Source organism: Garra rufa, chromosome 12, assembly GCF_049309525.1.
Source record: "Garra rufa chromosome 12, GarRuf1.0, whole genome shotgun sequence".
Classification (NCBI taxonomy): domain Eukaryota; kingdom Metazoa; phylum Chordata; class Actinopteri; order Cypriniformes; family Cyprinidae; genus Garra; species Garra rufa.
In genome coordinates, this window is record NC_133372.1 from 20,217,029 (window position 1) to 20,289,117 (window position 72,089).

Here is a 72,089-nt window from a genome sequence, read left to right on the forward strand (position 1 = left end):
GTACCACCTCAGAAAATATTTGGCTCTCCAAGTACCACCATAATGACCAACACAGTAGCATAGTAGGCCTAACTATTCAGCTACAGCTCTGCACAGTTCAAAAGCGAAGCAGTTTTATTCCTAATAAGAATATTTATTGTTGTCAGCCACTTTAACATTGTAAATACATAAAATACATAGTTTGACATAGTTTGATCAACCTTGCACAGTGCTTACAAATTTAAATAACTTAAATAATGATTAAATTAAAATGTACCTCAAATTTAAATTAATTTAAATATTAAATATTAAAATATATATATATATATATATATATATATATATATATATATATATATATAAATAAAACTTTATAAATAAAAACTTTACTCAAATAAAGATTCAATTATATTGTATTGCTTTTTAACAATCATTTATAATTTATTCAGTGATTCCTCTGCGTACCACTAGAGAGAGCCCTACCACACTTTGAGAACCACTGCTGTAAGTAACAAGACAGATGTTTAGCCACTAGCCAGCATCAGACTGAGTCTGACTAACAATAATAAAAATACTATGTAATAAATTAATACCAATACTATATAACTGATAAGAAGTAATTCATTTAGTTAATAAAAACAGAGGTTGAGTGATGCCTTTGTATTGTGATTAACAATACTACATGAACGAAAACTCAAACAATTAGAATTATGTCCACAAGGTGTCGCTCTACGCTTTATTTATTTCGTGTTTTCCAGACTAACACCTGAGATCCAACATTTATGGTGAAGTCGTACACGCACACACACAAGCGCGCGCACACAGTAAAAGGCAACTATTTGTCTTAAAATATTTACATTGTTGTTTATCAAAGAGCTACAGACAATTTTTATCCAACTAAATAGTTTGACTAACTTAAAGCACTGCATTGAGTGACTTCAGAAGCATTGATTTTAAAATGTATCATAATACAATACCATAATACAAACACATTTACAAGACCTCTTCCCGCGCGCGCGCGCTCTCTTTCTTTCTCTCTCTCATTCACATGCACGCAGAGTGTTAAGCCACTGTCCAGTGACGTAGAGCTGGATGACTCATTGCCCATCAGGAAAAAACGAGACATCGTCTCCTCTGACCCGATCCTCTAACCTCACTGACACACAACGTAAGCGTCTCCGTTAGTCACACCAAACCCTCAAACTAATCTCACCATGGCATTTCTGACAGGACTCTTGTGTAAATACCGAAGCCAAGCGGTATGTAATGTGAATTTTAACACCTGCTTTTCTGAGCACCCAGTTGGTTCAAAATCTAATAAGCTTTAACTTTTGCTCTTTTAGACAACTTTTTATATTTAATAAGCATCCAAAGACATCTAAAAAGCCATAGTGTGGACTACAGCAAGGAGTGAATCACACCCTGTCACCCAGGCAGAAGTGTGAGGAATATGTTTCCTTAATTAATGCACAGAGACTAATGAGCCAGGAGGTTAGAACCCAGTAGACAGGCCAGTTTTCTGATTCTCCTCTGTGGGATAATTACTCAGTTGGGCTTGAATAAGAGTATTGCTGTGGTTACACAGAACTGTCAATGCAGTGCTGTCGCACTTACTTCAAACTAACTGGAGCATTCAAGTGCAGTTAACCACAGCCTCAGTGTCATGGTAACAATCGAAAAAAATTAGAGGTGTTAGACATGATGCAAGGGGTGGGAGTTGTCGTGGTCTGTCGTTTGCTCCTCAGGGCCAGGATGGCCATTCTGTTGGCAGTCCTGTTGTTTTGGCTCTTCAGTTGAACACTGTTCTTGGTTCATAATTGTGTGTAGCTATAAAAATATCTGTTTGGCAGCTTTCACAGTCCTGCATGACTTGAAACATCAATTTCCCAAACTGGTTTTAAACGCTAATGTTAATAAGTCATGTTCTCACACCCTTCAATTTCCTGTGATCAGTGAAACCTGTGGGTGAGTCATCATCAGACTCTGCAATGCACCACAATAACCTATACTGAGGGAGGGTGGAGACTGACAGAAGCTTCCCATGAGAGCTTTGGTTCAAACACAGACACAAACTAAGATCAGACATAGACCCAGATGGTGTTGACTGAGTAGTGGGCATTTCTGATGTGTTGTTGTTTGGTTTCAAGTTTGTTCAACACACTGGATGTGAGGACTCTCGTGGCAATGAAAATGCCCAGAGCAGTTTGGAAGCCTGACGTGAAATCAAAGAGGAGTTTGTCTCACTCTGTTCTAGCTGTTTGTACATGCTAATACTATTGGGAAATCTGATCATCACTGCAACTGGTTGCGTTGCTGTTATACATGATGACGGAGAAAGACAGTGGCTAGATTCCATTTTGAGGAGGAACTAGGTACTACTATTTACATGATGCCAGTTCCTGTGAGAAAGTCATCAAGGGACTCACTAAGTTACAGGGTGCAAAAAAAAATAAATAATCTAAATCTAAATGTTCTTAAAGGGGTCATCGGATTCAAAACTCACCTTTACATGTTTTTTGAACATTAATGTGTGTTGGCAGTTTGTGTACACAACCACCCTACAATGATAAAAAAACACCCAGTGTTTTTTTTTTTTTAATCTTTAAAACTAATATCCCCTTTTTAAAATCAGGTCATTCTCAGCTTCTTGTCAGTGTGACAACACACCAACAGACGATGGTTGATTGACATGAGCACCTTACCTTAGACCCGCCCTCACCAAACTGAAACAGTCCGACTATGATCGCCATTGTGTGACTTAGGTGCAGACGAAGACAAGAATGTCTCTGATTGAGCGATTGAGGTGTTCTGTGGTTGGATGTAATAATGAACATAGCAGTAGTAATTTACTCCTGACATCTGAGCTGCTGAAGCTGCAGAGGATAACGTAACTTTCGTTTTTAGAAAGTAAAGTGCCGATCCTGATACATATGCGTCTATTTGTGCGAATCATTCCTAATGCAGCTTCATCCACAGCAAAGGTGAGTACAGTATAAGGGTTTTTTATGCATCTTTGCAAACTGCCTTTCTTAATAATGTGCTTGTTGGCAAGTTTCAGAGCAATTTAAAGCATCCTTGCTAAATATATGACTCCAAGCTTTTGAATGGTCTAGTGTATAGTTGGATCTTTCTATTAATCAAAGAATCCTGAAAAAATGTACTCAACCGTTTTAAATATCATTAATAATAAATCTTTCTTGAACAGAAAATCAGCATATTAGAAATATTTCTGAAGGATCATGTGACACTGAAGACTTAGATTTGATCATAAAAATAAATTACATTTTAAAAAAGAAAACCATTTTTTTAAATAGTAAAAATATTTGTAAAATGTTACTGTTTTTGCTGTACTTCAGATCAAATAAATGCAGGCTTGGTGAACAGAAAAGACTTTTAAAAACATTTAAAATCTTTCTGTTCAAAAACTTTTGACGAGTAGTGTATTTATAAGAAATATATTTATATTCTTATTTCAAGCATACATTTTATAGAGGACAAGACAGAAATGAAAGAAAGACGTCAATAACAATTTCCTTGTGTGTGTGTGTGTGTGTGTGTGTGTGTGTGTGTGTGTGTGTGTGTGTGTGTGTGCGTGCGTGCGTGCGTGCGTGCGTGCGTGCGTGCGTGCGTGCGTGCGTGTGTGTGTGTGTGTGTGTGTGTGTGTGTGTGTGTGTACCTGGTATTCATCACGTTGTGGGGACCAAATGTCCCCACAAGGATAGGAATACCAGTAAATTTTGACCTTGTGGGGACATTTCTCAGGTCCCCATGAGGAAACAGGCTTATAAATCATGCACAATGAGTTTTTTTGAGGAAGTAAAAGTGTGCACAATCTCCTGTGAGGGCTAGGTTTAGGTGTAGGGTAGGTGTAGGGCGATAGAAAGTACGGTTTGTACAGTATAAAAACCATTACGCCTATGGAATGTCCCCATGAAACATGTAAACCTGTGTGTGTGTGTGTGTGTGTGTGTGTGTGTGTGTGTGTGTGTGTGTGTGTACCTGGTATTCATCACGTTATGGGGACCAAATGTCCCCACAAGGATAGGAATACCAGTAGATTTTGACCTTGTGGGGACATTTCTCAGGTCCCCATGAGGAAACAGGCTTATAAATCATGCACAATGAGTTTTTTTGAGGAAGTAAAAGTGTGCACAATCTCCTGTGAGGGCTAGGTTTAGGTGTAGGGTAGGTGTAGGGTGATAGAAAGTACGGTTTGTACAGTATAAAAACCATTACGCCTATGCAATGTCCCCATAAAACATGTAAACCCAACGTGTGTGTGTGTGTGTGTGTGTGTGTGTGTGTGTGTGTGTGTGTGTGTGTGTATTCATTTATGTATGTATGGATAGAAGAATGAAAACAAAATAGGTTATTCAGGCAATTAAAACACACTGTATATATTAAACATGACTTCCATACTCAAAATGGAATGTGATTAAATACTCAGACTACCATGGCAACCTTCTTGCCGCATTGTCAGAAAAAACAACTGTATGTCTCAGACTATGGTGTTCAGTATTCTAGTACAGTATTGCATCTGACTGATATGCACATATATTTTACGTAATCGGAATAGCATTTGCATGTCATTCTGGTATAAAAAAATGTGAGGAAGATAAGCAATGAGATGAATTAGTGTCTGAATCACCCTGAATCCAAATGAATGGATTATCACTGGCCGTGTGCACTTGGACTCTGGGTACTTCATTGGCAGGCAGCACCCAAACAAAAAACCTTGGAAGGATCCATTGATTTACAGCATAAAACACCTTTATCATGATGAATTCAAGGTTTAGTTTAGCCCTGAGTATGGAGCATGAGACATGGTTCTTTAGTTAAATGTTAAGAACAAATCTGTAAACAGCTGAAGCTGAATAAAAACTCTTTTATTTGATAATACATATAGATATTTTACAGATTAGTCACTGGTGGGTACAGATGACCAGTCCATGTGGGTTTGTATAGATCTGTGAATAGAATATGAAGTGATTTAGAATGAGATTTCACAAACAGCATAAGTGAATAAGACTGATGGACGTGCTGGTGTCATTAATTAGGGAGACAGACACCCTTGGGTTATTAGCATGCATATTTCATGGTAGAGGGACTGGATTTAGCGTGTAGCCTGTCCTGTGCAAAGATCAGAGATGAGCGTGTGCCATTCTAAAACAAGAGACAGAGCCATCTGGTAAACTATGGACATCATTTTCATAATTTGTCATTAACATGTTGTCCTTCTTTCATAACTCAAATGTAAATATCATACCTCAAATGTAAATATCATACCAATGTCTGATCTAAAAAGACAGTCAATTGGAATCTAAAAAGTAGACCATTTAGAGAGTCATGATTTGAAACAATCTGTATTTTACAGTATTACATTACAGTGATTATATCGCTTTTCAGTTTAGAACAATGATTTACATGTAATTGTTTTACCTCAAGCAACTGACAGTAAAATAAAAGATGAAAGCATAAATTATTTTCATGGTAAAAAAAATAATAGCTTGAAAAAAAAAAGAACATAAAACAGTGCATGGCAGCTAAATTGTTTTATATATTATTCACTGTACCATTTAAATGTGTGGAGTCAATAAGATTGTTCAATGTTTTTGAAAGAAGTCTCTTATGCTCACCAAAGCTACATTATTTGATATTGTAAATATTATTACAATTTGCAATCACTTACATTTTAAAATGTAATTTATTCCTTTGATTCCGAGCTGAATTTTTATCAGCCATTACTCCAGTCTTTAGTTTCACTAGATCCTTAAGAAATCTTTCTGTGAAACATTTCTTATTTAAATCAATGCTGAAAACAACGTTACATTTTTTTCAGGATTCTTTGATTAGATCTAAATAGAATAATTTTTTGTCTCTTTTTTAAGTCTTTAAAGTTTAATTTGATGCGTAAAACTATTTTTTAATTCCTACTGACCCCAAACTTTTGAATGGTAGTGTAAATATGTACAGTTGAGGTCAGAAGTTTACATACACCTTGCAGAATCTGCAAAATGTTAATTATTTCACAGAATAAGAGGGATCATACAAAATGCATGTTATTTTTTATTTAGCACTGACCTGAATAAAATATTTCACATAAAATATGTCTACATAGTCCACAAGAGAAAATAATAGTTGAATTTATAAAAATGACCCCGTTCAAAAGACATATATGCTTGATTCTTAATACTGTGTTGGAACCTGAATGATCCACAGCTGTTTTTTTTTTTTTGTTTGTTTGTTTTCTTTTGTTTAGTAATAGTTGTTCATGAATCCCTTGTTTGTCCTGAACAGTTAAACTGCCCCCTGTTTTTCAGAAAAGCCCTTCAGGTCCCACGAATTCTTTGGTTTTTCAGCATTTTTGTGTATTTGAACCCTTTCCAACAATGACAATATGATTATCATCTTTTTTGCATTGAGGAACTCATATGCAACTTTTACAGAAGGTTCAAACTTAACTTATTTTGTCTTCTAGGAAACATGTAAGTATCCTTTGTAGCTTCTGAAGCGTAGTACTAAATGAAAAATATATGATACTTAGGCAAAAAAAAAAGATGAAAAAAAAAGTAGTCTACACATCTTCATTCTGTTCAAAAGTTTACACCCCTGGCTTTTAATGCATCAGTTTCACTTCTGGATCATCAGTGAGCATTTGAACCTTCTGTAATAGCTGCATATGAGTCCTTCAGTTGTCCTCAGGGTGAAAAGATGAATCTCAAAATCATACAGTTATTGATGGAAAGGGTTCAAACATACAAAAATGCTGAAAAAACAAAGAATTTGTGGGACCTGAAGGATTTTTCTGAAGAACAGCGGGCAGTTTAACTGTTCAGGACAAGCAAGGGACTCATGCACAACTATCACAAAAACAAAAAACAAAAAAAAAACAGCTTTGGTCATTCAGGTAACAACACAGTATTAAGAATCAAGTGTATGCAAACTTTTGAACAGGGTCATTTTTATAAATTCAACTCTTATTTTCTCTTGTGGACTATGTGTAAATGTATTTTATGTGAAATTTCTTATTCAAGTCAGTACTAAACAAAAAACAACATGTATTTTATATAATCCCTCTTATTTTGGTCAAATAATTAACATTTCACAGATTCTGCAAGCTGTATGTAAACCTTTGATCTCAACTGTACATACAATAAGTATATACAGTACATATATATATACATACATACAGCAAAGGTACATATATACATAAATAACAAAGGAATTAAATTAAACTAAAAATTAAAGTCTGTCTGTGCTCCCATAATTCAGAGAAAATGTATTTATGCCATTAGCTTATTCATCATTTATCACTAATGCATCAACTTATATTGTGATTTAGCAAATCACATACATACTATATCATTATAAATAATCAAAATCATGTTGGTTGCTGTCATGTCAATAGACTGTATAAAGACACCTGAGACAATACAGTAGCTTCTACAGACAACTAAATAGCTACACAAGTTTGCTCATCAAAAGTAATTTGACAGTGTACAGTCGTGGCCAAAAGTTTTGAGAATTACATAAATATTGGAAATTGGAAAAGTTGCTGCTTAAGTTTTTATAATAGCAATTTGCATATACTCCAGAATGTTATGAAGAGTGATCAGATGAATTACATAGTCCTTCTTTGCCATGAAAATTAACTTAATCCTGAAAAAAACTTTCCACTGCATTGTTAAGAAGGCTTCAGGGCGTCCAGGAAAGTCCAGCAAGCGCTAGGATCGTCTCCTAAAGAGGATTCAGCTGCGGGATCGGAGTGCCACCAGTGCAGAGCTTGCTCAGGAATGGCAGCAGGCAGGTGTGAGAGCATCTGCACGCACAGTGAGGCCAAGACTTTTGGAAGATGGCCTGGTGTCAAGAAGGGCAGCAAAGAAGCCACTTCTCTCCAAAAAAAACATCAGGGACAGATTGATCTTCTGCAAAAAGTATGGCGAATGGACTGCTGAGGACTGGGGCAAAGTCATATTCTCCGATGAAGCCTCTTTCCGATTGTTTGTGGCATCTGGAAAAAGGCTTGTCCGGAGAAGAAAAGGTGAGCGCTACCATCAGTCCTGTGTCGTGCCAACAGTAAAGCATCCTGAGACCATTCATGTGTGGGGTTGCTTCTCATCCAAGGGAGTGGGCTCACTCACAATTTTGCCCAAAAACACAGCCATGAATAAAGAATGGTACCAAAACACCCTCCAACAGTAACTTCTTCCAACAATCCAACAACAGTTTGGTGAAGAACAATGCATTTTCCAGCGCGATGGAGCACCGTGCCATAAGGCAAAAGTGATAACTAAGTGGCTCGGGGACCAAAACGTTGATATTTTGGGTCCATGGCCTGGAAACTCCCCAGATCTTAAAACTTGTGGTCAATCCTCAAGAGGCGGGTGGACAAACAAAAACCCACTAATTCTGACAAACTCCAAGAAGTGATTATGAAAGAATGGGTTGCTATCAGTCAGGATTTGGCCCAGAAGTTGATTGAGAGCATGCCCAGTCGAATTGCAGAGGTCCTGAAAAAGAAGGGCCAGCACTGCAAATACTGACTCTTTGCATAAATGTCATGTAATTGTCGATAAAAGCCTTTGAAACGTATGAAGTGCTTGTAATTATATTTCAGTACATCACAGAAACAACTGAAAGAAAGATCTAAAAGCAGTTTGGCAGCAAACTTTGTAAAAACTAATATTTGTGTCATTCTCAAAACTTTTGGCCACGACTGTAGTATAGCAAGACATGTATCCCAGTGCTGAAAATAACTCTAAGCTTGAACCTGGACTACATCAGTGTCTAACCAAAGAAAAAGCAAAAGAGAGATGAGAGAGATATGAAAGAACTCATCAGAGTGTAACCTGACTGTTTTATCCTTTCATAAAGAAGACCACCTAAGGGGAAACAGTTACTCTAATTGTAGCTGCAGTGTTCTATAGTACTTCATGTCATATAGAAACCCAGCCAGTCAGCAGCTACTAAAGGCAGCAGATGTTTTCTAGATGACATTTAAAGGAAAATCCCTGTGGGCCACAGTCGCATTGGAAATGGTTATCTGTTGTTTATGGAACAACTGAAATGACAACCAGTGTTGTTATTGATAATTAGAACTAAAATGATTATAAAACTATTATAAAGATGAAATAAATTAAAATATACACTGCTTTTCAAAAGTTTTTATGTTTTAAAATCTTTTCTGCTCATCAGTGTTGTGTGTATTTAATTAAACACACACACACACACACACACACACAAGACTGAGAGAGAGTGATTGACATATTGTAAAATATTATTGCAATTTAAAACAATGGTTTTCTATTTTTAATTTTAATATGCTGATATGCATTTTAATATGCTGATTTATTATGTGTGCTGCATGCCTAATTTATTTATTTATTTATTTATTTATTTTATTTTTTTTAGGATTCTCTGAGGAATAAAACGTTAAAAAACTGCATTTATTTAAAATACTTATCAAAGGTTTGGGGTCATTTTTAAAAAAAAAAGAAATTAATACTTTTATTTAGTAAGGATTTGTAAAAATGAATAAAAAGTGCTAGTAAAGATTTATATTGTTAGAAAAGATTTATTTTTTGAATAAATGCAAATTTTTATTCACCAAAAAATCCTGGAAAATGTATCACAGGTTCCAAAAATATTAAGCAGCACAAATGTTTCCAACATTGATAATAAATCAGCATATGAGAATGATTTCTGAAGGATCATGTGACACTGAAGACTGTAATTATGCTGAAAATTCAGCATTGCAGAAATAAACTGCATTTTAATGTATACCAACATAAAAAACTATTTCATAATATTACATTTTTTTCCTGTATTTTCGATCAAATAATTGCAACTTTGATGAGCATAAGCAACTACTTTAAATACATGTTAAAAATATTACCAATCCTGAAATGAAAATCTGAAATGTGCCATGGCAATTAACTGAAATAAGTTTAAGTTAAATTAAACTAAAATAAAATGAATTAAATTAAATTAAACTAAAATTGGACAAAGAAAAATGAAGAAGAAAAAAGAGATCCGGCATAAAAATACTAATAGAACTAGGTAACACTTTACAAAAAAGGTTCATTAGTGAACATTAGTTAACTACATTAGTTAACATGAACTAACTAACACTTCTACAGCATTTAATAATCTTAGTTAATGTTAATTTTAGCATTTACTAACGCAAACACGAACAAACAATGAAGGACTGTATTTTTGTTAACTAACAAAGATTAATAAATAGTGTAATAAATGTATTGTTCATTGTTCATTGATGTTAGTAAATACATTACCAAATGTTAACAAATGACACCTTGTTGTAAAGTGTTACCAAAATCTATAATCATATATAAATAATCCTTAAACAATCTTTTATGCCAATTCATTTTTTTCATTCATATAATCCGTACGATTTCATACAATCTGATTTTGTCATTTTAAGTTTAGGGATGTATCTTTGTTCTAGGCATATTTTTTTTTTCTTTCTTAAAATCGTATATATTTCCATAAAAATCCCCATGAAATCAAGTGCAATTCTGTCCAGAGACTTTACAATAAAAAGGAAAACATACAAAAATCTCACAATTCAATATATAATAATAACCCAATACCACATTTCATAATTTTCATATGTAAACTAACAAGATACGAGCAAATGGGAATTTTCAAGTTCAGCAAACAAAATCAGCTCATTTCATGTTTGAGAAATGCACCCTTCAGATTAATGAGCAGATGTGAGCAGTCTACTCAGAAGAGACAGACTGTAGTCAGGTGATTAGTGTATGAGTGACAGGAACGACCTTTAACTAATGTTAAAGACTCACTAAGACCTGAGTCAACAGGGGTTTCCACTAACAATGCTTACCGCTGAGAGCCGTGGGCCGCGGCAGTCTAACATAATAATTAAAAGGCTCCTTAACGGCTTAATGCCTCGTGATGCTTATTAATACCCTAATTAATCCTGCAACAAAAAAAATTAAGAAAATGATACGCATAATCATATTCAGGGTCAAAGCTGATTAGTTTAGTTATTGATAAGTTTTAGTACAGTCCTGCTTGTGTGCAAACAAAATACAAAATGATTAGTACTATTCTTAGATTCACCAAAGACGACAAGTTGATATTTTCCATTATCAAATGTGACCCTGGACCACAAAACCAGTCTTAAGTAGCACAGGTATATTTGTAGCAATAGCCAAAAATACACTGTATGGGTCAATAATAATTATAGATTTTTCTTTTATGCCAAAAATCATTAGGATATTAAGTAAAGATCATGTTCCATGAAGATATTTTGTAAATTCCCTACCATAAATATATCAAAACTTAATTTTTGATTGGAAATATGCATTGCTAAGAACTTTATTTGGACAAATTTAAAGGCAATTTTCTCAATATTTAGATTTTTTCGCACCCTCAGATTTCAGATATTCAAAGGTGATGTATAAATCTCAATTTAAAAAGACTGACCCTTATGACTGGTTTTGTGGTCCAGGGTCACAAATACTAATACTTTCTATAGTTGTGTGAATTGACTCCTGAATAATGACATTTTTAGCTACTAAAAAGCCACTAAAGCGACTAAAGATTACTGTTCTATGCACGGGTTGCTATGGAGCCTTGTCTCCACAGAGAAGAGCCCTTGACATTGTTGAAAGCACTTCACCAGAGAACATAAGCAACATGCTTTGGCACTGTGAGACATGCTGGACTTCAAGCTGTGGAAAGGACAGTCTCCTTGTGTGTGGCTCTATTAGATGATGTTCAGCCGAATGAAATGTTCTTCATTTAATTCATTTTTCCGTGCAAGCGCCTGCGCTCCCCTGAATATTTGCAGAGAAAACTGTTATATTGTCAATTATGGAAATTGTTGTAACATAATAAAAGAACTAAATTATCTTAATTGTTCAACTAGTGGTGCAAACATCTCATTAGCCACTGTACATGGACTGAGAGCAACCCAGGCTCATTGGAAAATGTTCCTATGTACAATTCACTACAGATTTCTGCAGAAAATGTATTCTTTTTTACACATATTACGATTAAGAGGGCAGATTATTGATTAATAAAGACTTATTTGGGCATGGTTCCTTAAACAATAATATGCTATGACCTCAAAACACTTTAGTGAAACATTTAAAACTTATACATTTTATTGTTTCCATCATATAATCAGCTCCATATGTATGGCTTTTCTAGCATAGTAAGCTTGCTCATTAGCTCACCTGGTACAGCATTGCATTTGAAATGTAGAGCACACAAATCGCAATAAATTAGCTCAAGGACTTATAGAAGCAAGCTAAAATGTTTTTATCTCATGTTTGCTTTTTAACACTATTGGTTAAGTTTACACTCTTAAAAATGCTGGGTTATTTTTTTTAACCCAATTGCTAGGTTATGCCTGTTGGGTCATTATGTTGAGTTATTTTTCCAGTGGTAGTTTTTTGTGTAACCTATCTGTTGGGTTAGTGGCTGGGTCACTGACTGCTGCAACTATACACCCCTCCCACTCCCTCAGACGAAATAACCCAGCTCGGGCACTTTGGGTGTTTTCACACTTGGTCCTTTTTTTAGGGGTCTGAGCACGGTTTGCATAATTTTTGGCCTAGCTGAGACCATCTCAGGAGGTGGGCTGAGAATGGTTCGCTTTCTGCTAAAGTTACGGTTCGCTAAAAACGTGCATTGTAAACACAAATCGTCCCGGGCTCACTTGATTTTTCCATTCTTGAATTTCGATGGTTCACATATCCTCCTGAGACCCCGCCCATTGACTTATGTCCTCTGTAGTGGACCTTGTGTTTTCATGAATTTTCTTTTAATTTTTTGAGCTACTCTGTCAAGTCCTGTTGTACTGTGCAGAGGACATCCTGGGCTTTCTAGTGATATGTCATTTGATTGGCTGGCATGCTAGGAACCACTTTTACACTGAATCCAAAATGGCCGACATGCAAATGAGCACATTTTATGGGAAGGACAGAGATATGTAAAATTTAGCTTTTTTACATGTTTTTTACTATTATTATCACACACATATTTGTTTATTAAAGTGTCAGTAACAATACATTTAGCTTTCAAAGCTGTTAAATTGTTTATGTTTCAAAATATCATCCTTTTTTAAATGTCAACTATAGTGGACATCAGGACCATCTTAATGTAATTAATGACTGCATGTTGTAGGAGGCAGAACTGAAGCAGAGAGGATTTTTATAAGATAGTTGAGGGAGACTCTGACTTAGAGTTGTCAGATGAGGATAAATTTGAATGTAACATACAAGAAGATGTTGAAGAAGAGGAAGAAATTGCAGGAGACTCAGATGAGCAGACTGAGACAGACACAGAGACAGAAAGGGAAGAACAGGAAAGATACCGCACTCTGTGGTTTTGCAGAAGGACAATGCACACCAGCAAATTCACTTCTGAATGGTTGAAGAAAAACAAAATGAAGACTTTGGAGTGGCCTAGTCAAAGTCCTGACCTGAATCCTATTGAGATGCCCACAGCATGACCTTAAAAAGGCGGTCCATGCTCGAAAACCCTCCAATGTGACTGAATTACAACAATTCTGCCAAGATGAGTGGCCCAAAATTCCTGCACAGCGCCGTAACAGACTCATTGCAAGTTATGGAAAATGCTTGATTTCAGTTGTTTTGTTTTTGTTACATAAATGGTGGATTAATATCCCTTTACAGCCATATTCTGTACAGTTTTGTTGTCTGAGTTTGGCTGTCGTTTCGAACTAAAATGGTCCTGTGGTCCACTACAGTGGACATGCTGTAAAATTAAAAATAAAAACAAAACGTAAAAATTCTAAATTGTAGAATTTGTTTTTAACCCAAAGGATGTAGGAAATCACAAAAAAACAACAAAAAAGAGGCACTTTTTTTCTTTGGGTCTCAGGAGGATATATACAGTTTGTTTTGTCTCAATCGAACAAAAACATCTGGGAAAGAAATAAAGGTGCCATAGAATACATTGATACAATATTTTAAATTGTTTTTTGTGATATCTACATAGAAGGTATATGGTATAGGAAAGGGCAAAAATTCTCAAGAAATGGTTTTACAGGTCCATTTACAACCCTAGGATTGTCCCTAGAATGAAATGGTCTGTCATTACCTTATTTGGAAGGGTCATGAATAATAATTATGAGCTTTGCTCTGATTGGCTGTTTCACAGAGCGGCTCATTCAGTAGCTCGCACAAGGAGAAAAAAAATATTTTTAATCACGGAGCCCGAGCCGCTATTAATATGCGAGTTATTGAAACTGCCGTTTTGAATGCGCAATCATTTTACTTTCACTTTTGAGATTTGCAGTTGCACATGCTCTGTGTAACTTCATACTACAGCGGCAGTACTTGCCACATATTTTACAAGTTTAGATGCTTGTTAGTGATGCTAAAGATCTGTAAATCATTCGCTATCATCCGCGCAGTCATTTTTCCTGAGTGAATTTCAGTATTTTTCAGTGGTCTTTTGCAAACACCAGATTTATATAAGAAGGTTTAAACAATGGTGTTTGAGACTCACGGTATGTCATGTCCATGTACAGAACTGTTATTCAACTATGCCAAGATAAATACAGTTTTTCATTATATGGCACCTTTAAATTTAATTGTTGCTTTTTGAAAACTGGGTCCTTTTTCGCTTGGTCCACTTAAAGGGGTCTGGGTTCAGTTCTTTTAAAGAGGACTCAAATGGGAAAACACCCTTTAACCCAGCTGTTGGGTTACAGTCAGAGTGCGGGCTTTTCATTCTCCTCAGAAGAGGGTCCTCAGCGCCGCCGATTTAGTAGACTTCTGTGAAATTTAGGTTTGTGTATGTTTTATTCCATCTATAAAGTCTTTATTGTGCTGTAAATGATTATTTTACGCAACAACATACAGACAAGACATCAGTCAGCTAAATGCATCAGCAACGGCCGTTTCGCGTGATGAAATACCTTGCCTTGCATAGATAAACTGATTTTATTTGTTATAATACTGCTTCTAATTAATTCTGATTTTAAAATATGTTCTCAAAACTTTGTACTGTTGTTCATTGACAGGATATGAAGTCGGTCACATTATCTTTCAGCTACGAGTGAAACGTGAGGCGGCGGTCTGAAGTTTGCATTTTAGTGACACACCGGCATGAGAATCTGCACTGAATCTAGGCTGGTTTTAGCAGTTTTTTTCAGCAGGGAAACCAGCATGCTGGGTCAAAATTTTAAGATTTAACTGGTTAAGTTAAAAACACTCATCGCTGAGTTTGTCCATATTCGACCCATATTCTGTTTTGGATTAGCGCCACCCACTGGAACATTTTATTTTCAAAGTGTTGTGAATGAATGCAAGAAGTAACATAATATTATTTTGCAGAAATGCAACCACAGGCACATATTTCCAATGAGCCTGGCTTGACTAAGAATCAGCAGTCTAAATGGAACCTCTACTGAAACTTGAGCATTTATGGATGATGAAGTCATAGGTACTGCAGTGCTGTAGCAATGTCTCATGAGGGAAAAGATAAGGGTAGGGGATGACAGCAAACCAGCTGAGCTGCTGACAGCAGGACCCTTGAGAGAGCACAAAATGTTCTCTGTAATACAATGACACGGGATTTTTCAAAGAAAAAATGAGAGAAGTAGAAAGCGAGCAAATGGGCACGGAAAAATAAGAGTGACGCATAGACTGCTATTCCCCTTAACAGACAACTTCAGAGCTTTGTCTTTCAGAAACCTTTAGTGTTGGTCCACATCAGATTATTTGAGTCTCCTAGTGTCATTAAAAGGTCATCTTCATCCAAGGCTCCAGAATTGCATTGTGTTCCTGCTGCCCCAGCTGAAAGTGTGTCTTTTACATTATAGAGCAGGTGAATCCACAGCACTCTTTCAGCAAAGTGAGGCCTGTCTTGGTTACAAAGGGAGTAGAGTTCTGCTGGGCTCTGGGAAGCCTTCCAATGCGAGCAACATCTATATAGAAAAGTTTCATAGACAAAGAGCTGATTTTATACACCAAGATGCAATGACTTACAGTAAAAGTAAACCATTTTACTGGGTTTAACAAGGTAACAATGAATTTTTCACACCACAGATCTATTTGATGCTTAGAAACATAATGTATTAGTTGATTAAAGGAGAAATTCACTTCCAGAACAAAAATGTACAGATAATGTACTCACCCCCTTGTCATCCAAGATGTTCATGTCTTTCTTTCTTTAAACCCGGTGTTTACAAAGTGAACATGCAAAGAAGATCTATACAAAAACCGATAAAACAGGCGTAAAGTAGGGCGATTTTGAAGTTGGAGGAGAAAATGAGATGGGAGTTTTTCGACATACCCTAACTGTCTTGAACTGGAATACACAGAGTACACACAGAGCTAGACAAGATGAGCATTTGAGGTTAAAAAGCATATAAATTGTAATTTGTTTTTTTTTTAGAAAATACCTGATCGTTTCGCTACACGGCAGGGATCATTTGAGGCCTTTGAAGCTGCATTTAAACTGCATTTTGTAAGTTCAAACTCGCAGGCACCATAGAAGTCCACTGGAGAGAAATCCTGAAATGTTTTTCTCAAAAATACAATTTTTTTCCGACAGAAGAAACAAAGACATGAACATCTTGGATGACAAGGGTGTGAGTCTAAAAAATGTTGTTTGTTTTACCTTTAATACTTAAGAACACTTAAGAACATTAAAAATGTAGTACTTTCTTGTAGAAGTAAGAAAGTAGAAGGTTTATAATGTAATTAAAATTAATTAAATGATATTTAATAGGAAACAGTGCAGTAAAAAGTACATTATGCTTTGGAATGTTGTGAAGTAAAGTTTTCTAAAGAAAAACACTGATAATTACAGACACTTTAAAAGTAAAAATACTTCACTACTGTTCACCTCTGATCTAAAATTGTAAATGTAGTAAGTTTTATTGTTTTTTATTGTTATTATGCATTTTATTTATTACATTCACAAATTAATGTTGTAGTAGGTGTTGACAGTAATGTGCTATATATATATATATATATATATATATATTAGAAATGACACAGACATCTCCCAGAAGATAATAAGACGATGTACAAGAGGCATCATTGTGGAAAAAAATATTACTCATCTTTTATTTACATTTGAACAAAAAGTGGCATGTCCAAAATTATTCATACCCTTCTCAATAATCGATAGAAAAGCCTTTATTGGCTATTACAGAAATCAAACGCTTCCTATAATTGCTGACCAGCTTTTTGCATGTCTCCACTGGTATTTTTGCCCATTCATCTTTAGTGATGAGCTCCAACTCTTATAGGTTGGAGGGTCCCCTTGCCAGCACCCTAATCTTTAGCTTAGATTCTCAATTGGATTTAAGTCAGGACTGCAAAACGTTAATGTTTTTGTCTGCTAACCATTTCTTCACCACTTTTGCTGTGTGTTTTGGGTCGTTGTCATGCTGAAATGTCCACTGGTGCCCAAGGCCAAGTTTCTCTGCAGACTGTCTGATGTTGTTGTTGAGAATTTTGATGTATTGCTCCTTTTTCATGGTGCCGTCCACCGGCTGAAAAACAACCCCAAAACATTAGGTACCCACCACCATGTTTGACAGTGGGGATGGTGTTCTTAGCCATGAAGGCTTCTCCTTTTTACGACAAATGAAAGCTAAATCATTGTGGCCAAGCAATTCAATTTTTGTTTCATCTGACCATAAAACAGAAGACCAGAAGTCTTCTTCTTTCTCCAGATGAGCATTTGCAAAGGCCAAGCGGGCTTTTGTGTGCCTTATCTGGAGAAGTGGTGTCCTACTTGGTCTGCGTCCGTGGAACCCAGCGGTGTGCAGTGTCCGTTGGACTGTCTGCCTTGAGATGTTGCCACCAGCAGAGCCCAGATTCATCAGGATGGCCTTGGTGTTGATCCTTGGATTCTTTTTTACCTCTCTCACTATCCTCCTGGCCAGCACAGGTGTCACTTTTGGCTTCCAACCACGTCCTCTGAGATTTTTCACAGTGCGAAACGTCTTGTATTTTTTAATAATACTTTGCACTGTAGCCACTGAAACTTCAAAACATTTAGATATGGTCTTATAGCCCTTTCCTGACTTGTGAGCAGCCACAATGCGCAGCCGCAGGTCCTCAGTGAGCTCCTTTGTCTTAGCCATGACTGTCCACAAACCAACTGCAGAGAGCTTCTGTTTTTCACCTGTTGAGTTGATTAAAACAGCTGTTCCCAATGAATCAGGGTAATTAGGGTGCTTTAGAACAGCTTGGACTATTTGGAATGGTATAGAACTTCCCATAGATTTTCCCATAGACTGTGAGATTGCAAAGGGTATGAATAATTTTGCACATGCCACTTTTTGTTCAAATCTAAATAAAAGCAGAGAAATATTTTTTTCCACAATGATGCCTCTTGTACATCGTCTTATTATCTTTTGGGATAAGCCTGTGTCATTTCCGGTCACAAAAAAATAAATAAAAATAAACATGCACTACCTGACTTTCAAGTCATTCAAAACATGACTTGAAACTCACACAGTGAAATGTTCCTTGTTGCTAGGAGATGCATAAAAAATTAAAACAATATGTGTTTTCAAAATATCAAACGTTTGATTTAACCTAACTGGACAGAATCTGAGTCTGAAGCTGAAAAATTGAAGTCTGTGACCATGACGCATTACAAATTTTTCTATAAAATCTGTCAACTCAAATTTGCAGACTGGTTCTAAATTTGGGCAACTACTGTCAACTTGTCCAGACTATAAATTGGGGCAAAAATATTTAGTATATCATATACCCAATAAAGACTTTTTCATATTTCAACTGCATGACCATTAAAATCATAACATTACTCTTTTTTTTTTTTTTTTTTTACCAAACACAAAAGAAAGACTTACTCTTGGTCTGAGAGCTTTTTGGTAGTTTGGACTTCAGAAATTCAGCCATCTCTTTGTCCTCCTCCCGTTCCCTGTATAGCAAAGGTAACTATGGTGAAGCAATGCATTGTTGGAAGACAGACTCTATAATTTGCTATTTATGCATGGTCTTCATGTCCTTCAGTTAGCTCAAGGTTTTCGTATTATTGCTGTGAAATCTGAAAATATAATATGGGTTTATGGATTTCTCTTTCTTGATTTGTTCATGGTATTCTGCTGGCTTTAGAAAAGACTTCGGCTCAGTGGAAATAAATGGTTTGCAGCTTCTTCCATGACTACCATTCCAGTCTTTGAGAACTGGCTTTAACACCAGCTGGACTAAAAATACATCCAGTTTTTCCTCATCTGATAATTATTAACATGGAGCTGCAATATGGTAATTATTCCCTAGCACTGATTAAAACCGAAAGAGAATACATAATGTCTTTGAAGCCTTCTTGAGGTCAGTTTATGTTCATATACTAACAGTATTATATACAAAAAAAAAAAAAAAAAAAAAAAAAAAAAAAAAAAAAAAAAAACATAATCACATCAACACTGGATTCAAAGTCCAGATTAAATCACAAAATTGCGCAGACGCCACAAGTACTGAGCAGACTTTTCCAGAATTCAATTCCTGAAATTGCTGAGACAGAATGTGGCAGCATGGCTTTATTACAAATAAAATCCTATTACCGGTGATCTGTACTTAGAATGTGAGTAATGTTTTTTGTGACGATCTAGTAGTTGTCACCCCCTAATTGTCCACACGAGGGCGATGCATTTCAGAACGTCGCTGATTTGTGAAGCGAAGAATAAAAAAGGAAGTGTTGGTACACCTGAGTGTAGAGCGTGGTGTGCGGCATCCCCAGGTTTGGTACCCTAAGCTGATGTAGTCGGGTTGAGAATGATGAGGTTTGGATAAACTAAATGGAGTCTTCGTATTGTGAGAGCCGATCCAACTCATCCTGACATGAAGTAGGCTAACCACGTCTACAGAACCGTTTTGGACTTACCGACACACAAACAGCGGTTGAATCATCACGACTGGCACTACGGGACGTCCAAGTATTTCGCTGTTTTTATTCTTTCTACGTGGGTAGATAACCACTAAATACCCCTAAAAACTTTCAAGAAGGTGTGGATGTCGCCTGTAAAAACCTCATGAATCAGCCGAATCTAGATTTGACGAACTATGATGCTGGCTGACAAGATTATAATACTTGTTGCTCTCTTTTTCCTGAACGTTAAAATTTCTCCCTTAACCCCAAAAGAGCTCATTTAATCTTGAAACAGTGACTAGATTATGTTCACAGTGCTTTATTTTTCGGAGGATGTTGAACGTTTGAACTGTTTGAATTGAATCGTCGAACTCTGAACTACTAGCACTGAGATACCGATTGTTTGAACTGTTGAAATGAATCATTGAACGTTGGAATTGAATCATCAAATGTTTAAACTGATTCACTGCATTCTGTTTAATGTAACATTTGAGCTCTGTTTAAATTTGAAGCATTGATGGGTTGTGAAAAAGAACTGAAGATTAGTCCTGTCTTTACTAAAAAAGGGAAAAAGAGGTACCTCTAGGTCAGTTATGTAAACGTTTATTTGGTTTTGTTTTTTTGTAAAATAATTGAATGTATTTTTTTTTTTTTTATTAAGAAAGGAGGGCAAATTGAAATAATACCTCAACACAACTGGTTTATTCCTGTCTATTTATTGTCTTCAGATCAAAAGGGTTCACAAGGTTTATTATTTTAATCCAGGAGAACCCTATGTAGAACTGACTTTATAGTTTTTTTTTTTCTTTTTTACTTATAAGCAATTTATAAGTTGGCACCCCAAACCAGTCAGACCGCTACATTTTTTTTTTCCTCAGGCCTTAGACAGAATCCGGTCTGCCCCAGAATTGAGCTCAGTCAGAGATTTAATAAAGGGTGCAAATGAATAGAGTGTGTCAGCCTCCTTCATTTTCCAGCATGCTGAAATCAGCTCACCTGAGACGCTCAAACTCAACATCATCTACCAGGAAGTCTCTGGCCTCCACTAATTTATGAATCTGTTTCAGAAGCTCTTCCTCCTTCTGTTTGTCTTCATTAGACTTGTCATTATCTGAAAAATGGATTTTTATTTTTTTTACCAACAGCTTTCATTGTCATGTTCACTAAAACACAAGTGTTTACTAAAACAATTATGCGTTGTAAAACTGTAAAAGCAATTAAATAAGAGAGCAATCTCAAATTTTTATCAGTAATTTCAGTAAAGGTACAATAGAAGGAACTGTAGCTGTACTGTAAAAACACTAATAGTTAAAACAGTATTTCTTGAATTTTTTTCTGTAATATATTCCAGAGGCTTTCCCAGATCTCACCTGGGATAGACAAAAGCTTTTGAAGCTCTTTCTTCAGTCTTGTAATTTCTTTACATAACTGGATATCATCCATCCTGCAAAACAAAATGACAGGCAAATATGATAGCACCACTGTTCTGAAGTATGACAAATATATATATAAAAAAATACTTTAATTACATTAAAATGTTACCAGTTCTGCATGCTAATCGTGTCAGATAGCAGTATTTAGAGTGTATTCAGTCCCTGAACTTTAAACTAAATATGCGGTCTAATGATGAGGCTGCACCATTGGATTTCTCTCTGTATCTCTCCGGTTCAGTTGAGACAGACAGTGGAGGCTGAGCACCAATCAAACACTTGGGAAGAAATGCCCCACTGATTTTGTGATAGGCAAAGCTCTTCCCCAAACGATTGTGAGGGGAAACCAATATCCATGCATCAGACACTCTGGCAGCTTCAAAAGCAAAGCATTAACATCTTAATGAGGGGCAGCTGGCTGATTGTAGCTCTTGGTAATGGGAACAGGAAGGACAGATGACTGCGGATGTGATGGTGAGAAGGGTCGCAGATCAACTTTACGAACCGCTCAAGGCTTGTGGGTTTGGCTGTTGACTGTCAATTATAATTGACCAAATTGGTTATTGCATTCATATATTAGTTTACTGTTTGTGTAGTGATTGTGTTTATCTGGAATGTGAAAATGCAATGAAAGAAAATACTTCTGTTAATCTAAAATCATTAATGACAAGGGGTATACTTTAAACTCAAGTGTTTGACATGTACACCGCGTTCCAAATTATTATGCAAATTGGATGTAAGTGTCATAAACACACAGTTTTTTGTTTTTCAATTAAACTCATGGATGGTATTGTGTCTCATGGCTCTTTGGATCACTGAAATGCATCTCAGACACCTGTGATAAATAGTTTGCCAAATGAGCCCAATTAAAGGAAAAGTACTTAAGAAGGATGTTCCACATTATTAAGCAGGCCACAGGTTTCAAGCAATATGGGAAAGAAAAAGGTCTCTCTGCTGCCGAAAAGCGCCAAATAGTGCAATGCTTTGGACAAGGTATGAAAACATTAGATATTTCACAAAAACGTAAGCGTGATCATTGTACTGTGAAGAGATTTGAGGCTGATTCAGAGCACAGACAGGTTCGTGCAGGTAAAGGCAGAATGAGGAAGGTTTCTGCCAGACAAATTCATCAGATTAAGAGAGCAGCTACTAAAATGCCATTACAAAGTAGCAAACAGGTTTTTGAACCTGCTGGTGCCTCTGGAGTCCCGCGAACATCAAGGTGTAGGATCCTCCAGAGGCTTGCAGTTGTGCATAAACCTACTACTTGGCCACTCCTAACCAATGCTCACAAGCAGAAACGGTTGCAGTGGGCCTAGACATACATGAAGACTCATTTTCAAACAGTCTTGTTTACTGATGAGTGTCGTGCATCTTTGGATGGTCCAGATGGATAGAGTAGTGGATGGAACATGTCCCAACAAGGCTGCGACCACAACAAGGAGGTGGCGTTTTTGGCCGGAATCATAGGGAGAGAGCTGGGTGGCCCCTTTAGGGTCCCTAAAGGTATGAAAATGACCTCGGCAAAGTATGTAGAGTTTTTGACTGACCACTTTCTTTCATGGTACAAAAAGAAGAACTGTGCCTTCCGTAGCAAAATCATCTTCATGCATGACAATGCACCATCTCATGCTGCAAATAATACCTCTGTGTCATTGGCTGCTATCTGCATAAAAGATGAGAAACTAATGGTGTGGCCACCATCCTCCCCTGACCTCAACCAGATTGAGAACCTTTGGAGCATCCTCAAGCAAAAGATCTATGAGGGTGGGAGGCAGTTCACATCAAAACAGCAGCTCTGGGAGGCTATTCTGGCATCCTGCAAACAAATTCAATCAGAAACTCTCCAAAAACTCACAAATTCAATGGATGCAAGAATTGTGATAGCGATATCAAAGAAGGGGTCCTATGGTAAGATGTAACTTGCCCAGTTAGGATGTTTTTGATTGAAATAGCTTTTGATTTCAGTAAATATGACCACCTAATGCTGCAAATTCAGCAAATGCCCATTTTCAGTTCTTTACAACCTATACAATGTTTTAACTCTGTTGTGCATAATAATGTGGAACAGTGCATTTTCAGTTTTTTATTTTTGAAATAAATACTGTTATCATTAGGAGGTTTGTTCAATAAAATTCGAATTATACCCTAATGGTTGATGACTTAAAAATTATACTGACTGTCATTTGCATTGACTAATTATGAAAACCAGAGAAAGATATCATTTGCATAATAATTTGGAACGCGGTGTACAAAAACAAAACATAAATATTCATTTGTAAAGGATTTATTATAATTGACAGCCAGCAGGTTATTAATGCAAACCCAGAATTAGGGCTGTGCGATTAATTGAAATCGTATCGAAATCGCGATGTGAACATACACGATTTCTAAATCGCCTTACAGCACGATTTTTTGCACGCACTCGACTGATACTTTTCCCGCAGCATGCTATTTTAACCGATCACAACACAGCGCGCCTAAACAGAGAGCAAGAACATGCCAACGTTCATGCTTGAAACCAGAAATGGTCATGCTGGTTTTCTTAGCAGAAAGCAGCTAGACTCTGTCAGTGTTCAAATTGTTTTTATGTGGGACACTGTGGTCTGGGTTGTTGTTTTTTCAAATACACGCACACACATACTTACTTTTTGGCAGAGGTCTGTTCTAAAGACATTTTGTTCTACCTTTACTAGGCAGGGCTCGAAATTGTGAACGTTTTGGTCGCATATGCTCCCAAAATTTAATCTGCCTGACCTGAAATTATATTTGGGACCATTCGTGCGAGTGCAAGAAACTGTTGTGGTCCGACTTGGTTTCATTTCTTTACAAAACTTTCGCTAGCCTAACTACTGCACAGACTGCTGTGAGCTGATTCAGTGACAGGTTCGCCATTCTCTCTTTCGGTTGTGAAAAATAAAAGGTCTCAACAAACTGCTTTTGAAGAAATATAATATATTTCGTGCTATAGCGTACATTCTGTCAGATTCGGCCTGATTCAAGGCTTGTCACAAACGATTTGTTGTGTCATTAAAATTATTTAACTGCTCCCGATCAAGACAAAACGTCCCCGAACTCAAATCATAAATATCAATCATGTTTGATATTTTGGATTCTTGATCAGGCTGCCTCTGATGTTATACCCACGATAGCCAATGAGAGCGAGTAAGCGTCACTTACCAGATGTTGCATGCTTCTACAGCTCAGTTAGTTACATTCAGTAAGTTGTAGTTTATATTTCAACATGCCATCAGATGTTCATTCATGTTTATTTCATGCTAATTTAAAAAGTGCATGCGAACTGTCACACCACTAAAGAGCTGTATTTATCATTTAAAATTCTTAATAAAACAAACAGAATTTGAAAGCTGAGACTTTGTTTCCTTCTATCAAAACCTGCTGTCTTGTCTGTCAGCGCTTTGTCTGTGTCTTCTTTGCTTTGCAATGTTTTTTACTCCATAAAAAAATGAACGTGTGGCGCAGGAGTGCATACACTCTTAAAAATAAAGGTTCCAAAAGGGTTTCTTTGCAGTGATGCCATAGAAGAACCATTTTTGGTTCCCCAAAGAACCATTTTAAAGAACATTTTAAAAAACTGAAGAACCTTTTTCAACTACAAAAAACCTTTTCTGCATTTGAAAGGTTCCATGGATGTTCAAGGTTCTTCATGGAACCATCAATGCCAATAAAGAGCCTATATTTTTAAGAGTGTAAGCTACACTTAAAAATAAAGGTTCCAAAATGTTGTTTTTGCAGTGATGCCATAGAAGAACCATTTTTGGTTCCCCAAAGAATGTTTCAGTGAACAGTTCTTAAAAGAACCATTTGGAAGAACTTTTTAAAAAGCTAAAGAACCTTTATCGACTATAAATAATCTTTCTGCATTTGAAAGGTTCCATGGATGTTCAAGGTTCTTCATAGAACCATCAATGCCAATAGAGCAGGGATCATCAAATCTGGACCTCGAGATCCATTTTCCTGCAGAGTTTGGCTCTTACCCTAATCAAACACACCTGAGCATGCTAATCAAGGTCTTCAGGATCATTAGAGAATAACAGGTAGGTGAGTGTGATCAGGGTTGGAGCTAAACTCTGCAGCGCATTGGACCTCCAGGGTAAGATTTGGGGAACCCTGCAATAGAGTGCAAACTACACTTTAAAAAATAGGTTTCAAAGGAGTGCTTTTGCAGTGATGCCATATAAGAACCATTTTTGGTTCCTCAAATGATGTTTCAGTGAACAGTTCTTAAAAGAACATGGATCAACAAGTTTTACACAAACTTGTAGTGCAGTAGTTGTCAACCAGGGGGCCACATACATCCATCCGTTCTCAAAACCAACTTGTCAAGGAAGCCACAGGAAGACATGATAACCACAATAAATCAAGGTGTAAAGTGAATATGAACAGCTACTGTTTTATAAAAGAACATTCAAAAATAATCATAGTTAAATTATTCAATATAGGCTATTACCACTCCCAGTTTGAGAAAAAAAGTCATAATAAAGAAAAATTATTAAAGCTTGTATGAGGGGCCTACAAATCTGTAATTCATGTACTGTATGCTTATATGTTTAAATTAAACTTTTCACTGGTGACGCTGATAAGGTAATTTGTGACCCTGGACCATAAAACAAGTCTTATTGTAGCAATAACCAAAAATACATTGTATGGGTTAAATTTAGATTTTTCTTTTATGCCAAAATCATTAGGATATTAAGTAAAGTTAATGTTACATGAAGATATTTTGTACATTTTCTACCGTAAACATATCAAAACTTAATTTTTGATAAGTAACATGCATTGCTAAGATCTTCATTTGGACAACTCTAAAGGCAATTTTCTTAGTATTTAGATTTTTTGGCCACCCCTTTAGATTCCAGATTTTCAAATAGTTGTATCTCGGCCAAATATTGTCCTATCCTAACAAACCATGCATCAACAGAAAAAATTTATATGATGTATAGATCTTATTTGTTGTCCAGGGTCACATTTGTAAAAAAGAAGAAACATTTTTACTAGTGGACACAGATATTTGGGCCCTATTGTATATATCAAAAATATTTACATGTCGAAAATCAGTTACTCACATGTATCTGAGCTCAGATTCCCTCCTGATCAAAACGTCTCTGATCCGTTCAATCTTACAGAGTTCTCCCTCTATGTCCCCCACTGTGATAGTAGAGTCTGCCATTGAGATCACATCTGCCTCTGAAAACACAGAAGAACTGGACTGAAGCCACACTGATCACGACCACAAGGAGCTGAATACAGCTCAGATTGCATTCTATAGAAAATAACTAATGCAACGTCTTCTCTCTAAAGATTAGCAGTGCTTGTGAAGAATTTCTTATATTTTAAGAAGCACCAATCGGTTGTAATCAGTTCACCGTCATTACACCCTTTTCCTGTTGCAAGTTTAAAAATAGCTAAACCACCACTGAGCCTCTGATTAAAGGAAGCGTAAACGCAACCTCTACAATTCCTTCAGGTCTATCGTTACTACCTTCTTCCTTTTCTTGAAGAGGTTCGTAAAACCGACTTCCTCCGTATCCCTCCTGCACCAATAAATCAAAGCTTTAGTAGCAGCAGAAAATTGCAGCATGTCCAGGTCAGCCGCCTCGGCTGTCAGACAACAAATTATTACTTGCAAGGGTTTAGGAGGCCTAGCGTAACTCTTCCCCTGATCCTACAATTGCTTATGTCATTCCTGATGTCTCCAGTGGCATTGTGCACTGTCTCTTTCTCATGAGTGGCATGGTAACCGTTATTCTAGGCTGAGGCTAATACGTTCTGTCAGTTTTACTCGGCTGAGTGGCCACATAGTTCGTGAGATGGGGAAATATGACAATATTTAGAAGAAAAAAAAAGAATGCATTTGTAATAAAGCCTTGTTTTGTTGTTTCTTCAAGACTGTATTTCTTTAAACAATATAACATCTTTAGTTGTTATTCAGTAAGAAACCACTGTACTGACTGGCTAATCAGCCAATTCTGGCCATTTGAAGATTTTTCACATCAGCTGATAACCATGTCTTCAGTTTCTTTGAATTTAAAGATCAGGGTAGATTTCACTTATTTTGTCTTCTGGGAAATATGTACACATCTTCTGTAGCTTCTGAAGGGTAGTATTAAATGAAAAAATATGATATTTAGACAAAATAAGAAAATTCTACACATTTTCATTCAGTTCAAAAGTTTACACCCCCATTTCCTAACACACCGTTTTTCATTCTGAAGCAGCAGTGAGTGTTTGAACCTTCTGTAATAGTTGCATCAACTGAGAGTCCCTCAGTTGTCCTCATTATTAAAAGATGAATCTCAAAATCATACAGTCATATTTGAAAAAGGTTCAAATACACAAAAATGCTGAAAAACCAAAGAATTTGTTGGAGAACAGTGGGCAGTTTAACTGTTCAGGACAAACAAGGGACTCATGAACTATCAACACAGTATTAAGAATCAAGTGGATGTAAACTTTTGAACAGGGTCATTTTTGTTAATGTAACTTTTTTTTTTTCTCTCTTGTGGACTATATTCTTTATTCCTAAAAGACAGAAATGGGAACTACATGTTAAAATGTCTTCTCTACCTCTCTGATATTAGATTAGATTATTTATGAATTTGACCTTTTCCCCTTTCTTATTTTGGTCCCAAACCATCAATAGGTTTTCTCAAATATTAATCTAAGATGACGCAAGAACATTTAAACAAAATGTTCTTGCGAAAAGAGCCGTTCCAAAATCAATGCCAAGAGGCAAGTTGCTCCTTCATGTGCAAGTTAACAACTCCACTGACGCATTGAGGCTTTTTATGTCAAGTTAGGCATTCATAAAGGAAATGTGCTCCACTGAGTGAGAAAGCAGTAGAAGTAATGTGGCACAGTGCAGAAAACACTCAAGAAATGTTGCAAAAGCAATTTCTTGGTTAGACATATAATAAAAACAAGTAAAAGAAACAAAACTATTTAAATAAAATATATGATGTGTCAGGCAGGGACTTCCAGGAATGTCCTTTTATTGCTTTTCACCATAAATGATATAGAAACTCAGAGTTTTACTTGCAAAAACCCTACATTTGACACCGATATACAGTAAAATGACATAAAATGCAGTACAATTTTTTTTTACCATGTGGTAAGGTAACTTACAGTTTACAAATTACTAGATTTTGACTGTAACATTTTTACAGTCTGTGAAAAGTTATAATTATTATTAATTATACAGTTGCTTTATTTTTAATTATACAGTCCTGGAATTTATCTGAATGGACCCTGATGATCTACACTACCAGTCAAAAGTTTTGGAACAGTAAGATTTTAATGTTTTTTTTTAAAAAGTCTCTTCTGCTCACCAAGCCTGCATTTATTTGATCCAAAAGGCAGTAATATTGTGAAATATTTTTACTATTTAAAATAACTGCTTTCTATTTGAATATATTTTAAAATGTAATTTCTTCCTGTCGTCAAAGCAAAAATTTCAGCATCATTACTCTTCAGTGTCACGTGATTCTTCAGAAATCATTCTAATATGCTAATTTGTTGTTCAAGAAACATTTATTATTATTATTATTATTATTATTATTATCAAAAACAGTTAAATACATTTGTTTCAGGATTCTTTGAACAGAAAGATCCAAAGATCAGCATTTATCTGGAATAATAACACTATATACTATTTCCCGCTGTATTACTATTATATTTTATATTACTATTTTTTTTAATTCAAAAGATTGGAGACTGTATAATTATTTATTTATTTATTTAGCAAGGATGTGATGATAAAGACTTTATAATGTTACAAAAGATTGCTTTTTTTTATATAAATGCTGTTCTTCTGAACCAGAAAATAAATCTACTCATCTGTTTTCAACATAATAATACTAAATGTTTTTTGAGCAGCAAATCAGAACATTAGAATGATTTCTGAAGTGTGTGACTAGAGTAATGATGCAAAAACTCAGCTTTGAAATAACAAGAATAAATTACATTTTAAAATATTGTCAAATAGAAAACAGTTATTTTAAATATTAAAAATATGACAAAATTGTACTGTTTTTGCTGTACTTTAGATCAAACAAATGCAAGGCTTGGTGAGCAGAAGAGACTACTTCTTCTTCAAAACAAAAAACAAAACATTAAAATCTTGCTGTTTAAAAACTTTTGACTGGTAGTGTACATAAGTTTATTTAGCTAAACTTTATTAGTATGGTTCGAAAACTAAGCTTCAAAAGCAGAAGCTGTCCTGCCAGAGCAGAGGGGTGCACACATTTTTAGCAAATGTAACAAATCTAATATGACACTGTAAACTTAAGGTCGGGAAAATCATGTTCTTCTATCCTGAAACATTTTCTCTGTTCTAAATTCTCATTAATACCACCATAGCATGCAATCTACACAAAATACATCTACATGTAAAGCATTTAAGTTATATTAATAGCTAAACTATGAGGCTGTTTTCAGAGCATGCTTTCCATCAGCAGAAGTTCCACCTGTGGCACTCAATCTGCATAAACCCCAATGGAGAAAAGAATACAAGTGTTTGATAGTCTACTATACCTATAACCAAAACGTTTTGACAGGTTTTGATACAGAGACAGGTGTAGTTATACCTGTTTGGTCCACATCTGTTTTCCATTTCGTGCATTCCAGGGATCCATACTGACAAGAGGCTCTGCGCTTTTCATCCATCACACGCCACCGAAGCCTAATCTAATAGGAATATCTTGCCTTAGTTGAGACAGGCAAAGCAAGAGAGCTCGCTAAAAATAATGCAGCGGATCCAGCGGTTCTCGTTGCTGAGGAAAATAGCGACGGCTGTGGATAACTAGACATCATTACGCAGCGGCAGCGGTTGAATTGCTGTTCCTGACTCCTTGACGACATCTTGTGGTCACCAAAAACAACAACAACAATTTTTGTGTCGTCAGGGTATCTTCTTTTTCTTCAAAAAAAATAAGTTTTATACATTGCAATTGTGTAAACAAACCAGGACCCAAGTTTGTTGCAGTTTTTTGTAATCATTTGAAAATGCTACATTTATTTAGAATACGTATTTACAACATCAAATCACAATATTTACAAAAACAGAGGTCAAATCAACAATTGTGCAAAGTTTTGGCATAAATACCGTAAAACTAAAACAAATAGACATGAATTAACTTGGCCAGCCATATTATTAAGATTATATGTTTGTTCTTTAAAATAAATGGTTGGAATAACCGGAAGACTGAAACTATTAGATCTAAGCTTCTGGAAAAGAACCCCAAAATATAATTTAGAATATACAGAGATTGATGTAAGGAAGTCAGATCAAAATATCGGCACCACTAATCATTGTTTTAAAGGAACACTCCACTTTTTTTGGAAATAGGCTCATTCTCCAACTCCCCCCGAGTTAATAAGTTGATTTTTACCGTTTTGAAATCCATTCAGCCGTTCTCCTGTTCTGGCGATATCACTTTTAGCATAGCTAAATTTTGAATCATTGAATCCTATTAGACCAATAGCATCACGTTCGAAAATGACCAACGAGTTTCCATATTTGTTGTATTTAAAACTTGACTCTTCTGTAGTTATATCGTGTACTAAGACCGGTGGAAATGCAAAACTGCGAGTTTCTAGGCTGATAAGATTAGGAACTACACTTCCATTCCGGCGTAATAGTCAAGGAAGTTTGCTGCCGTAATATGGCCGAAGCAGGCGGAGTATTATCAGAAATGAGTTCCCAGCTAGTTTAGCATTTGCACATGTGCTGCGTGGTATTACTGCTCCTGCTTCAGCCTTATTATGGCAGCAAACTTCCTTCACTATTACGCCGGAATGGGAGTGTAGTTCCTAATCTTATCAGCCTAGAAAATTGAAGCTTTGCATTTCCACTGGTCTTAGTACACGATATAACTACAGTAGAGTCAAGTTTTAAATAGGAGAAATATCGAAACTCGTTGGTCATTTTTGAACGTGATGCTATTGGTCTAATAGGATTCAATGATCTATGCTAAGCTATGCTAAAAGTGATATCGCCAGAACAGGAGAACGGCTAAATGGATTTCAAAACGGTAAAACTCAACTTATTAAGTCGGGGGGAGTTGGAAAATGAGCCTATTTCCAAAAAAAAAGTGGAGTGTTCCTTTAAAGAAAGACTTTCACTCTTGACCTTTCAAAGCTTTGTGTAACAATAGTGCTGTTCGCCACATATCAATCACATAGACAGTAATAAAAACTCATATCCTTGTTTTGTTGCTATAAAACTTCTTATGTAGGTCCCAAATGTAAACGTATAGTGAGACAAAAAATAAAACAAAGTATCAAAGAAGTGCAAATCATTAAGGTAATGTCAGTTTCTCTGAAACACTTGGTCATATGGCATGCTATACAGATATACTATACAGATATAAACAGTTACTGTTCTGGTGAAAGATCCAGATGAAAGACTGTTGGCATTGTGTGGGGATTTCTCTCCTTCACATGCACTTAATGTGTACTAAGGAACAGGCTGATTGTTAAAGCAGACAACAAGTTCAAGTAAATCCTACGTCTTTGACAAACTCAATACCCTGACTGCATTAGTGTTAGTGAGTTAGCTGTGTTACAGATTAAAATACTTCCTGGATCAATCAACTTGTGATTCACAGATAAAAGTATATAGTGCAGTAAAACCTGCTTGAAGTGTCTTAGCTGATCATTTGATCACATGGTGACACTACCGCACAGTGCATTGTTTAAAACACAATACACATAATATACTGAGTCCAGAACTGGCCTTTAGGTTGACAGCAAGCAGCTTCCATCCCGATCCTTGTTCGTTTAGTCGATTATTCCAGCAAAGGTGTTAATGGGTAGAGTCAATCCTTTGCTCATGTATTTGCTCAGTCCAGCATCACTGTCGCCTTCTGCCATGAACTTTGACTTTAGGGATTTTTGAATATAATATCCAGGGTCTCGACATTGAGCAACCTCAATGCTGTGTTAGAAAAAAAAATACAATGCATAGAAATCAATATCATTATTTATTCTTTTTTTCATATTCTATATCTTCATCATTCAAAAAAAAAAAAAAAAAAATTTATATATATATATATATATATATATATATATATATATATATATATATATATATATATATACTGTATATATACTGTGTATATATATATATATATATATACACATACACTGTATATACTGTATATATATATATATATATATATATATATATATATATATATATACTGTATATATATATACTGTATATATTGGCTTTAAATTGTTTAGGAATACATTACTGTTCAAAAGTTTGAGGTCAGTAAGAGTTTTTATTTTTATCTGTAATATTTTAATTAGCAAGGATGCATTAAATTATTCCAAAGTAACAGCAAAAACTTTTATATTGTTACAGATTTTCTTTTTATTATAAATAAATGCTGTTCTTTTGTACCGTGACAATGTTAATTGAGCACCAAATTAACATGTTAGAATGATTTCTGAAGAGTCATGTGACACTGAAGACTTGAGTAATGATGCTGACAATTCAGCTTTGCTTTCAAAGGAATAAATCAATTTTTTGATACATTAAAATAAGATAATTCTGTGTCAAATCAATCAAATTTCAAAAACTTCCCCGGCTCAGATTTTTGATTTTATTCCATTATTTTGTAAAGGGAGGGCAAAATGGCACACTGCAAAAAATTCTTGTCTTACTTTACTAATTTTTGTCTTGTTTCCAGCCATCAAGAAGATTTTTCTAGACAAGTAAAAATTCTCTTGTTTTTAGAAATAACAAGTCAAAATTAAGTGAGTTTTAGCTGAGAACAAGCAAAAATAATCTTATTTCAAACAGAAAACTCACTTAATTTTGACTTCACTTTTCTGAGAACAAGACAATATGTCTGTTAGTAAAATATGTTGACTTTAGCAATCGTTGTTGCATTATGTGCCAATGGTGACCATTTAAAAATGGGGAAACAGCACTTTAGAAGTTTATTAAAGATATCTTAATGCACTTTTAGATATTGGGTCTTAATAAACTTTCCTTTTGGCATCTTCATTTTTAATGCCTTGTATAGTTTGGTTCCAAAGATATTGGAATTTCAATATGGCTCCAGGAATAAATTGTTAAAATGTACACATTTTCAGAGGTAAAAAACCAAATGTGTAAAGCCTGAAGAATAAATAATGTTGAAACTAGAGATGTATCGTGTTTCCTTGTCAAAATAACTGCATTGAACATACCTGTCTGAGAGCCATTAATAACTATAAGTATGCCTATAATTCAAGAATTAAGAAAGTCGAAAACCAAATGTTGGTCACTTTATATACAGCTGATACTTATTTTATTTAAAAAACAATGTCTGAAGAAGAAATACTGTTGAAATTAGAATTGTATCTTGTTTCCCTCTATCAAAACAATTGCTCAAAATCAAAAATTTATGTCAGGGAAGTTTTTTAAATAGTAATAATAGTTTATAATACTACTGTTTTCACTGCATTTTTTGATCTAATAAATGCAGCCTAGGTGAGCAGAAGGTACGTCTTTCGAAAATACTAAACTCTTATCGACCCCACGGTTTTGAATGGTAGAGTAGGTAATAGGCCTCTTATTTAAAAAAAAAAAAAAGGTAACATGAGAAAAAACACTTTGATTTCTTACCTCTCAACGTTCATAAATTTCCTTCGAAAGTCTTTGTCCAAACGCACTGTGAAAGTTGATTTGTCTGGTGTCTTCAATTTAAAATTGCATGTTCTGATCTTTGCCTCCTAAACAAAACATAAAATAAAATAAAAAAGACAGCATTAATATCTGAACTGAATCCGATATAAGTTGCATATACTTTAGCCAGGCTAAAAACGCTTCAGTTACAGCCCAACAAAATAAATCCAGAAAGTTTTCTCAGTTTATATACTGTAGTTTCGACTTACCGTTAAACTCTTTGGCTTTATATCATTGAAAGTAACCGTTAGACAGTTGAGGTCTACAAAGTGGAAAGTAAAATAGTCATTTATTTGAAACTGTCCAGGTCAAAGTTAATGTTTATCTAAACTGATTACCAAAAACAAAAACCTTTTTATTTAAATGCTTGAACTTTACCTTCAGTTTTGTTTTGTGGTATTGCTGAAATCTGGGCGCCTGTTGTTCTGAGTGAGAACCCTCTCTCAACCTCCCTGTTGCTTAGCGACACCTAAAAGGAATGTGAAGGGCCAAATGAGGTCAACTAAAATTTGCTGGTCACTTAATTTTTAATTTTTAGAAAAAATCCAGAATGCTTCTTTGGGACTAAAGAATGTCACTGACTGGAAAACCCACCAATCAGCAACAACAGTCACACTGTGTGACTAGGTAGATACTATAAAAATACTCTAATAACAAAGACAGCATAAATGATACTTACTTTTAAGTAGCTAAATGAGATCAGTGCCCCGCACAGCTCAGCAGGCATCTTCTTCTGTTTGACAGTGTCTAAAGGAAAAATGTAGGATGTAAATACTGGCAAAAAGAATTTGGGGTGGCAATGACTTCACTTATCCAGGATTTTGTTACTGAATACCTTTATGTATAGCTTGGGCCATTCTAAACTCTGGAAAATCCACTTCCAGGTCTGTGACAAAAACTTCTTCCACAGGTTCTTTGGATTTGATGGAAAAGGTAATCTGCAAAAATAGGATGTTATAGGTATGATATATTTCAGAAAGTTCTGTAGATCATTTAACAACTTGACCTTCTGAACTTGAACTGGGGCTCAGTATTGAACAGTATTTATTACTCTGTACACATTCTTATCTTTTTATACTGCTTTCACATCCTTTATGCTTATTTTGCTCAAAACATATTTATTGCAAACTTCATAGTAACAAAAAAAAAAAAAAAAAAAGTTTCTTCTACAGGCAGACTAGCCTGGCTAACGCCAGACCTAGGGCTGGGAATCGACTCCTCATTCAGAGCCGTTTTCAGTTCAACAAAACTTACCTCTTAAATGGAAGGCTGCATATTTCGGCTGCAAGTCATCAAACGTCGATTGACGAAAATAAACGTAATAAAAACGACTCATTACTAAACTCGTCTGAGTTTAAGGATGCAGCCTTCAGCTTGAGAAGCACCCATTAATTTGCCTCTTTGCAATATGTGGCGTCTATCTCTATTATGTCTATGCTAAGAATGTCTATCAAATGCGCCTGTGCGTAGCTGACGTATACAGAGCGATGGTTTAACGCCAAAAGTTGCTCTTTTTTCAAAATAAACTCTAAACTACTTAGAACACTATCTAAGGGGCCGTTCACATGTCGCGTCTTTTGCGCGCTAAAGTTCGTTATTTCAAATGTAGACGCGCGGTATGCGCGCGCATAATGGAAGCGACGCAGTTGCGACGCGCTCGCGTTTTCCATGCGCAAGCTACAGAGCGGTTTGGAAAGGAGAAAGCGACGCGCCTAGGGTTTTCCACGCGTTTTTAGGCGCGACATGTGAACAGCTGCATCGAATGATAACTTGCTGCCTTGCTGGATCCATAGTTAACTTATAAACAAACTGTCTGCATCCCAATTCGCCTACTTATACTACGCCCTGAAAGTATGTACTCTTTTTGTGAAGAAAAAGTACATACTTTTGAGTATGTAGCAGAATAGTAGGCAAGCTTTGGGACATACTACTTTTTCATAACTGCGTCTTTAACGGACGCTCTGTTGCTTAGTTACCTTAATCCTGTCACTGTTTAAACTGCCCTGTCAATCATCACAGTTAACACTATCTACATTTCATTTAATTTAATTTCCTACCATATTAGAGAGAAATGAAGAGGCACGTTCCTTCATGAGTCTTTCATGCGAGAACTTTGCTCTTGTGTTTGCATAATTATGCATTTAAAATTTAACGACCAAACCTATCATTATAAAAGTTCATAATGTTGCTGCACATGAAATATAACGCGGATAACATTTAAAAATATTTTTTATCAGGTTACACACTGATTATTTATCACTCAAACCCCTTTCTCTACCTGTCCGTTGGTCGCGCATATCCTCCATGTTTGTAGTTTTTTAACACTTTTTATGCGTGTTTGTAGTTCTAATCGAATCCTCGTACACCGCGCAATGTGTTCTGGGCAATATTAGCCGTTAGAGTGTGCATTGATCTGCACTTCGAATTCCGAAGTTAAGTAGTAGACCATCCGGGAATCTTTGGAATACTTTTTTAAACGTACTACGATTTGGGACATACTAATTCTATTTTCGAATACTATTTAGGACGGATAGTATGCGAATTGGGACGCAGCAACTGCTTAGGTGAGTCGCATAGAAGGCGTCATCGTCTTGCTGCTCCCTCCCCGTTCTGTGATTGGTTCCCTATCTGAGGTGAAAATTTGGTCCATGGTTTCCACGCTGGAAGGCAGCATGGGGACACCCAGGCTATATGCAGACTTACTTGGTGACTAAATTTCACCTGATTCTCATGCCATCATAGCTGATGTAGACCACGTTAAACATTACAAAAGGCCATTTATGCTTACCTTAATGTAGTAAAGGTTGAAGTACACTGGCTGCAGTCCCATGCGCACATAGTACGAGATGACGTCAGCTAAGAAAAGGTCGGATTCTTGTGGTTTGCCAGTGCTGGACTGGAAGATTAAAAAAAATTTGCATTTTAAATTAATTACAATTTAAAGATATACTGATATCATTCAGTGGCAGTGTTGTTTGATGAGAGTTGAGGTCAAAAGTTTGCATACATCTGGCAGAATCTGCAAAATGTTGATTATTTGACCAAAATAAGAGGGATCATAAAAAATGCATGTTATTTTTTTTTTGTACTGACCTGAATAAGATTTTTCACATAAAATACATTTATCTATAGTCTGCACGAGAAAACATTTGTTACATTTATAAAAATTACCCTGTTCAAAAGTGTACACATGCTTGATACTTGGTACAATACTGTATTGTTGAATGATGCACAGCTGTATTTTTTTTTAAGCAATAGCTATTTATGAGTCCCTTGCTTGTACTGAACAGTTAAACAGCCAGTTGTTCTTCAGAAAAATCCTTAAGGTCCCACAAATTCTTTTTCAGCTTTTTTGTATATTTGGACCCTTTCCAACAGTCACTGTATGATTTTGAGATCCATCTTTTCACACTGAGGACAACCGGCAGCCTCATATACAACTATTACAGTAGGTTTAAATGTTTAAACTCTCACTGAAGAGAAGTATTTGAAGATCAGGGTAAATTAAACTTATTTTGTCTTCTGGTAAACATGTAAGTATCTTCTGTAGCTTCTGAAAGGGCAGTACTAAATACATCTTCAATCTATTCAAAAGTTTACACCCCTGGCTCTTAATGCATTGTGTTTTCTTCTGAACCATCAGTGAGTGTTTGGACCTTCTGTAATACTTGCATATGAGTCCTTCAGTTGTCCTCAGTGTGAAAAGACGGATCTCAAGATCATACAGTCATTGTTTGAAAGGGATCCAAACAGGTTTAAGAATATGTATCCAAACACAGTATTAAGAATCAAGTGTATGCAAATATTTGAACAGGGTCATTTTTATAGATTCAACTATTATTTTCTCTTGTGGACTATATGTAAATGTCTTTTACGTGAAATATCTTATTCAGGTCAGTACTAAATAAAAAAACAATATGCATTTTGTATGATTCCTCTTATTTTGGTTCTATTCTGCAAGATGCATGTAAAATATATATGTTTTTTAAAAACTGTACTTGCAGATAATACATTGTAATATACATTTAAAATGTCACTACAGTACACCTTCATGGCTATGTTTCATAACACACTTAGGTAAAAATTTTTAGAGATGCACTGTTACAATGTGTATTTACAAATTTAAGTACATGGCGTAAAACTTTCAATAGAATTAAAATAAAGTATATTTTATATTACCATAGCATTTATTTTATAATTTGAACTATAATTTATAACTAAAATATTGTAATTTAATTGCAATTCATTTAGTTTACTCCGGCATTAATTCACAAACTTCATGATATACAAAGCAACAAACAACCTAACAAATTTGGAAAAATGAATGTGTAAGCCAAAATGGCATGAGGAATGTGTTTTTCACAATGAACAGTTTTGCATTTACACAAGGAAATGATCGAAAAAAAAAAAATACCTGAAAGAGAAACTTTTAAACTTCCTCATTCCATACTGACTAACATAATCTGCTAAAATTAAAAATACTTCTTAACCCCAAAAATATTTTTTACCCAAGTATGGCTAACATGCTAAATATCTTTTGACATACCGTTCTTGCAAGATCAGGAATCATCTGGCCAAGACTACAGACATTGCATTCGTACCACGGATCCACCATTCCAAGATAAGAGCCCAGAGCACAGATGGTATTGCTTGTAGAGGGCAAATTCTCCTAAAATAGATATTATGTAAGATCATGCTAGTTCTGCTAAAATGGAAGACACTATTTTTAACAAAAGTAATACAGTGCACAATACACAAGTATTCATCTCAGTACACTTGCTTAAGTTTCTCCTTAAAGGGAAGGAAAAGATATACTCTGTTTACCTTCACAGGAGAGGCTGCAGATGATTGACGAGCAACAGGGATGTAATACATCTGTAAGTTGACTTTCATAGTAAGAAACCTTCTTCTGGCCTCTCGTTTCCTGTGAATCAAAGCCACAATGTTGCTGTCGAAACTTAATTCAATCATAACAGAACCCTAAACACAATAGTGTGAAAGCATTTAGGGATCTGATGGTCTTAGAACAAGGAAACAGAAAACTTCCGTATTACAGAGAATTAAGAGGCTTCGTCAATAGACCGACCATACTTTTTTAATGTTACTGTCTTGAGTCCTTTTCAGGAATATTGTCCCCTTAAAGTCATGTTATACTCCAAATGACAAGGTGAGACAACTGTACTGATAACATTAGCCTCATTAAATGGATGAAATTACTGAAGAGAGAAACCTTATTAAGTAGTTTGTCGAAATCTTTGATTATTTCTAGAAGAAAAAACCCTACATAACTCTTATTAATATAAAAAAGTCATTTGGTATAACCAACAAAATTATGGGGTGCAGAAAACATGCAAAAAAAGTATAAAACAAGAAACTGACAGTTGAGGTCAAAAGTTTACATCCCCCTTTCAGAATCTGCAAAATACTGACTTGAATAAGATATTTCACAAGGGAAAATAATTTTTGAATTTATAAAAATGACAGTTTAAAAGTTTTTAATACTGTGTTCTTATCTGAATGATCCACAGCTGTTTTTTTTTGTTTAGTAATAGTTGTTCATGAGTCCCTTGTTTGTCCTGAACAGTTAAACTACCTGCTGTTCTTCAGAACAAATTCTTTGGTTTTCCAGCATTTTTGTGTATTAGAACCCTTTCCAACAATGACTGTAAGATTATAAGATCCATCTTGTCACACTGAGGACAACTGAACTGACTCATATCCAACTATTACAGAAGGGTCAAATGTTCACTGATGCTTCAGAAGGACAAACACATGCATTAAAAGTCAGGGGTGAAAACTTTTGAACAGAATGTGCACATTTTTGATTGCACACATTGATATTTTGCCTAAATGTCATATTTTTTTCAAATACACAAAATGCTGGAAAAACAGAATTTGCTGGATTTTTCTGAAAAAACTGCAGACAGTTTAACTGTTTAGGACAAATAAGTGACTCATGAAAAACACTAAACATAAAAGCACAGCTGTGGATCATTCAGCTAAAAACACAGTATTAAGAATCAAGCGAATGTAACCTTTCGAACAGGGTCATTTTTATAGATTCAACAGTTATTTTCTCTTGTGGACTACATGTAAATATATTGCATGTGAAATATTTTATTCAGGTCAGTGCTAAATAAACAATGACAAGCATTTTGTATGATCCCTCTTATTTTGGTAAAATAATTAACATTTTGAAGATTCTGAAAGGGGGGTGTAAACTTTTGACCTTATTAATGTGCGTCATGTTCAATAAAACTCTTAAAATGACAGATAATTTAATCTTATTAGGATATGGTAAGGTTAGTTCATGTTGTAAAATGTCATGAGATGTCATTTGTCTTTGAGTCAAATAATAACAGATGCCATCATGTCGGTAACACTTTACAATAAGGTTCATTAGTTAACCACATTAGTTTACATGAACTAATAATGCACTGCACTTATACAGCATTTATTAATCTTTGTTAATGATAATTTCAACATTTACTAATACATTATTAACATTTTGTTAACATTAGTTAATGCAGTGTGAACTAACATGAACAAACAATGAACGACTGTATTTCCGTTAACTAATGTTAATAAAGGTTAGTAAATACAGTAACAAATGTATTGCTCATGGTTAGTTCACATTAGTTAATACATTAACTAATGTTTAACTAATGAATCTTATTGTAAAGTGTTACCATAATGTCTCATACCTTAACCAGTAGTATGCCCTGGCTAGCCTTCCAACTGCCCGGTCATCTCCCATCACGACTATTTTAGCAGTGTAGTCCCGTTCTTCCTTGGGCAAGGTGTTACTACTATTTCCTGCTCTCCTCTGCAGTGTGCCACTGCTGCCAGCTGTGCCCGTCTCCTCTAGTGCGTCCTGCATCAGAGCCATGCTGTCGGTGACCGACGGCTTCACTTTAATTCCTCCACGCCGTGAGAGTCGCCCACTGGTAATTTCAGGCTTTGAGATTCTTCCTCCAATTAATTCCATGTCTGAAGCCTCAGTTCCCTGCATGTCACGCTCTATACCGCTATCCGTCGACATGACAGAGTGCCGAGGCATGTCTGAGTTGAGGTCTGTGGGGAAATCTGACATATAGAAGTCCTCTGAACTCATGAGGCTTTCACTAAGTGATCCGGAACGGATAAATTTGGCCAGTTCTCTCCCTGTGACAGACAGGATGAAAAGATATGTTGTGTTTTAAGGATAGCTTCAGCATAGTAACACTCTTGGGTTTAGATGAGTTCCTGTATACTAAGATCTATTTTTATGTAATCTAACCATAAAAAATACTTTTGTTGCTTAATCTAATGTCTTATTTCTTACAACAGTCACTATGTAAATGTAGAAGGTACTATAATAAGCACATTTTATGTTTCCTGGAAAAAAATATGTATAATTTACTGTGTAAACAGTTATCTGTTACTTAGTAATCTCACTGTTATCTCCTTTAGAGTACCAAATAATATCTTAAAAATGTCACAAACTATGCTCAGATTTACCAAGATACCAGTCTCCAATCATTCAAACAATGCATTCATTGAAATCAAACAATCAGTGTTAAAGGCTATTGACACTATCACACACAGACTAACAAAAGAAAGCAAATCAATAGCTGGGACAAAGGCATGGAGAGTTCAGGACACTCAATTTTTCCTCACTTTTCAATTTTTCTTTTGACTTAGCTACTCAAGTTCAAATAAAAAACGTATCCTTTTTCTATCCCATATCCACGGAAGCCCATTTCCATAACTGAATAAAAAAAAAAAAAAGACTTTCAATCTCACAATTCTGACTTTTTATCTCAGAAATGTGATACAAACTCTCAATTCAGATTTTTTTCTCAAAATTGTAAGATATAAACTTGAAAGATATAAAAATTCGAAATGAAGTCAGAATTGCATGATATAAACTCACAATTGAGAAATAGTCAGAATAGCAGAACTGCAAAATAAAAACACAATTCTGACTTTTTATTCACAAATGTGAATTTGTATCTCGCAAGTCTGACTTTTTTTCACACAATTCTCAGAATTGTGATATAAAAACTCGCAATTACAAGTTATAAAGTCAAAATTGTGATATATAAACTCACAATTCTGAGAAATGAAGTTAGATTTGCATGATATAAACTCCACAATTGTGAAAATAAAAGCCAGAATTGCAGAATTGCAAGATAAAAGCTCACAATTCTGACTTTTTCTTCAAATTTCTGTTTTTCACCCAATTCAAACTTTTTTTTTCTCAGAATTGATATATAAACTCAATTGTGAGAAATAAAGTCAGAATTGCAAAATTGCTAAATAAATTCTGACTTTTTTCTGACCGTTTTGAGGATATGTGCTCAGAATCTCAAAACTCTGACTTAATAACTTGCAATTGTTATAAAGTCAAAATGGCAAGATATAAACTCGCAATTCTGATAAAAATAGTAACAATTGTGAGTTTATATCTTGCCGATCTGTCTTTATTTCTCAGAATTGAGTTCATTTTTCCGAATTCTGAGTTTGTCTCGCAATTCTGACTTTATAACTCGCAATTGCAAGTTTGTATCACGCAATTTCTGACTTCATTTCTCAGAATTGCGAGTTCATTTTTCCGAATTCTGAGTTTGTCTTGCAATTGCAAGTTTGTATCTCACAATTCTTACTTTATAACTCGCAATTGCGAGTTTATACCTCACAATTCTCAGAACAAAAGTCAGAATTGTGAGTTTATATCATGCAATTCAGAAAAAAAGTCGCAGTTAACTTTATCTTTTATTCAGTGGCAGAAACAGGCTTCCATACATATCAGCTTGTTTATATTCAATTAAAAAACGAGACAATATTCAAATGTGCTAATAAAGCACTAACAGGTATTTAATAGTGGCAATAAAGTGTTTAACAGGCCTGTAATTGAAACTGGATGTGGTCTTTCAAAGACCTATGACAGCTTTACGGATCTCCAGGTTCAGGATGGTTATGGGTTGGTTTTTTAATAAATAGACAGGTTGATATTATTGCGTACTGTTTTATAAAGTAGCCTACAGATGAAGTCGTTTACATACACCTTGCAGAATCTGCAGTACTAAATAAAAAATAGCATGAATTTTGTATGATCCCTCTTAATTTGGTAAAATAATTAACATTTTGCATATTCTGCAGGGTGTATGTAAACTTTTGACTTCAACTGTACTACAATACACTGAGGTGCAAATAGAATCTGACACTTTTTGCACTAAGTGTAAATAGCATCTAACTTACACTATTATCTTGCAATGCTATTAGTGCAAATAGCCCCTGCCAAAATATTTTTTAGTAAATAACTTCTACTTACAGAGCTCCTCCTCCTCCCACCACAGATGGAAACTCATCTCCGGATTGGGAAGCGGAACATCGCACAGGGAGCCGCTGGACAATAGACCTGAAACCCAAAACCGTCACAATGACACCACAAACAAATCCTGCTTCCTGATCCGGCTACACAAGTTGGATATCAAAAAAGGAGGAAAAAATAAAAAATAACTAGGTCTTTCACTAGGGGGAAAAGTTATTTTGGTACAGATGGAGTTGGTCAAGAGTGTTTATTTGTGTTTGTGAGAAAGTACAGATAAGAATATAGAAACAGTGCAGAATAGAATTGAGTAGTTTTGTAGTATACCTTTGTTGGCGTCACGGAGGATCTGTAAGTATAACTCTTGTAGTTTCTGTCTGATCTGACCCTGATCACCTCTGTTGCCATCTGTGCTCTGGTCCACTGTTGCAAGCACTTCATTAAAGTACGACTCCACATCCTGGCCCTGACAAATGCACAGACAGATAATCAGACACACCTCCACAGAAAGCCACACAGCATGAATTCACACATGCAGATGCACACACAAACATACAGCCATAATTCAGACAGACACATATGGGATGTCCTGTGGATGTCTTTTCCTGTTGCTTTGAGTTTGCTGAAAATAAACTGTAGACAGCTGACGTGTGGACAGAGACAGAGAGATGCTGAACTGCAATAAATGCTCGCCCTTTGACTCCATCATTGTATAGTCTTACAACTAAAATTATAGAGTACTCACACTGTTATACACAGGTTAAATGTAGGTACACACCATTTCCTTTCATTCAGAATAATTAATCCTTTCTCTTGACAGAAACTTTTCAGCAGAGGGACAGTTCTGACTAGGTAAGAACAAAATGGCATGTTGCATGTCCCAGGGCTCATTTCTGATTTACAGCTGGTTGTTGTGACAAAATGTAACGTCTAAGTATTTGCACTTATGACTCATACTCATAAAGAAGCCTGATGATGCTACTTAGAAAACATGAATTCTGAGTTTGACTGTGGATGATAGGCATATGGAGTATATAAGTAAAGCGAATAAATCAACTATGTACAGATAGGCAGATACTACCAAAATAAGCAGGAGGGTGAAAACTTTTTGAATTTGAAGATCAGGGTAATTTTAACTTATTTTGTCTTCTGGGAAACATGTAACTATCTTCTGTAGCTTCTAAAGGGCAGTACTAAATGAAAAAAAAAAAGATATTTAGGCAAAATAAGAAAAATGTACATTCTCCATTCTGTTTTCACTCCCTGGCTCTTAGTGCATGTTTTTTTCTTCTGGAGCATCAGTGAGCGTTTGATCCGTCTGTAATAGTTGCATATGAGTGCCTCAGTTGTCCTCAGTGTGAAAAGATGGATCTCAAAATCATGCAGTCGTTGGAAAGGGTTCAAATACACAAACATTTGTGAGAACTTGAAGGATTTTTCTGAATAACAGCAGGTAGTGTAACTGTTCAGGACAAACAAGGGACTCATGAACAACTATCACTCAAAAAAAAACAAAAAAAAAAACAGATGTGGATCATTCAGGTAACAACACAGTATTACGAATGAAGGGGATGTAAATTTTTGAACAGGGTCATTTTTAATTCATTTTCATTTTCATTTTTAATCGCGATTAATCCCACCTAACATTAACGTTTTTAAATATACTTTTAAATTGCAATAATTTCACATTTATTCTTCAAATTAATGTAGAAACAACAAGAAGACAGTATATTTTTGAAAGTGAAAGTAAAAAAGTGAGTATTACTGATGTCTCTAGAATTTTTTCCCCCATCTAGCCATTCAACATTACATTTGAATTCAGAGCTTTCAATTTTAACATTTTATACACTTTAAAAACTTCTAATTTAAGTGAATTTAGAAAAAATCTTCATATAACCCCATTATTTACCTGTGTCCTTCAGCAAGTAAATACAGAAAGTAAATAAAATGATCAAATACTAAATACTTTTAACAGACATCACAGCAGATGGGTTATTAGTTTATTTGGCTGCTATTACTTTAAAAGCTGACTAGCGTCTGTCGCTGAGGCGAAGTGGAGTGCGCGTCTGAAAAGCTTCTCGTTTGATGTGGTCGTAAAGACGGTCTGCAACTAAATAAACACACTTCTTGCAAAGAAAAGCAAAAAGAGACAAGAGCAGCAATTTTTAACTATTTTTTAATTTTAATTTTATTTTCACAGTTCTCGCAGATACATAACAGGATCTAAACTACCATTCAAAAGTTTGGGGTCAGTATGAGTTTTTATTGTTTTATTGTCTCTTATGGCCACCAAGACAGCTTTTTTATGAATAATACAGTGTATAATACAATAATACAATACTATTAGCGTTTCAGGTCACACTGTAGTTTAGAGAGCTATTCTCACTATTAACTAACTATTAACTATGCCTCAATAAACTCCTAATTTAATGGGTTTTAATAGATAGTAAGTGAGTTGTTAAATTTAAGTGGATAGGATTATGGGATCTAAAATATGGTCATGCAGAATAACGCATTAATATGTGACCCTGGACCAAGAAAACCAGTCATAAGGGTCAATCTTTTGAAATTGAGATTTATACATCATCTGAAAGCTGAATAAATAAGCTTTCCATTGATGTTTGTTAGAATAGGACAATATTTAGGCAAGATACAACTAATTGAAAATCTGGAATCTGAGCATGCAAAAAAATCTAAATATTGAGAAAATGCCTTTAAAGTTGTCCAAATGAAGTTCTTAGCCATGCATATTTCTAATCAAAAATTAAGTTGATATATTTAGAAAATGTACAAAATATCTTAATGGAACATGATCTTTACTTAATATCCTAATTTTGGCAAAAAAAAAAAAAATCTCTAATACAATGTATTTTTGGCTAAATATACCTGTGCTACTTAAGACTGTTTTTTGTGGCCCAGGATCACATTTATGCACCATCATAATGTTTTAAACTCTGTTTCCATTTATTTTTGGATACCACTGGACTTTTATTGTTTAGACCAAAATAAATAAAACTTGCCAAAAATATCTGGATTCCACAGAAGTCATTGCGTTCCACAGAAGAAAGTCAATAAACTTTCAAGATCTGAGATTTCCTAGAGAACTTCTCAGCTACGCTCGTCCAAAACTAGCTTTTTAAGATAACATCACTGACCTGCAATGCATCATTGAGAGAAGGTCCGTGACAATCCTCTCCCAGTACCGCCTGTAAACTGTGTTGCACTACACAGCGCATCAAGCTCAACGGGTTCCGGAACATTCCTTGAGTCTCAATGTCAGCCTTCATTACAGAGCTGAGAGACTCTGAAAATACTGCAGGATCCGCAAACACAAACACCCTGAACATGAGACACACAGAACACAGCTGTCAAAAACTCACAAACACAATTATTCATGGAAAGAGAGAGAGAAAAAAACACGGATATTATTCACTTCTAACTGGGCTGACATGAGGTTTATTTGATAAAACTTCCTGCTGACTTCAGCCAGTTCAAAACAAGCAGCAACTTAGTAAAGGCTATAATGATAACAGGCTTTGAAATAATTGAATGCACAATTTATTAAAACTCTTGAGTTCATACATAATTACAGTGCTGCTTTTCCCCATCTATGTCATATGGTAAAACATTAGAAAAGGAAACACCTAGACCAACTAAACAATTAGGTTTTTTTTTTCATAACAAGCCCTGACAACAATGTTTTCCTTGTTCCTTTTCAGTCTTAGCTATGATTACAGCTTTAGATAATTAGAAACCCTCATTCTAAAATGTTCCAAAAGAGAAAAATCTGGTAGTACAGGTTTGAACAATTAGTAAGCAGAGAAACTCCACGCAGATATACACTGTCAAACACTACAGTAATATAAACAACAGTTTAAAAAGATAGATTAGGACACGGATTGCTCTGAAATGACAAATGGCACAAGACCTTTTCTATAAATAACCATGTTTACATACAGTAGGTGTCTTAGTATAGTAACCACAGGTGTACAGTCGTGGCCAAAAGTTTTGAGAATTACATAAATATTGGAAATTGGAAAAGTTGCTGCTTAAGTTTTTATAATAGCAATTTGCATATACTCCAGAATGTTATGAAGAGTGATCAGATTTCATAGTCCTTCTTTGCCATGAAAATTAACCTAATCCCGAAAAAACTTTCCACTGCATTTCATTGCTGTCATTAAAGGACCTGCTGAGATCATTTCAGTAATCGTCTTGTTAACTCAGGTGAGAATGTTGACGAGCACAAGGCTGGAGATCATTATGTCAGGCTGATTGGGTTAGAATGGCAGACTTGACATGCAAAGGAGGGTGATGCTTGAAATCATTGTTTTTCCATTGTTAACCATGGTGACCTGCAAAGAAACGCGTGCAGCCATCATTGCGTTGCATAAAAATGGCTTCACAGGCAAGGATATTGTGGCTACTAAGATTGCACCTAAATCAACAATTTATAGGATCATCAAGAACTTCAAGGAAAGAGGTTCAATTCTTGTTAAGAAGGCTTCAGGGCGCCCAGCAAGCGCCAGGATCGTCTCCTAAAGAGGATTCAGCTGCGGGATCGGAGTGCCACCAGTGCAGAGCTTGCTCAGGAATGGCAGCAGGCAGGTGTGAGCGCATCTGCACAGTGAGGCCAAGACTTTTGGAAGATGGCCTGGTGTCAAGAAGGGCAGCAAAGAAGCCACTTCTATCCAAAAAAAAAAACAAAAGTATGGCGAATGGACTGCAAAAAGTATGGCGAATGGACTGCTGAGGACTGGGGCAAAGTCATATTCTCCGATGAAGCCTCTTTCCGATTGTTTGGGGCATCTGGAAAAAGGCTTGTCCGGAGAAGAAAAGGTGAGCGCTACCATCAGTCCTGTGTCATGCCAACAGTAAAGCATCCTGAGACCATTCATGTGTGGGGTTGCTTCTCATCCAAGGGAGTGGGCTCACTCACAATTTTGCCCAAAAACACAGCCATGAATAAAGAATGGTACTAAAACACCCTCCAACAGCAACTTCAAAAAAATCCAACAACAGTTTGGTGAAGAACAATGCATTTTCCAGCACGATGGAGCACCGTGCCATAAGGCAAAAGTGATAACTAAGTGGCTCGGGGACCAAAACATTGCAATTTTGGGTCCATGGCCTGGAAACTCCCCAGATCTTAATCCCATTGAGAATTTGTGGTCAATCCTCAAGAGGCGGGTGGACAAACAAAAACCCACTAATTCTGACAAACTCCAAGAAGTGATTATGAAAGAATGGGTTGCTATCAGTCAGGATTTGGCCTAGAAGTTGATTGAGAGCATGCCCAGTCGAATTGCAGAGGTCCTGAACAAGAAGGGCCAACACTGCAAATACTGACTCTGCATAAATGTCATGTAATTGTCGAAAAAAGCCTTTAAAACATATGAAGTGCTTGTAATTATATTTCAGTACATCACAGAAACAACTGAAACAAAGATCTAAAAGCAGTTTAGCAGCAAACTTTGTGAAAACTAATATTTGTGTCATTCTCAAAACTTTTGGCCACGACTGTACACTCTCAAAAAGGATGTGTTAATTTTTAACACATTGTTTGTGTTATGTCTATTTTAGCACATTTTGTGTTACTTTGTGTTAAATCTGTGTTAAAAACGAAAAAGAAAAAAGAAAATATCCAACACAGTGTGTCCAACACAATATGTGTTAAATATCAGCGAATCACATTACTGCTTGTCTCTCTTCATGAGCCGTTATTCTACTGAGACATAGTGTTTTGTTAACACAATTATTTAACAAAGGTATCACAAACTCACAATGTACAATTTATTATTCGGATCATTTATGAATATTGTTTATTGTATACTATTGTTAATGTTTATAAGTGAATTCATTCATTGATTATATGATCATTTATTAAACTTTAAACAAATTACTATATACAGTACCTACAGAAATGAACATTACCCAAGTATAACAAATTGTTAATTTTTCTTAATTATTAAAAGTTACTATTTGTCACACCCCTGGACTATTTAGTTGGTTTCTCCCATCATCTCCCTTGCTGCTCTGTGTGTTTTGGTTCCTCCCTAATTTCCCACACCTGTGTTTCCTAATCAATGTGTCTTTGCCATGTTGTTTGTCGGTCGATGTTGTTTACCACCCTGTGTTCCTGTTTTCCCATTGAACTATTAAATATTCTCATTTTACTCCGTCGTTGTTTGTTTGTTTTGTCTAAATCGTGACACTATTGTTATTCATAGTGCTTGGCAATGATTAATCGCGATTAATCGCATCCAAAATAAAAGTTTGTTTATATAATATATATGTGTGTGTATTGTGTATATTTATTATGTATATATAAAGACAAACACATACTGTATATATTTTGAAAATATTTATATGTATATATTTAAATTAATATCATTTATATTATATATAAATGTTTCATATATAAACACAACATGTTTTTTTCTTAAATATATACATGCATGTGTGTATTTATATAGACATAATAAATTTACACCGTACAAACACTTATATTATGTTCACAAATCCTTTATTTTGGATGTGATTAATTGTGATTAATCACAATTAATCTTTACCCAGCACTAGCAGCTATTTCATTAATGTTAAAGTAACATTGAAATCCAATAGACAATGTCTTGTTTATATAACGTTTATTATAAATGATTTATTTTTGCACATTGTTTAAAAAAATTAACAAATAAAAACTAAAAACTCTCCAGGAATGTGTCACTCACATGAAACACCAATTTGTAAAAACACTGATCCATTCAATTCTGATGGACACAGTCAAGTCGCTACATTTTTAGCTTACTGGAGAAGCAGTTTCATCATCATAATTTCATCATAATTAGGGTAGAAAGACACAATTTCTATTTTATGCTGACTTATTTGTATACTATACTGTTTTTAACAAACTTCTTTTGTTATACAGTGTGTGTTTGTGCTCTATTTGCCACTTATTTTTTTATATAAAATAAAAAAAGGTTTAAATATGATTTAAGTGTTCAATACTTTTTGGGATCACTCTAGGTTATTGAACTATATTAGCAGTAGTGTGATGACAGTGATGATAATGTTAATGATACAGCCCTCATGCAAACGGCTGCAGTTCAGAGAAAAGGCATTGAACATGCTTAGCAACTGTTTACAAATTAAAGTTTCGCTCTGACATTGACTTACCTCTCCTGCTGAGGATAGTGTTCATTTTTCAGATTTTGTTCTGCGAGTATTCTTTTCTGATATAAAAGGCCTATGAGAAAAGAAACAATGCTCATCAGACTGACAGGGATCATTTTTTTCTTGTTTATGAATTGACTAACTGATAAGTTTTCTTGGCTGCAAGCCAAGAAAAAAACTAAGATCAGGAAAGATGAGCATGCTTGTCATATTTTGTTTGAGGAGAGTAACAAAGTAAGAAATAACAAACCTGGAGCAAATCGTTCAGCTTTCATTTGGCCAGCATAACTAAGGCCCACAGTGCAGTATGGCTGAGGCAGAGTCAACAACCTCTTACAAAAATCGTAAACTCTTTTATAGAGGTCATCAGGTATGTATGCAGTCTGCAAAGAAACACAAGGAAGTCATGCAAGACGCTGGCGGCTTCTACAATTTTTGATGGGATCCAATTTAAAAGGATGGTTCACTCAGAAAATTCTGTCATTATTTGTATTAATTACTCCTCCGATGTAAAACTTGTATGCGCTGCACCTTGTTTACGTTCAGAGGAAAGTACGCACTTACGTCATGGTACTTTTCAAAATGGTGCTAGGGTGACGTGGAGGAGAATAATTGTTGTCATTTTAGTTTTTTTGCACAACAAAAAGTACTATTTTGTTGATTTTCTTGGTACCCTTCTGCACTTTGAACGTGGTAGGACCCTTGCTGTCTATGGAGGGACATAAGCTCTCGGATTTCATCAAAAAATATCTTAATTTGTGTTCTGAAAATGAACAAAAGTCTTACAGGGTTTAAACGACATGAGGGTGAGTAACTAATGACAGAAGGTTCATTTTTGGGTGAACTATGCCTTTAAATACCTAAAAAAGGTGTTGTATGGAAAATAGTAGCTTGATGACAAAATGTCCATTTTAATGCAAATGTTCTTCATAAGGTGCAAACTGATTGAACGGACCAACATTTTTCTGGAAATTATACTTCTGTGTATACAAGTGAACAAAACCTCAGACTCCTTCTCCTTCTCCTCTCTGAAACATCTTTAACTAAAAAAAAATGAGCCAATGTCTAAAACAGTGCTTTTCAACTGGCTCTGTTCTGATATAATTATATAAGAGCCCATAGTTTACATGGCTTCAAGTTTTAATGCTAAATGCTATATGTGTCTCTGGACCACAAAACCAGTCTTAAGTAGCAAGGGTGTATTTGTAGCAATAACCAACAACACATTGTATGGGTCAAAATTATTGATTTTTCTTTAATGCCAAAAATCATTAGGATATTAAGTAAAGATCATGTTCCATGAAGATATTTAGTAAATTTCATACCATAAATATATCAAAACATAATTTTTGATTAGTAATATGCATAGCTAAGAACTTCATTTGGACAACTTTAAAGGTAATTTTCTCAATATTTCGATTTTTTCACACCCTTAGATTCTAGATTTTCAAATACTTGTACAGTTTCATCAGTGGAAAGCTTATTTATTCAGCTTGCAGATGATGTATACATCTCAATTTCAAAACATTGACCCTTATGACTGGTTTTGTGGTCCAGGTTCACATATAAGTTCAAATAAAATAAGAAATATCTGGATGCTGATTCAAAACCAGCTGAGAATCTCTTGTCTAAAAGTAAAATTAAGGAAAGTTAAAAGGCATAACAGTAGCCATCCTTTCTCTTACCTGCATTACAGCATATATGAGTGTATTTAGCAGAGGAATGAGATGTCTCTTGCAGTCAGTTCTTTCAGCCTGAATATGAAAAGAAGGAACATCAAGTTTATTCTCTATCCATCCAATCATTCAATAACTCATATAAATAATTCTATAAATCCTCACAGCATACAGTTGTCCTTTGATTGTTGAAATTATTTTAATCATCATTAATTATGAGTACATTAACTGTTATTAGTAGTCAATTATTTAGTCATTATGAGTAGTCAACTCTTTATTCTTAGTGACAGTAGTGACAGATAAATAGTTTTTCAGGCAAGTAGAGTAACATTGTCATAATAAACACTAGTCGTTTAAATACAATAGTAGCTTTTATGTAACACTAACTGAACTTGAACTATTTTGTCAATCACTAAAATGGAAATTGTACTGCTATATTTCAACAAGCATTAAGCCATAGAAACTGGTGACTCACTCTTTCTAGTTCCTTGATGGTCACTCTCACCAAAGCCAGACTCCTGAGAGAACTGTCCTGAACTTTCTTATGTAATGTCCATCTCAGCATCCCTGCAGAAGGAACACAAATCAACAGCTCTTATAGTATATACACCAAACTACAAATTCTGTGACAAATTTTGTGCACTGAAACTGCCACTTGAACCTGGCACCACAGTTGTTGCATGATACTGATGCTAACAGAGTAGTGTGACTTGTAGACATGGCCCTTATATGTAACATCAACAGATGACACTGCTGATTAGATTGTAGATTGTGGCTCTTAAGGAAGCTGTGTTTTAGCCTGTCTTTCTCTTTATATAGCATGCATGGCGTATGTGTGTCACTGGGCTTAATCTGTAAGTGTGAGTCATACCTTTGTTGACAGCTGGATGCTCAGTGTCCATTTCTCGCATAATGGTTAGCAGGCTACGGTAGATTTCGGACTCAACGGCAGCATATTCCACTTTTTAAAGAGAAGCCAACAACATAGCATTTGAATGCTGATATAAATGAAATGACGTGTGAGATACTCTACCATTTAAATGTTTGGGGTCAGTTGGAAAGTAGATCAAAATAATGTGTTTAATTATCATTAAATGTGTCATTGAGGACCAAAGTAATGCCTACTGAAAATTCAGCGCTGTTATCACTGAAATAAATAGCATTTTAAAATGTATTCAAATTAGGGTTGGAAAACGATTAATCACGTAAAGCCAGGGGATGAAAACTTTTTGAATTTGAAGATCAGGGTTAATTTAACATCTGTAGCCTCTGAAGGGCAGTACTAAATAAAAAAAAAAAGTATGATATTTAAGCAAAATAAGAAAAATGTAGGTCTACACATTTTCATTCGGTTCCAAATGCTTGTTTTTCCTTCTGGAGCATCAGTGAGCAGTTGAACCTTCTGTAATAGTTGCATATGAGTCCCTCAGTTGTCCTCAGAGTGAAAAGATGGATCTCAGAATTAGACAGTCATTGTCAGAAACAGTTCAAATACACAAAAATGCTGGACAACCAAATAATTTGTGGGACCTGAAGAATTTTTCTGAAGAACAGCAGGCAATTTAACTGTTCAGGACAAACAAAGGACTCATAAGCAACTATCACTAAACAAACAAAAGAAAACACAGTTGTGGATCATTCAGGTAAGAACACAGTATTAAGAATCAAGGGGATGTAAACTTTTGAATGGGGTCATTTTTTAAAATTCAACTATTATTTTCTCTTGTGAACAACTTTTATGTGAAATATTTTAATCAGGTAGAACTAAACAAACAATAACATGCATTTTGTATGATCCCCTTATTTTGAAAAAATAATATTTTGCTGATTCTGAAAGGGGGGTGTAAACTTTAATACACAGTACACATACATATAGTATGTAAACACTTTTATTTTGAATGTGATTAATCGTGAAGTTTTGCAGCCCTAATTAAAATATAAACCAGCTATTTTAAATCGTAATAATATTTCACAATATGTTTTATAGGTTTGGTTAGCATAAGAGACTTCATTCAAAAGCATTACAAAATTTGGTTAGTGACCCCAAATTTTAGATAATCAAATATTAAAATAGTGATTTGTCACCAAATGGTGTAACTCTCACCTGCCGAGTCCATAACATGAATACTGCTAGAATTTCTCCAGGATGCCATTCTGTAGCTTGGTCCTTACATAATGAGGTAAATAATCACCAGTGTGACTGCTGACACAAAGACAAATATATATTCAGAACATTATTATATAAGATTAAAAGAGAAATTTTCTAAAGATCAGGTTATTCCATTACTTTCTTCTGCAGAACACCAAAGAACATAATTTGTGGAACATCTGTGTCCAAAACAACATTGGACTGCATTGATGGAAAAAAAAAAAAAAAACACTGGGACATTTTTACAAAGAACTCTATATATGTTTGGAATGACTAGGCGTTAATAAATGTTTTGCAGATCTGTCCCTTTAATGTGCTGGTCACATTAATCTGACTCACTCTTCTATTTTCCACTTCAACATGCTGAAACTTAATATCACTTAAATTGCATATTTTTGAGCTTATAAAACACAGTATGTAATATCACATTATTTTGGGCATGATTACATGCACTCTGTGTTAATAGTAAACTCTTTACTATAATTGATAGCTAAGGTTGTTTACTAAAAAGCAAACACACTTGCACATGACCATGGCTAAGAGCCTCAGGTGCACTTTTACCCACTACTGATTACACAAGAAAACTTCCCCTTCATTTCACCCTCTCAGATACGGTTTATAACTGACCAGCAATGCAATGCAAGGAAATGCTCCGTTGCTAAGAAACTTTTAAGTCACAACAGAAACGACTTCCAAGAAACTAGAAAGAGGAAAGGGAAAACGAGAGAAGAAACAAAACTGCAATATCCAAAAAGCCAGAACGAGTGCGAAAAGCACGTAAACCGAATAACTGAAACTAAACAAAGGGCCCTTTTCAGTGGCCGACACAGCTCGTAATTATGCAACTTTCCGATAGCTTGGTTTCTCAGTGCTGAACTCAGAATTACATTTCACATGTTACCTCCAGTAAGCAGCAACTGTCTGTTAGTGGAATAAAATGTTGAAGTCTAAGAAAAAGAAGTCTAGTGCCTTACCTTTCATCCTTGTGAGACTATCAGTGGACTACATCATATGTCACATGTATAAAAACTTGCTGGCCAAACAGTCAGAGTGAGAGCTGCACACTGTGTAACACTTCCTCTAACTGCTGCGGCTGTCACTGAGGACAACTGCAACTCTGACTCAAAGCTGAGTGAACGTGAGGGAGGGACGAGAAACAGAGAGAGAGAGAGAGAGTTTGACAGGCATGGCAGAGGAAAGTTTCGAAGGAGGATCAGGGGAGAAAAGGGTGGCTTAATGTGTGAAAGAAGCGTGCATAGTGGGTGTGTGGACACACTGAAGGGAAAGTCCTTTGAATATGTTTGTTTAATTTATCACTCTAATTACTCTAACAACACCCTGATCTGGATTTTTGGACAAGTTCAGTGTGAACTTTCATATCTAGCCACACCATGTGATGCATACACAAATGCGGTCTGCGTGAGCTTAGTGCTGCACAACGACAAAACTAGCACACAAAGATTAAGCCCCTGATCCTGCACAGAAAGGCATTGAACTAGTGAAGAGAAACAGGGTCAAGAGCGCTGTATCAGCACAGAAAGCAGCTCGCTGAACCACAGGCTTCCTGTCGCTTACTTGGCCCTCACTCTCAGAGAGACAGTAGATGACAGGACCTGACACATATCCTGTCCTCATAAATGTGGGGGCGGACCACACACAAGACTGAGATATATTTAGTACCAGGCGAGAGAAAAAGTTATGCTTAGAAACTTTTACTTTCTCACTTTATGTTCAGTCTTTACTTCTAAAACCCCTTATCAAACATATGCAATAACCCTGGTGTGGAGATTATTAGGAAAGTCAATGATGCAGTGTCCATTGTTAGCAAAAGGGGGTAAAAAATCCCTTTCAGTCCTTTTAAATCTAGTTAAAAACATGACATAAGTTTATAGAAATGTATTTTTTGTATTAAGGTTGCGTCATAGATTTTGAAAAACGCTAAACGTCATATGGTTTAACAGCAAGGTAAATTAATTTTGTACTGTGCTTACTCTCTGAATGTATGTGTATATATCTTAATCAATGTTGTCGAAAGGTTTTACAATATTACACTTTTTTCTGCACCACATTTTCAAATATTTATACGAAGGAAAGCTTTTTTGTTAAAATACTTATTTTTATAAGGAATATTTAATCATAAATTCTGAAACACTTAAAGGTGTCATGAAATTAGGTTTTAGATTTTTGTATTATGTTTCTCGAGAAGACTACAAAGTTTTTTCGCACCAATAAAGGTCCAATACTTTTAAAAATGATCATTTTGATCTGAAAAACATCTAAATTTGACAGTCTCGGCATCTTTATCTTAAAGCAGTTTCACTGTTGTGGTTCATAGACAGACATGCAAAACAAAAGCCCAAAGTCGACTAAAAACCTGCCAAAAAGGAATGAAAACCAAGCCAATTTTCCTTTGTCCACTACAGGATTCTTTTTGAGGGCTCTAAATAAACATTTTAATTTTGTTTATTCTTTGTTTGAAATCCTAATTCGATTTTTTTGCTAGACGTGTTTATATAGGGTGCATATTTACCTATTTAATCTGCATTTTATTCCTCTTTAGTTACATTTAAAATTTTGGTACGTCACCAAAAATGACAATTCTGTCATCATTTACTCATTTTGATGCTGTTCCCAAAAATCTTTGAGTTTCTTTCTTCTGCTGAACACAAGATATTTTTAAGAATATGTCTAATAAACAGTTGCTGATTCTCACTGATTTCCACAGCAATTAACTTTAAGTAACTTTGGAAGTCATTGGGGACCAGCAACTGTTTGGTTACCCATTTTATTCAAAATATTGTCTTTTTTTTAACAAAAGAAAGAAACTAATATGTGACCATGGAGCACTAAATCATTGCCTTTAAAGTTGTCCAAATGAAGTTCTTAGCAATGCATAATACTAATCAAAAATGAAGTTTTAATATTTTTACAGTAGGAAATTTACAAAATAACTTCATGGAACACTTTACTTAATATCCGAATGATTTTTGGAATAAAAGAAAAAGTCGATAATTTTAACCCATACAATGCATTTTTGGCTATACACCCATGCTACTTAAGATTGGTTTTGTGGTCCAGGGTCACATATAGGTTTGGAACAATGTGAAGGTGAGTAACATAATTTAAATTTTTGGGTGATATCCCTTTAATTTTCAGCTCTTAACATGTAAATGCAAATAACACTAATTAAATGTGATATGCTGTTAGCCATCCATGAAAGCAGCTTTTTTATTTTAACCAACCAATTATTTTAACACACTGTACACTGTAAATATCCTCATACAATAACAATTTTCTGTGTTCAGTCGAGACCATATAGTCAACATACTCTTTACATACTATTGTTTTGTCTACGATTAATCTACGATGCCAAACTCAATTATCAAACTCAACCTGCTTAAAATTTCCCTATGTGGGCGACACTTAATAACTTCTAGGCTGTGAAAGTGACAACAAATGCGCCCCTCATACTATCTCACCTTCACTCGATCGTTCAGCTGTTCTTAGGTTGCCAGGTATTCAATCCAATGATCAACACCAATTGGTAAAAGCACGTATTTTCTTTTGTCTTTGTCTACAGATAAACTGTTTGGCTGTCCCAGTACATTATATAAGTATCCCAAAAATAGCAACCCGCGGTTCTGTAATTTGTCCCGCTACTGCATTTTCAAAATAGCCATCTGTGCAGAAACACCATGATCCTGACAACTCAAACACTACGTCACCTTGGAATTATAAGGTTCTATCTGCGTTCAGAGTGGTTTTGAGATATTGAGCTTCAGTTTTTGCATTCTATATAGCAAAAATTATATGGGGAACAAGTCTCTTTCCTACATGAGAATGACAGAGACCCTAAATGTATTCTAAATGTACAATATCAAAATCCTCTCAAATTTTTAAATGGGGATTTGGGGAACAGGTCAAATGCAGATAGAAACTTCCAATTCTAAAAAGTCGTTTTCTGCTTGGAATTATAAAGTTCTATCTTGCAAAACATTAATTAAAGCAACAATTTTCAAGAAATAAAAGTAGTTTACTTATCATTTGTTTTAAAACATAAATTACTGTTGTAACAACGTGTCAACATGTATGAGAATTTAATGCTTTAATGCTTTCTTTATCACATATATTTAATATTTTAGGACAAATATTTTTTTCTTGTTTAAGTTAGGCATAAAAGGCAGTGCTGTATATTTTGTCAAGAGCAGATGTTAATTTTATAATTATAGTGGGTAATTAAAGACATTATTGCAGAAACAGTTATAAAAATCAACTACTCTAATCCATCTGACCAGGACTTTATTCCACAAAAAGCAATATTCAACCATATTCGCAAAACTATCGTTTTCAACATCTTTAATAACAACAGTTTGATCGCTATTGACCACATTCAACATCAAACGACAGTGACACTTATATTTCATTATGTACTTTACATTAGGCAATTGCTCTGCAGTAAAGCCATTCAAGCCAGCTGCAGATAATATTATTTGTTTTATGCCGGTAATGTATATAATGCCGGTAGCGGTAATTATGAGTAAAACAAAAATCACGCCATCATTATGTTTTAAACACTGCCACTTTGAGGAATAAATGTGAATTGCACTCATTGATTCTACAGACGTGTAATTGTTGTTTTATGTTTAATCTTTCCTGCTGTTATGAAGCAGTCCGGCAACATGACAAAGAAAGTTGATCCTGATTGGTCTTCTTTTTTGCATTCGAAGTGCTGATTAGCTCACAGATAGAACCTTATAGAACCAAGTTATAGCAAAGTCCTTTTAAAATCAAGTCATGTCACTCGGCGGCCATCTTTGAAACGCTACTCGGGCATTCAAGTGCAACTCCTATCTCTTTGAATGGGGAAACATCAAATTCTCCAAAACTGTTCACCAACCTCACGATTAAATTTCATATTTTAAATCTGCAAAGAAATCCAACAAGAACTGCCTCATAAATATGGTTCCTTGTGCTCCAATAGCGTTAAAAAACTTATTTTCCAGGCTAAATGAGCCAGTGCGCATGAGCAGTACTGAGCTCATGTCTCAGAGCGCAGATTGTTTCTATAGCAACCGGGACTTCTAACTGCAGCTGCAGTGACGCGCTGACTTTACTAATCAACGATTGGCTCTTTCACTAAGAAGGCGGAGCTTCGCGGCCATGATGACCGTTGCATTTTTCCCCATTCAAAACTACACGAGTGACATGTCTTTGGTATTCTATCAAAGAGTATAAGTTCAGTATAAGTTCTTTGATTCTATAGACCTTTTCCTCTTGGGAGTAAACGATGAGCGCCGCCATTACGAATTCTAACGTCAGATTGAATGCTTTTCTGTTCCGGTTTCCATAGGAACTCATTCAAATAGCCTCCATCTGTTTTTAATGTAGCTAACGTCTGCTGCTTCGTGTCATCTACACACTCATTAAACGACATTGCCAAGTGATGGCGATATGGAGCCATGTGCTTTTTAAAAACATTTTAATAGGTTTAACATTAGTTTATTAGCTCGGAATATACCCTAATTTGACTAGAAACAATGTAGACCGGAAGTGCAAAGCATTCTTTCAGTTAAGAGTCGGACTTACTTCCGTGTTCAGGAAAAAACGTCTATAGTTCGACTTTGTTGATAGAACCTTTTTCTTTTCTAAATAAAAAGCCCTAAAATGTATAATGTAATATAATGTAAATAAGTTGTCACAGAATAAGAATATGTGAACAACTCAATTTTGACAAAAATGTCAGATAGAACCTTATAATTCTAAGGCGACGACTAGTTCAGGACACACCTCCATACATAAGACGTTGAGGAGAATCGTGACGAAAATAGTTCATTTTGAGCTCTTTTTATAGCAAAAAGTGTAACAAAACATTTTGATTATCCATATCATATCATGACCTGAAGAACTGCATTCTTTTAAGTTTTTTCCTCATTAGGCCAACAGTATGAGGAACGTTATCAGCCCGACTTTTTTGACATTATGTTCTAATATTAACATGAATTTCAATTCAGAAATCAACATGTTCAAAAAGGTCTATTCAAGCCATTGTATACAAATTTAATTATTAATGTATATTTGAATAAATTAGGCAGAGTGTTCTGTCAATTACTTACATAATTCACAGACAAAAATCAGCATGATTCAAAATCACTGATGCACAACAACAAACACCTTCAAACTTTTTAACACTTTGTTTTGATAGCCCACTTTAGACATTTTACTAACTACAGTAGGCCTATAAGTAACTTTGCAACTACATCACTTATTAGTAGAATGTATATCTGCTAATATAAAACAACTGACAAAACAACTCTGTACTGCACACAAGATAATTATTGACTGGTACAAGATCAAATTAAAATAAACTGAAAATGTGTGAGGAAATAACGGTTTTGTGTGCGTGTATGAATGTACATGAGATGGAGGGAGAATGAATGGCAGGCTTATGCAAGATCCCTGTCTTTCTTTGCAACTTTTCGTGTGTGTGTGTGTGTGTGTGTGTGTGTGTGTGTGTGTGTGTGTGTGTGTGTGTGTGTGAGAGAGAGAGAGAGAGAGCGCAGTACCTGTCTTTATTACTCCACACTCAGTCAAGCTCCAGTGCTGCAGACTTTTCAGCATCTTGGGGGATGAAAACTCACAGAACTCCTTATTAGATCAGCATTTGCCTGTAGCACTCAACTTTAAAAGCTGGCATATGCAGACAGTTCCTTTCAAAGAGTGGGTTCATCTAGACTAGACACACTGACTTCTAAGTACTGTAACAGGAACAACAACCGCTTCCTCTGCATGCTATTTTTAGTTGCTGTACCCAGCTGTGTAAATCCTATAGATTAAACTGTAAAATGTTAAGCAAAGTAAAGTAAGTGAAGTATATGATTGGTATTTGTTAAAATAGTGTCTATTATTCTAAAGACAAATGCTTGTGACAGGCCTAAAGTATTTAGCTGAACAACCATTTTGTCAGTGGCAGGTAAACAGCTAGAACTTGTGATGAACTAGAACACTAATAGATGAACTTGTTGTGCGTGAGTTGCACTTCCTCCGAAAAACTTTTTTACTAGTACTGCCTCCAAATCTTGAGACCACTATAGTGAAATGCTATAATTTTGCAGTTTTCTAATTTTTATACTGTCAGGAAGACAATTTGACCAAAAAGTTGAACCAAAAATGACCATGAATATCAGAACGTTTTAGTATCTTTTCCTCTTTAATGACAGCAGCGCTTGAACCGACATGAACTCCACATTTGTGCAAAACCTGATGATCATGTTATCATCATGATTTGACAGTGTTCCAAAGATTAACTTGTGTTTCAATGAACACAAGGAAATCTGATATTCATTTTGTACAAAAAATCCACACGATTAACATCATAAATTTGCTTATTTTTTGGTGACCTAAAAACAGTGCAGGTTCTTAAAATTTTACACTTTCATTTTTTTTCCATTGTCCTTTTTCTCTATCAAATGTTTTAGTAACCATCTTACATTATATATCATTTGAAAGCTTAGAAGCTCAAGAATCATCCTGTGCAAACCATTTTAATGGTACTTTAAAATCGTTTGGCGTTCTCCTCCCCCTTACTGCCCTACAAAGCAAAAAGGCAGTAACTACGCCGAGTGCAGAACTGAGAAAAATGACTTTAAAGTTATTCTGTCATCCAGCCTGTAATCCAATTACTGTACAAACGACTACCATTTTTCTACAAAACGACACACATTTGAGATAAGATATTTTGTCACATAACAAAGGATGCCTTGAATGTCATGAAAATGATAATAGCTCATTTTTGACCAAAAATGCAGTTACTGCCTTTTTGCTTTGTAGGGCAGCTTAGCGGTGTCATATTACAAAATGCATTACGGTCTTTTAGAATCACAATTTTTTACAATCTTGACAAAAAATATATCATTGAAAAGGTCTGAGTCTCAGGATTTCACATTTGGTGGTTATTTTGTGATAGAATGAAAATTTCCAGAAAAATTTAGACTTTTGTGACAGAAAAATGCATAAAAAATATATATGGCATTTGGATGGCACCCGGTGGCTGTTTGTGGTATAACGCCCTAAACAAACTTTCACAGGAACCTCAATTTTTTTCATATCAACTTTAAATTTGGAACATAACTTATTTAGATGTGACGCTTCAATTTGACTTCTGCAATAATATGCTGATTGTCTTCTTTAAAAAGAGACCAACCTTAGATCTGTATTCCAAAGTGTTCATGAATTACAACAATTGAAGTTTAGATAGTGCACTTTCATGCCTATTTTAAAAAAATGGGGGGTGACAGCTAAGGGGTTAAAATACATTTTTAATTGCAGAATCATTTTTACCCTTTTAAGACCCTTTTAGATAAAAGTGCAGCCTATATGATATAAAAAGCCATAATATTATAATTAACAGAGTTAAAGTCTAGATGGCAGACAGATGTAGAACAATTCATAATTAATTAACATGACTGTAAAGTTAAGACCTGGATGTGCTTAAAAAAATAAACAGTAGGAAAGAAAACAGAGACTTCCGAGTGTTCGTCTCCACAACAGACTTCTCACAAAACAGGATATATCTCTGAAACACACCTTTAGATGGGAAGACAGCCTGCAGAGCTGTGGAAATCCCCACACTTGGACAGTGGCAGCAGTTCCCCAGTACACACTTCACTCTCACCAAGAGGAAGAACCCTTCCGATCTGCACGCGCCACACTGGACAATGATCAGAACAATAAGAATAGGGCTTTGGCTCCATTGCTAGCAAGATATTTGGGGAAACCTTTTGCAACTCCTCACATACAGTGTCTTGTATTCGAATGTATTCATACCTCTTCATTTTTTCATGTTTTATTTTGCTGCCTTATGTTAAACTGTTTGAAATTACTTTTTTTCCACATCAATCTACACTCCATGCACCGTGATGACAAAGCAAGAACTGAATTGTCACAACTTCATAAATGAAAAAAAAAAAAAAAAAAAAAAACTGAAATAAGTACATTGCATAAGTATTCATACCCTTAATCAGTACTTGAAACTCCTTTACAATCTATTTGGGTATGATGCAACAAGATTGGCACATCAGCATTTGGCAGTTATCTGCCATTCTTCATCACACCTCTTCACCTCTGAAGCTCTGTTAGCTTGGATGGGGTCTGGCACACATTTTCAGGTTTCTCCAAAAATGTTGGAGTCTGTTTAAGCCCAGGCTCTGGCTGGGCCAGGACATTCACATAGTTGTCTATAAGCCACTCTTGCTGTGTGCATAGGTTCATTGCTCTGTTGGAAGGTGAACCTTCTTCCCAGTCTGAGGTTCTGAATGCTCTGGACTGGGTTTTCATTCGGGCTATCTCAATATTGTGGTGCATTGAGCTTTTTTTCTAGTCTGATGAGTCCCTCAGTCCCTGCCACTGAAAAACACCCCCACAGCATGAGGCACACTTTACTTTTGGGATAGTACTCTGCAGGTAATGACCACAATGTAATGTAGACTACATTCTTCTGTGAACCTTCAATGCACCAGAATTTTTTTCTGAACTCTCCCCCAGATGCGTGGCTTGATGCAATCCTGTTTCTGAGCTCTACAGGTAGTTTTTTTTTTCCTCAGGGCTTGATTTTTGCTCTGATATGCATTTTCAGCTGTTAGACCTTTTATTAAGAGGTATGTGCCTTTCCAAATCATACACATTCAAATTTATTTGCCACAGGTTTACTCAAAGTGTAGTAAAATCTACAAGCAATATGAATGCTCCTGAGCTAAATTTCAACTGTCCTAAATAAGGGTATGAATACTTATGCAATGGAATCTTTTAAGTGTTTTATTTTTAATAAATTTGCAAAGATGTGAAAAACTTGTTTTTTGCTTTGTTATTATGGTATATGGAGTGTAGATTGATGTGGGAAAGAAGTCATTTAAAATGGTTTAGGCAGCAACATAACAAAATGTAAATGAAGGGGTATGAATACTTTCGCAATAATAGACTGTAATTACCAAAACATGCAGAAAAGTCACTGCAATGTTGTTGCAAACCTGTATGGCCTTTTTATTCCGTGAACACACAAGAAGGTATTTCTACAAATGCCTGTGTGCTTTTTTTTTTTTTTCAACGAAGTCATGGTGTGCAGTGTCACCCTTTTATACAATTTTTATAGAGAAAAAAGGGGTAATGCTCGTCCCTGTAAGTTGACACATAATATTAGTTAATCTGTTAATTAATATTAACTAACAATTCTTTGTTAACATTGGTTAAATAAAACTACAATCAGTAGTTTAGGTTTATTAAATAATATTACCAGATACAAGATTTTGCTTTATAAATGCATAAGTAATTTTTTAATTAACATTAACTAAGACTGATCAGTTCTTTAGAAATATTTACACTGTTTATGCTAAAGTGTAACTGAAAGAAAGCAGGTTTGAAATAATATGAGGGTGAACAATTTTCGCATTTTTGGGTGAACTATACCTTTACGTGACAAATAAACAAAGCTATATATTATATTGAAATAAACAGGCCCCCAGAAAGTTGTTTTACAGTTATGGAGTATAAATTACTCAGATATCCTGTATTCACTGCTACACAATATAAGGAAGCGGTGGACAGTGATCAGCAGTCTACCTCTCTGGCCTTGGGAAATGTTTTTAAGTAGGGGGAGGGAGGTCTACCTTAAATGATCTTGGCCAAATGCAGTGGAGCCAAAGGGAGATTTATGCACTGACAGAAACATTTAGTAAACCTGCCAAAGACAAGGCAAGTCTGCAGGGAAGTGTGAAGTGGGTCGGTCGCTCAATATTAAAGTCATCTATTGTCTCAGATCATATAGAGTACACAGTGACATGAAAGCTGCTGTTATGGAATAACATTGGCAAACAAAACCAACAAGAACTTGAGAGCATTCAAAAAAAAGTTTATGATGTTTGTCAACTGTTCATCACTGTTGTTTAGATTAATTCTTGTCATGCTTAGCTTGATGGAGTTACGCCTAAAGGCATATTCTGTCATCATTTACTCATCCTGATGTTACCCCAACCCCCCAAAAATTTCACTCATATTTGGAATACATTTGAAAATATTTTTAATATTCTAATGCCATTTTTCATCCATCCAACTGAAACCGTCATGAATCAGTAAGTACAAAAAGGCATTATAAAAGTAGCTCAGCTTTGTTGTGCTTCACCTTACCATATTCAGTTGCATGACTAACACAAAAACAATAACAGTTATTGGTATGCAATTGCATACAGGGTTTGAGCAATAATCAAGTACCAGCCTATTTACTGAAAAATGTCATGACGTATCAGCTTTAACAAAGACTCTGTGACGTAACAAACTCTTTTTTATATTTAATGAACTTACACCTACAGGAAGTTGGCCTCTTAATAGCAAAAATATGCCTCTGGGCAGACTGAAACTCCAAAACTTTGGCACAGACATACATGACCTGAATGGGAAAAACCATAGGCAGCTGAAGCATGAAACATGACGTAGGCCTATAAATCCACTCACAAAAACAACTCCGCTGCTTTCAGTCTCTCTCCCTTCATTCCTCTCAACCGCAGAAGCATAAACAATAGCACATGATTGGATTGGATATTAGAAGATTATCATAATTTCACACCCAGGTCAGACATAAACCAGAGCTTGTGGCAAAAAAGCCACTGAGAGATATTTAAAACAGTGAATGATTTAGTTTTTTTATATTATGTAACATATTATGAATTTGATATCCTGCTTTTGCAATCAGCACAAGTAGCAAATCATTCACTAGTGTCTTCCACACTAGCCGGAAACACTGGCTCAAAACATGAGAGGAGACTATTAACTTGGATCTTATTTTAGCGTCAGTGTTAATGTTATTATTTGACCACACAGAGAAAAGACTACACGTAAATATTGTTTCTTCCTGAGAAGGGGTGTGTGTTGCATGAGCAGGAATGAGACCACTGTGTAACTTCCTGCAAGAAAATTAGTTCTAAGTTCCCCATTCCATTCAGAGTCCATTCAAATACATTCATGAAAGAGCCTTCCTGCTGTACATTAACAGTAAAACCACACCTTTTTAACAGACAAAAATGAATGGATTGAAACACAGACTCGTTTTTGTGGTACATTTTAAGGTTTACAATTGTTTTCAACTAAAGCTTTAAAATCTTTTTCCATGTTACAAAAAATTTTCTCATGCATGTCAAGTAACTAAACTGGTTGTTTCACAGCATATCATTTTTCACTGATAATCTTCATTTGTAATCGCATATGAAGATAAGGATAAAAATAGAATAAGCTTTTTTTAAGAGGTTCTGATGATATGCAGCCTGTACCCCTGACACAATGACAAAAGAACTACCAACTTGGACCAGACAACTTGAACGGCCAACTATTCATGTCTGCTTTCTTGTAAAGAACATATGTCATAGATATATATGCGTAGAGAACGTATTTGAATGTTCCAAACAACATTTCAGAAGCTGTTAGTCACTCGCACTTCCACGCAATCAATTTTCATCAAAAATGCCACAACATTGCACAACCTGTGGTTGTCAAAACTCAATATCTATAATAGGGGTTCTCTAATCAATGATAGCCTATTTATACAGTGCTTTGCAAAAGTATTCATACCCCTTAATTTTCACGTTTTGCTATGTTGCTGCCTTATGTTAAACTGCTTTAAATTACTTTTTCCCCACACTGGTCTACACTCCATACACCATAATGACAAAGCAAATTCCAGTGCATAAGTACTCATACTCTTATCTGGGAGAGTTGAAATTTAGCTCAGGAGCATATTGCTTCTAGATGCTACTAAACTTCGAGTGGAGTTAACCTGGGGCAAATTCATTTGAATGAGTATAATTTGGAAAGACACACACGTCTTTATAAAAGGTCTAACAGCTGAAAATCCAGATCAGAGTAAAAACCAAGCCCTGAGGTAAAAAGAAAAAACTGCCTCTAGAGCTCAGAAACAGGATTGCATCAAGCCACTCATCTGGGGAAGATTTCAGAAACGAATTCTACTGCACTGAAGGTTCACAGAAGCATGTAGACTCTGTTACCCTTAATGGAAGAAGTTTGAAACAACCAGGACTCTTCCTAGAGCTGGCCTCCTGGCCAAACTGAGCAATTGATGGAGAAGGGCTTTTGTTAGAGTGGTGACCAAGAACCTGATGGTCCCTCTAGTTAAGCTCCATAATCATATATGGAGATAGGAGAAACCTACAAAAGGACAAACATCAGCAGCACTCTAACAGGGCTTTATGGCAGTGTGGCCAAACTCAATGTTTTCCTCAGTGAAGACACATGAAAACACACTTGGAATTTGCAAAACAGCACCTAAAGAACTCTCAGAGTGTGAGAAACAAAATTCCCTGGTCTGATAAACCTCAATTCCAAGCATCATGTTTCAAAGAAACCAGGCACTGTGCATCACCTGCAGATAACCATCCTAAAAGTAAAGTGTGCTGGTAGCAGCCTAATGCTGTGGGGCTGTTTTTCAGTGGCAGGGACTGAAGGATTAGTCAAATTAGAAGGAGAGCACCAAAATATTGAGACAATAAATGAAAACCTAGTACAGAAAATTCAGAACCTCAGACTAGGCAGAAGGTTCACAGTCCAACAGGACAATGACCCTAAGCACACAGCAAGAGTGGCTTATAGACAACTTTGTGAATGTCCTTAAGTAGCCCAGCCAGAGCCTGGGCTTGAACCCAATAAAATATTTCTGGAGAAACCTGAAAATGTTCATCTGCACCCATTCAACCTGACAGAGCTTGAGAGGTGAAGAGGTGAGGAGAAGAATGGCAGAATGCTGATGCGCAAAGCTTGCAAAGTCACATCATACCCAAAAAGTGCTTCAGCTAAGTACTGAGTTAAGGGTATGAATACTTATGCAATGTATTTATTTTAGTGTTTTTATTTTTAAGAAATTTACAAAGGTGTGACAATTCTGTTTTTGCTTTGTCATTATGGTGTATGGAGTGTAGATTGATGCTTATTTACCATATGCAGATCTTTCTAATATTAATAATAAACTAAATCCTGTGAAATCAGCTGCTATTGCACACATATTTGTTAATGTGAATAAGAATGGTTGGAGGTGAACGTGCCGTCATTTACCTTTCCAGTGTAGAGGATGGCAGCTTATAAAAGCAGCCACTAAAGAGATATTTATGTAATTCTAGATACCTAGATATGTGACCCTGGACCACAAAAGCGGTCTTAAGTAGCACGGGTATATTTGCAGCAATAGCCAAAAATTGCCAAAATTCATTAAGATAAAAAGTAAAAATTATGTTCTATGTCGATATTTTGTAAATTTCCTACCGTAAATAGTAATATGAATTAGTAATATGAATGGCTAAGTATTTCTCAATATTTTGATTTTTTTTGTACCCTCAGATACCAGTTTTTCAAATAGTTGTGTCTTGGCTAAATATTGTCCTATCCTAACAAACCATACATCAATGGAAAGCCTTTATTCAGCTTTCAGATTATGTATAAATCGCAATTAAGAAAAAAAAAGTGACCCTAATGACTCATGAATCATTGTCAAGACAACACATTGTTATTTTTCCAGTAAACTGTTGCCTGTCTCTGAGCAGCATTTTGAAAGAAAAGGTTGAATGAATTATTCAATGACTCATGATTCATAACAATGTAATTTACAGAATGAGATAATAATGCATGGACTGACATTCTGTCTAGAACAGGGGTGCCCAACCCTGTTCCTGGAGATCTACCTACCTGCGGACTTTAGTTCCAGCCCTGCTCCATCACATATATCTGTAATTATCAAGTGCTACCTAAAAGATTAATTAGCTGGTTCAGGTGTGTTTGAACAGGGTTGGAGCTGAACTTTGTAAAATGGTAGATCTCCAGGGAACAGGGTTGGGCACCCCTGGTCTAGAACATTCCATTTCAACCTGATCTAATGGCAATTCATACATATTTTATGCTCCCTAATTCATAAGAATACCTACAAATGACCTACCCCTAAACCTACCTGTCACTGTGGTACGCCAGAGCGCGTACACGTGTAACGAGCCGGATGATGAGCTGAGTTGGACGTGGCTGTGTATCAGCGGTAAATAATGATATAAATACTGTTCAGTTTCTCGCAAAAACTGATCGTTTCGCGTCTTAGGACATCAGTGTATCATCACGAGCCGCAGGGTTTAATTTGGATTTGTCTGTGCATGTTTTTTTTTACTTTCAAATGTGTGGTGCCCACTACCATTATATGACTGACAGACTGCGACGTTTTGAGTTAAAAATCTTCGTTTGTGTTCTGCTGAGGAAACAAAGTAACCTACATCTTGGATGCCCTGAGGGTAAGCAGATAAACATCAAATTTTCATTTTTGGGTGAACTATCCCTTTAAGCAAAATCTTATTATTAAAGTCCTATTACTGTCTTATTACTCTATTTTGATTTTAGACATGTTCCTGACATGTTTTGTGAGATGTACCAATTTACTATTACTGTTAATAAGGCAGTGCTGACAGTTACATGAGGGTAAGGGTGAAGACAGTCATCCAAAGCCAACTCTATTACAAATCTTTTCAGAATCATCCTATTTCGATTCCTTATTGACAAATAGACTATTCATGATCCTAACACATCCTTTTTCTCAATGGCTGTTTTTTAAATGCACAGTCATCTTGTGACATTTTTACCATCTTTGATAACATCTTAAACAGGCTAACGGCTCATAAACACCATAAGAAAAACTGCCCTCTCAAGGAACATTGTTTAAGCAGACAGAAGTGTCATTGTTTAGTTATTAACCACGACATTTGATCATGAGAATGCCTTTACGCGCTGTAGTGGAAAAACCAAAAGCAAGCATTTAAAGTCTATGTAATATGTTATGACAGTCCCATTAAAAAAAATTCCCATAAAAGGTGTTCAAAATATTGGGTGTACTAATATAAATAGACACTTGCCAAAAATATCATTATGCAACCACATACACACTTGGGATTTGTAATTTAATTTAAAAGGTGGTTTTATTTAATATATTTTTAATTTGACATGTTACAAATGTCCAAATATAAAGCCACTGAAGTCACTTCGTGACTGCTAGTTACATGGAAAGTACCGATTTAATTCTTTTGGATGCCAGGATGACAAAATATTATAAAAAAGACATTTTTTCATAACAGTGTACAGTACATTTCAGTAGCACTGGTCATTAGTCTGTACCCACAACATTTTTTTCAACATATTGTCACAAAATGAAAATTAGTATTATTGCAAATAGACTGTATTTACAAAGTCAAAGACATTTTGACTGCCCTGAGAGAGAGTAAAATCCCTCAATTTGCTGAAATGTTCCTGTTTTTTTAATATATATATAAAAACACATACATATGTACATTGTACTTCTCTACTATAATCCTGTTAAACATATACAATTTTTAAGTGTTTCAAAAACAACCAGAGAAGAAAACGACTGACAGTTATTATGATCATTTTAGACAACAGATATACACATATTTTAGAAAGGAAGAAAGAAAGAGAGAATTCAATTTGCCTCACTTACAAACTGTGCCGGGTTTACAGCGTACTGGCTGAACTGTTTTGGTTTTTCACTTCCAGTGTTGTAAGCGTTTATTCGCCATCGCCACCGTTCAGCCTCCAGCGGCCAAAATATAAAACTCAGCAATTGGTTTATAAGGACCTCTGCTGGCAAACCGACCAAACTACAATAAGAGGTATTCGAGGACAGGTTTCAGACAGTTTTAAAGTCACAACACAAGAAAAAGAAACCCGCAGAGAGGATATACAAAGACATACAAAATAATCACTGAATAGATTCGATTTTTAAGAAATAAAATCTGAGGCACCACTGTCTCCGGCCAGGCAAAAATGAGTTTAAATAAACAATTAAAAATAAAAGATTTGTAAAGGAATATAGATATTTTTCCTGAGAATTTTGATTATAGCTACAAATAATTAGGTCATATATACAAACATATTATTACAGTGTCCACAGTGCTTAAAAGGTGGTTAATATGTGCATTAACAAGAGTATTCTGGTTATAGTGAGAGATCCATGCTGGTTGTATAAAAGCCATGACAGGCCTAGTTCCGATTCAATCCAGTAATAACTTCACTTTCAAAGTACCAAACCTTCATTATGAATGATGACTCATTTAATCAGTTTTAATTCATAACCTGTTTTAGGTGTTAGTCATAAATCCACAAAAAATGGTCTAAGCTTGTCTGCTGAATTATATTCAGCTGGCGTACCTCAGGCTAAACAACCAGTTAACCCCATCTCAGAAATTTGAAGCGTCAACCCCCGCTGTACAAACATACGATGCTCACAAACGTAATAAAAGAGTTTTTTTTTTGTGAGTCGATATGCAGAGTTGCAGTTTGAAAGTGGAAAACCAAGTAGATGTCTATTAAGCTGGAGTCTTTGCGTCAAGCTTAGTCTCTGGGTTCAAGGCTGAGGTCCACTGAAAGTGGAAACAGGGAGACAAAGCAGAGAGCAGAAGGTTGGCTGCAGAGGTTGGTTCTGAGATGAGAACACCCTTCCTTTTGTCCAGTCAGTCGAGCTATCTGACTTGTAACAAACTGAAACCTCACACCTGCAAAGAGAAAGGTTTTGGTTGTTCATATCACTGTATAAATGTTCAGCAGAGTTTGCATCCTAATAATATCTGCCAATGGCAGATGCATTGTGCACTGAAAAAGTTTACCGGCTGTCGGCCACAAAGCTATTTTTATAACAAATATTTGTTCTCTATGACAACTCCATGACCGAATTAACCTTTTTTCTTTGTGACAAACAGCT

The 72,089-nt window shown here is 35.5% G+C and overlaps 3 protein-coding genes across 4 annotated transcripts in view; all 3 read right to left on the bottom strand.

Annotated features, from left to right (window-relative positions):
- Nucleotides 1-15,439: 15,439 nt before the first annotated feature.
- On the bottom strand, nt 15,440-30,062 carry pik3r6a (phosphoinositide-3-kinase, regulatory subunit 6a). Its single transcript, XM_073852672.1, has 6 exons — nt 29,894-30,062; nt 26,375-26,495; nt 21,228-21,301; nt 20,854-20,968; nt 18,839-18,909; nt 15,440-15,928 (listed from the first exon to the last, which is right to left on the bottom strand). The coding sequence occupies exons 1-6, from the start codon at nt 29,970-29,972 to the stop codon at nt 15,813-15,815; spliced, it is 576 nt and encodes a 191-aa protein (XP_073708773.1). The 5' UTR covers nt 29,973-30,062; the 3' UTR covers nt 15,440-15,812.
- Nucleotides 30,063-30,299: 237 nt separating this feature from the next.
- LOC141346947 (phosphoinositide 3-kinase regulatory subunit 6) lies at nt 30,300-55,391 on the bottom strand. Of its 2 annotated transcripts, none has more exons than XM_073851915.1 (20): nt 55,273-55,391; nt 54,254-54,349; nt 53,021-53,110; nt 52,625-52,716; nt 52,159-52,227; nt 50,724-50,856; nt 50,477-50,546; nt 46,456-46,639; nt 43,628-43,766; nt 43,304-43,390; nt 40,692-41,151; nt 38,812-38,911; nt 38,534-38,656; nt 36,776-36,883; nt 34,823-34,925; nt 34,667-34,734; nt 34,366-34,456; nt 34,197-34,249; nt 33,928-34,034; nt 30,300-32,244 (listed from the first exon to the last, which is right to left on the bottom strand). In XM_073851915.1, the coding sequence occupies exons 2-20, from the start codon at nt 54,300-54,302 to the stop codon at nt 32,088-32,090; spliced, it is 2,283 nt and encodes a 760-aa protein (XP_073708016.1). In that variant the 5' UTR covers nt 54,303-54,349; nt 55,273-55,391; the 3' UTR covers nt 30,300-32,087. The 2 variants fall into 2 exon arrangements, with proteins under 2 accessions (XP_073708016.1, XP_073708015.1); XM_073851914.1 differs by having other exon boundaries at nt 54,254-54,352; nt 55,273-55,383.
- Nucleotides 55,392-70,296: 14,905 nt separating this feature from the next.
- Nucleotides 70,297-72,089, bottom strand: part of pik3r5 (phosphoinositide-3-kinase, regulatory subunit 5) — a 32,298-nt gene continuing 30,505 nt past the window's right edge. The window contains exon 18 of the mRNA XM_073851621.1: nt 70,297-71,883. Within this exon, the coding sequence (XP_073707722.1) occupies nt 71,736-71,883 (148 nt within the window). The 3' untranslated portion in view covers nt 70,297-71,735. The remainder of the gene's footprint in view (nt 71,884-72,089) is intronic.

Bases quoted from the DNA above. Each gene is read 5' to 3' on its own strand.
- LOC141346947 (XM_073851915.1), bottom strand. From the start codon at position 54,302: ATGGCATCCTGGAGAAATTCTAGCAGTATTCATGTTATGGACTCGGCA. The intron at 52,717-53,020 runs GTATGACTCACA...TTCCTTCTGCAG, and splicing joins GCATCCAGCTGTCAACAAAG to GGATGCTGAGATGGACATTA. The intron at 50,857-52,158 runs GTAAGAGAAAGG...GTTTCTTTGCAG, and splicing joins TCATATATGCTGTAATGCAG to ACTGCATACATACCTGATGA.
- pik3r6a (XM_073852672.1), bottom strand. From the start codon at position 29,972: ATGGATGAAAAGCGCAGAGCCTCTTGTCAGTATGGATCCCTGGAATGC. The intron at 21,302-26,374 runs GTGAGTAACTGA...TTTGTTTTGCAG, and splicing joins GAATCTGAGCTCAGATACAT to GATGGATGATATCCAGTTAT. The intron at 15,929-18,838 runs GTAAGTCTTTCT...TTTTCTATATAG, and splicing joins AAAAAGCTCTCAGACCAAGA to ATGTTGCTCGCATTGGAAGG.